Source organism: Ixodes scapularis, unplaced genomic scaffold (genome assembly GCF_016920785.2).
Source record: "Ixodes scapularis isolate PalLabHiFi unplaced genomic scaffold, ASM1692078v2 PGA_scaffold0__279_contigs__length_252992795, whole genome shotgun sequence".
Taxonomy (NCBI): domain Eukaryota; kingdom Metazoa; phylum Arthropoda; class Arachnida; order Ixodida; family Ixodidae; genus Ixodes; species Ixodes scapularis.
In genome coordinates, this window is record NW_024609835.1 from 31,529,455 (window position 1) to 31,601,543 (window position 72,089).

A 72,089-nucleotide genomic window follows, 5' to 3' on the forward strand; every position below is an offset into this window, starting at 1 on the left:
ATAAAACCTGACCCGTGAAGTGCGATACCAATAGCCTTGCAGGATGTGCTAAACCCTTCCTAAATCGTCTTTCTTTTGATTAATTTTTCTTTCGCTTATTGAAATAAAAGTAATGTCAGACGATCAACTTTGACGATGTTAGCTTAATAACGCGACGACTTCAGGCTTCTACTGTGCTTCTTACACCCCTGTGACTCTTGTCCTTTGCAACTAAGGATGAGAAGCCACGACTCAACAAGTTTCATATAGCTCCTCTTTCGTACTTGCAAGAGCTCGCAATAAGTGTCGGGAAATAAAACTAAGAAAGGTCATCAGTGCCGCCTTGTCATGTTGATCTATGGTCGGGCTAGAGAGCGGCTTTTCTTGCTGCCTTCCCTCTCGCCTAAGAATGACATTTTTTTAGCCGCGTGGGGTGCAATCACACTACTTTGCCCAACACTGTCTGAGCCATCATAAACAACTGTTCCCTGATCACCGCGATTGAAAATATGTGCCAGTATTCTTTTCCGAAATGACTGTCATTCGGCTTATGATAATTAAACGCTTGCCTATAGAAACTCGTTTCACGAGGAGACGAACGGGAAGAGTTGTTCCGCATATGTCCCAGCTGTCAGGCAGCCTCGTGACCTGCGTGCCTAATTACTCCAGAAACTTCTCCAGCTGAGCCCCGCAGCAAAGAGGTCAATACGGTCAGGTGGACGTGCCTCTCAGAAAAAATTAAAGCGCTTTAGGAAGGGTATGGTTGCAGCGACCCTTTCGAGCTGCGGACGCAGGGAGCAACGCACTCTTTGTGCAAAGGCCGTAAGATATCGCACCTGCTCACTTCTAGCCCGGCCTAGGGTGCCTCAATGACCTTCTGTTTAGAGCGATGCCACCCTTTGTAGTACCCGATGCCGACAGCACGCGCTCACGAGGAAAATACAAAGAAATCGACAAAAACAAAATGTCTCCATAGCACAGTCACCGCCACAGACGCGTGCAGGGACACGCTCTTTCACGCGCTTCTGAACAAAACAATAACTGTAAAAGTGGGAACAAAATGGCCAGATGTCTCCACCCTAAGCAAAGCGCACATGAAGGCACCCTAGCCCGGCCATGGCTCTTTCAACTTCTGAACGAGGCAAGCGCTTGTTCAACAGCACACTTTGTTTCAAACCTAAACACACAAGGAGAGTAACGTAAAGGGAAAGCTTGTGATCAGCATTCAGGAATCGTCGATTCGATCCACACCGCCGCCCGTTTCGATCTGGATGAACATCGTACCGATGTGCTAAATTTCTGGCCCACATCGGAGACACCCGGCATTTCTTGTGGTAATTTAACATTCCGTTGCATAAGCATCCAGCAACAAATTACAGTATATTCGCACAAAGGAGGTTTTCTGCGCAGAAAGAAGCAGACGTAATTGCGTTTGCCAATCCACGTATATTACGCCACTCCACCGAGAGTTGGGGATTGTCCCATTGTTCCGGCGAGAAAATAACATGCGCCCAACGACAAGTTTGATGTTGTGTGTAAAAAGCATGGTGGAAGTTCTAAATCATCGCCTTCTTGCACCAACAGCGCCAAGGCTGTCTGTCTGACATTCGGATTTATTTTTCTTTCATTGACGGAAAGTAGGAGCAGCGTCGGACTGTTAACTTTGACGTTGTTGATTTAAAAATGCAGCGACTTAAGCATCCACCGCGTTTTTCAGGCACATCAAACTGACCAAACTCATTGTTCGATGCCATCTTTCTTTCTCACCGGAGCGATGCGCTTTTAGAAAAAAAGGTATCTAAAGCCCTCCCTAAGGGGAGGAACGGTCTTGTAACCTACGTTCCTCCATAAAGGGAAAAACCTTCGCAAAGTTCCTCCGTCGCCTGCATCTCATCTTGGAGGCCCCGAATCGAGCAAATCGAGCTTCATAAGGCTTGACGAGGACGCTACGTCTTTTGTATGGGACGAGAGGAGCAGTAGATAAGAGCGTAACACGAGTTTTTGGAGAACTGTGTTAAGTTCCGAAGCCAATTTCTTCCCGCAGGTAAAGAAACTTGCGTTTCAAAAGCAGTTACTCAGTTTTCTCGTCGTCAGGACTGCGATGTTAAATGGAGACAATCGATACACCAGGCACGTAGCCAGGATTTTGTTTCGGGGGGAGGGGGCGACCATGACAAAATGCTGTATGAGGGGGAGGGGGGAGAAAAGGCCCCAGAAAAATGGAAAATTTCGGGGGGGGGGGGGCCGGACCCCATGGCCCCCCCCCCCCCCCCCCCCTCCCTAGCTGACCCTGGCTACGTGCCTGCGATGCACAGTTACTTCGCGCACTTTGCGTCTTACCTTTGCTATTCCTCGAGCCATAATTCCTTCGTGAGCATCGCGTTTCATGGTGGAGAGGTAAATCATTTGCGAGCGAGGTAAACCTTAGGAGTGGTTCAAAACTCCAAAAAAACGTAAAGAATAAATTATATCTGGGCTATGAAAGGAGTCTCTTTCATTCTTTATTAGGTCTTGCAGCTTTTATCGGGTGTCTACTCTGGCTTCGCCTTATTTTAAAAGTTTCGAGTGCTTCACAGTATAGAACAACTATCTTAGCACACATGCATGAGCAGAAAAAAACAAAAAAAACAAAAAAAAAAACAATACGTATTTGTTGCAAATCAGACAATGCCTTCATTTTGCCTCACTTTGCCTTCACATTATTTTGATCGTCCACATGCACAGAGAGTTACTGATCCAGTGTTGCTGCGTAGTTCTTGCCGTCTTTATTTATTATATTTTTTTAGAACTTCATCGTTCGTTTGGTACGTATATCCTCCTTGCAGAAAAGCGCCGATGCCCTGTTCGCGCTAACAGTGTCCAACAGTGCACATAAATGCATGAATGAAGCTGTTTTAGCTTTGCGTTAATTGGCATGAATTTAAAAGGGAAACACTGTGACTTACCAATATTTTTATTTCTGTGATTGAAAAATGTTTCAAGCTATTTACTACGCTAGGATTACTTGTAATGTTTGCTCTTATAAGCAAGTGCCGAGAAAGAATGCACCCGTTTTTTCCCATAGGCATGCAAGTCAATTTTCCAATTCTTGCTGTCTGCTTAAATTTGCAACAGCAAACTAGCACCAGCTGAATCTCTAGCGTACGTTATGATAACTCTATGGACGGAACAGGCTGTCCACACATGAAAAAGAAGCGCGCGGATCCAGTCTTGCCGTGGTAGGACGAGCACAAACGCAACATTAAACTTTACTTTATAAACTTGCGAATAGAGAGTCGAGATAATCGAGCCGTTTTATGTACACCGTGGAAAACAAATTGGAGTGGACGTTAGCGCTTAATCCTCAAGCGCCATTTTAGCACAACGAAGGCGGTCAGCTTGTAGAAAACGTCCATGGCCAGCAGGATGGCGCTTTTGGTCCACAGGTCCACGTCCTGTGCGCCGAGCTCCGCGAGGGCCTCCCGAGGCTCGCTGAAGAAGCAGAGCGTCTCCTCCTCACAGGCCAGCTCGGCCCTGCCGTAACCGTACACGGCCTGGAGCATGCCCTGGTGCGAGTGGTACAGGTGCGATGTGTACGTGATCCAGCCGATCACCGGGTGCAGGTGGTGCACCTGGACGAAGAAGCCGCTGAAGAGGAACGAGGGCGACGCCACGGGCAGGGCCACGAACAGCGCTGTCTGCAGACAAGGAAAAATGGTTTCACACAAAGAAGAGGGACAAAAATCAAGTTTTGTTAAAAAAAAGAAAAGGATCGCATCAGTCAGACTCCAATCCTTTTTTTTTCCCAAAGGTATGCAGTTTCAGAGCGCAGCTCTTAGCTCTTAGGCGCCCGTTTCCGGATTGAGCGGCGTCGGCGTCGCCGTCAGCGTCGGCGTAACCGCGAGCCCCCTCCCCCCTCAAGAACCTCGGGACGACCTCGGGAGGACCTCAGGTTCCTTCGGGAGGACCTCGGGGAGGTTACGTGACCCCCCCCCCCCCCCTTCCCGAGGTCCCGTGACCTCCCCCCCCCCCCCCCCCCCCCCCCCCCCCGAGGTCACGTGACCACCACCTCCTCAGTACCCTTCCCTCCTCCTCTTCAAGAGCTGCGCTCTAATTCGGCGTTACAGGGAGTTGTAAACGTCTTTCACATTTTTATCTCAATTTAGAACGCCGACTATGACTTAGTAAGATAAAAAGAATCCGATTCTCAGGCAAGCGGTATATCGTACATGTTTTACTTTTAAACTGGTTTTGAAAATTTGTTTGGACTTGACGGAGTGCTCGTGTCGTGTGTAATCAAAATAAAAGATTTTTTTGTTGTTTTTGTCTCAACGTTTTGCTTTGTGAGTGAAAATGTGAAACCTGATATGCAATTTTCAAAAGTCGATCAAGCGCCATTGGCGATTGCCAGTTTTTTATGCAAGAAGCGTATGATTGGACCCGAGTCTTCGCCAAACTCGGACGCATCACTTGTTTTCGATACGAGCTAAGCCTAGTTCACGCCGAAGCAGCTCTGGTGACCGATAACAAAAGAAAATCACGATTTATTAAAAAATAAAAATGATCAATCGCATCGATCATATTTTAATTACTTCTTCCTAAAGGTATGCATTTTTTGTCTCAATTTACAAATTTACAACGACGACTAGGACTCGGTAATGCGAAAATAATCTGATTATCCGGCAAGGAGTATCTTGTAATAGGTCTATTTTGGTTTCTATTGCAACGGTTCCCCACGTATACTAAATGGCGATATGGAACGTAATTATGCTGTCAGGACAGACACGTGATTCCGTATTTACTCGAGTAATAGCCGCACTGCTTATGACGAAAACTTGAGGGTTCGCTTTTCCGCGGACAGGGGGATTGCCAATCACCCTGTCCGCGCTTTTGACAGCATGATTCCAGCGGTTTACAGGACAGAGATAAAGTTTTGGCGCGAAGATAACATCTGTGAAGATTGCATTTGTATGGTGAATCGTGTTTTCAATCTAGTTATTCGCGATATTATTTATGCGGAACGCGATGATTGGCTGTATATGTGTTATGCGGGAAAGTAGACGCAGGGGCCTTGTTCATAAATAGTGTGGCTATTACTCGAGTAAATACGGTATATAAAATTACCATTCAGGCATACTCACAAACACCAGTCGTGAAATCCTTGTAGTACGTTCAAATCCGCCGCAGCAAACAGAATACAAATAATTGAGAGAAATCGTATTTAGGACAGCCACTCAAAGTAACGCCAGACCATAGTTTACAGTATAGGGAGAAGTTCGTGGAGTATTCATGGATTTTCAAACGCTTACAACCAAACGTTTCGTGAACGTACAAGCTCGTGTGCACCTTCAACAGTAGTCACTTATTGTGTTGTTGGAGGGTTATTTGACTGGAATGCTTCAAACAACTGGAGCATACAGTCGTAAGCAAAATTCTGTTAGTGAGACGAACGTGTTGGCATGTGCTCTTTTCACAAATGTATAATGTTCTATCAGGATTGCTACGTGTACTATTAAAATTTTTTACACTTTCACTAAAGCCGTTCTCAAACCACTGGTGTTTGTTTTGTAAACTTAATATTGGGAAGAAAATTTTTTAATAGATGATAATTAGACTGACGAGGAACCCAAATGACCTGACTATCGAAAAACAGCAACATGACGAAATCTTACAAACGACCAAAAGTAAATGGCGAATGGCAAAAATAACAAACAGAAAACATCAACACCCGGCCTTGACGTGGTACCCTATAGGAAAAAGGGAAATAGATTTTCACGTAGCTGTTTGGTGTATACTACCGAGATGTATTACAGAAGAAAGAAAACTATTTTCTCGGCAAGAATACCCTGACCGAGACGAAGAATTATCCACGGCCTATAGAAACGTCATAACGTGTAAACCAAAACATATTCCCACACCGCCGACAATGGCTCTTGGGAAGAATAGAGCGTAATTTATATAGGAATCAGTCTCGTTTATTTTAGGAAGAGTCCAAGGGTCTCACCTGTATGCTAGTAGAAGCAGACACAACCAAGCCAATCCCTTGGCTGACAGAGCACGACTGAATCGCAAACAAGATGCAGACTGCAGCCCGCCAAAGCTCGGGCGGTTGAGATGTGGTCCAGTACAACACTGCCATCAAGATGAGAGGTCCGAAGACCTAGACAGCGGCGACGCGTAATGCAAAAGAGAGCGAAAGGCAACATATAAAACGGTGAAGACGAAAATAAAGGTATTGTCACTGACGTAAAAACATGGGGTGAGTCCGGACCCCGACAATTTCACCGAAATAAGGCAGTCGACATGATATATTGATATATTGGTAGTTAAAAATAAATAACAATATCATCAATCGCATATCAGAGAACATGGGTATAACCACTGCGGAAACGACGTTAAGCAATGGCGCACGAAACGGGTGTCTCCGACTGGCGTGTCCACGATGTCTTTCTTTCGACCCTTAAAATACGGCATACAAAAGACAGTCTCTAAACATTTAATGATGCGTGCTTCTTCCTTGTACGGCGATGCTGCCACATCAGCCATAGGCAGACTGTCTGCAGCCATGTTCGAAGCATTCATATGTGTGAAGCAAACATGTTTGAAACATGCGGGAGGCGCGTGTCCTCAGATATTTATGTCATCATCAGCATCATCTGCAACTGCGTCTTTTTTATGATGCTCGAACAGTGTGACGGCAGCTTTAAATTTCCGACTGATGACGTCAGGACTAAAATTCTGGGCAGTGCCACAATCCCGGTGTTGACGCAGGGGCGAAGGCGGATACGGCGGTCGCCTTTTTTTACTATAGCTCGCTTTAGAGCCAGCGAGTTTGCAGCGTCTCAGGCGGCAACGGAGGCCAACGAAATTCCTAGCGAAAATGGAACAATGTTCATTTTTTTCAATCTCAAGTACTTTGGTAGAAGGCTATTCTGTCCTTTTAATTTTGCCACTGGGAACAAACGTGTTTCTGTGACGAAAGCATTTTTTGTTATCTAGACTTTCACGTACAACCGCACCTAATACCCTTTTTTTTTTATTCATCACTATGCTGGAAGAAGGTGAGCCAGGGAGCCAGGACGTATAATGTGGAAGGCGAAGGTTCAGGACCGTTAGCTAGTTCTCCAGTTGTTTAAAGAAGCGGTGCAACGATTTTGTACTTTGCGTAGATACCAATTAAAATGAATCGCCGACGTTTATAACCTATGAAAAACCCGTCAGTGTTTCTCAAAATATAAATATAACTGCAAAAAAATAAAACACAAAAAAACAGCGTTTTGTTTGTTTGTAATTTTCAGTCAGAACAAGCGTCCACGTGATCAGAAGCCGATTATATGCCGTTAAAGTTTATCGCAGAAACGCGCTGGGGTTGGCCCAGCCCAGGACACGGGCTGAGTTTCAGACATTGCTAGGGTTCGACTACTGCCGACGTTGAAGCGATTGGGCACGATCCACTACACGGAGGCTTGTCGAGCTATTGATTATGCGAGTCCAAATCGAGAGCTCACTTAATTATCGGGTCACATCTACGAGCGCCTGAGGGGGCTGCAAAAAAGGCACCATGCTTCTTTCTCTGTCCCTTCAGCAGGATCATCCGCGACACAAATAAAAAATAAATACAAAATATAGTCACTGGTGGAAACTGCAACCTCCAAGGTGTTTTGCGGAGAGGTTGAAAGGAAGCGGGCGCGTTCATTCCTGAAACTACACCACAACAACGGGGTTTCTTGGTCAGTTGCGTTGCATGCGAGTATACTTGCGTCCCACTAACGTCAGTAAGCTCGTGTGAAGCGAAAAACAGTCCAAATGAATATCGTTGCACCGTCCCTTTAACTGTCGATAATACAAAATAAAAAGAATAATAAATCACACTGCTTTTGCTGAGGTAAATTACGGCGTTTTCTACCAACAAATTTTAATTTACGTTCACTTTCACACACCTCTATTCATCTAACCTGAATACATGTTCATATTAAACGCAAGAAATCAAGCTACATATTGTTTACAGAAAAGAGACACCATCTTTCTCTAAGTTCTAACAGTGTTCTTCCTTCTTTTTTTTTTTTTTTAACAAGGCGATCTCAATCCATAGACAGATGAAAAAGAAATAGCACGAAGGACGTTACCATAAAAGGCAGTTCCGTCAAGAGCCTGGCTATGTAGTACATTCCCGGGCTGTACCAGCAGTTTCGATGCTCCCGTAATAAGACGCTCATTTCTGTGGGAACTGAAAAAAAAAATATATATATATATCGGAACTCAGATTGAAAGTTACGGCACACGACGCTTTCAGTTGGCACAATGTCAAGTGAAGACTTGCATGAAAAATAATCGCTTTCCAGTGACTTTAAAGTTACAATAGAAGGCGTTGTTGTTGATCCAACGCATCGTTTTCGCCTCCCTACTTTGTATGCAAAGGGCGTGTTCCAGACTGCAGTTTTTACGATTGGTCTCATATTTCCAGCAAATTAAAGACGCGACACGAGTCACGATACGTCCAGTGCAAAGGAACGCCATTATGTTAACAAATAAAAAAAAACTAGAAAAAATTAGGAGGAGTTTTAAGCTGGTCCAGCAGTTTGCTGCGTACGAACTCAAAGTACTGTATATACGAATCCGGACGCATTCGTAACGAACGTCCCCTCGCCGACGTAACTCTGTGTCTTTTGTAAAGGAGTATACTGTGTTGGTTACAATGCGGTGCAAGCATCCAGATATAGAATAACGTTGACCAGTCATGTATTTTTTTTCTCGGTAGTCAACGTGACGTCCTTAGCAGAGAAAGTCAAGTGACATACATGTCGATGAGAGCGAAAAAAAAAACAGGCAAGCGATAAACCAAACTTTACAACGAAGAACCCAAGACTAAGAACAAATAAGTAAAAGAAAAGAAAAACTGACAAGCACACACACCGTCTCAAAACGCGACTGCGTTTTGAAACGGTGTGTTTGCTTGTCCTTTTTTTTTTCTTTTTCATTTGTACCCAGTCTCAGGTATTTTTTTTAATTATGGAAATATTCGTTGCAACTCAACACCTTTTGTAACGAACGGCTCTATGGAGTGGTTCGCGCAAATTCCGGGAGGTGACAATTACGTCACTGGCAGGGATATTAGTAGATTGTCGATATAAAAACTTTGGCTAGGTGGCGCCAGCCGCCGCCCGATTGAAAGGGGTGAGATTCATTCATCCATCCATCCAATGCGAATATAAGTTACCGCTAGCGGCAGGAAGTTTGAAACAAACTTACATATGAGTACCGTCGGCATGACGGACTGGAAGAGGATTATGGAGAGGGCGAGCAGGAACATGGACGCATTGTTCATGACCCGCGTTGCTTGATTGCCGACGTCGTAGTACAACATCGTCAGCATAATGGCGAAGATTGCGTACGCTATGAAGCGAAGCTGAGATGCTATCTAAAAGATGTAAAGGTTGTCCGTTAAACGTCGCCTCGATGCAGCTGGTCAAGACGCGCCAAGGACGTACTATAACTACACACCATACATGATATCTATACACGAAAACCGTCAAGTTAAGCAGGTAACACTACGAGCCAAGAAATGAAAAGGGAGAGTAAGAGGGGGGGGGGGGGGGCTGTACACTGCGCAACATTGTTAGTGCGAATATTACTTTGGCACTTTTTTGCATTTTGCTTCTAAAAAGTAGTGGCGGGCATCAAAATATACCACTTAGAATAATACCCAAGCTGAGCACTTTCCACGACTATAGAAGTCTTGATGATAGTCCTATACTGAGAGAAATACAAAGAAAACCAGCGACGGCTTGTTGACGTTAGCAGTGTCGCGGAGAACACAAACTGCAGAGCTGCATGAGCGTACTTGTGCGAGCTACTGGAAGTTGGAGTTCTAATTCTACATTCCTAGGATCAATAAAAAACCCGATATATTATATCAAGTAACAGTAAATCGCACCGCATATGATGAGGGTCACAAGCCCGCTCTCTCGAAGAGCCCCGATTGTGCTTTCATAAACACAGGCTTTCTGGGCGGCTCAGAGTGGCAGCGAAAATTGCTCCGTTAAACCAGCCTCGACTGTAGTCGCGATATCTTTCAATATCTTATTATTGAAGAGTCAGACATAATCTTTTTATGCAGAACTGCTTTCTGCGTTGCGACATTACATGTGACGTCTCAAATCCCTAATTTATGGCGGATTGTACTGCTATTTCAGCGAAGTGTACTGTTATTTCAGTTGTGAAAGGGTCAGTAGACCCTATCACAAATTCAGACCCATCTAGTGGCTGAAATAAAGCCCTTTATTCTGATAAAACTGGCGCTATTCATTGTTGTGGTAACGTTCGAGACACGCGCCGCGCGCCCCTTCTGGAAGAACATATGGCGTTTGAAATCTAGCTCAGAGCTGCTTGGTGCCACCATAATCTTCCCAAGGGCTGCACGTTGCACGTGCCTCGTGCATCGACCCACCTTGCGCTACTTTTGAAACATGAAGGGGCATTAGGCTGAAATACCAGACAGAATTGTTGTGTGCTCATGGCGGATAAAATCTGGTACCTATTCATCAACTGTAGACGTACGAAAGTTACGGTGTTTTCCCCTGAACACTTATTACTCTATTTGCTACAGTTTCGATGGTGTCAAGAAACTATCACTCTGTACGAGGCGCTTAAATTTGAGTAAACCTCTTGATAAAATTAACATCTTATTGTCATTAGTTGTCTGGGGCGAGCCGAAGCGGAGCATTCTGAGGCCTTTCATGACGCAGGGAAGACAGAAAGAGAGCAAAAGGGAGTATGCAAAAACCTTCTTTTCCGTTCACTTTATTATTTTTTTTTGTTCCGAGCTTTTAGTCATAACAAAGAATGAATCGTGCCGCTACCAGGATGCACGAATCACTCGAACCGGCACGAGTGTACATACATCCGAACAGTCCCACAATTCCCCTCGATGCAAAGTCTCCTGGGATTTTCCGGAAGGGTCCATTCTTCCTTCACCAGACATCAAAAGGTCGCCATTAGCATGTTCAGATGATACACTCTAAGGTGATGAAAGCTATTGAAGTGGCCAGGCTGAACTTCGGAAGGGGTCTAATGCAAAATTAATTATACTGTTCTGGCATATGAACTGTAAAAAGGCTCCGTCCCAAAAAATTAGGGACGTTCCGCCAATGCCGATAGGCGCCGAGGAACATTTTTCAAAACATTTGAATAGAGATTTTTCTAAATTACCCAAGCACGAAAGAGCATCTGCGAGTGTAGTTACACGCGCTGCACTCGCTGGCGTCTACAACAGTAACTGTTCTAAAGAAAACGCACAAAAAAATGAAATCTTGCACGCGTGTTCCACAGCACTTTACTTTGGGTATTTACTTCGAATCGTTTTTACTGAAAAGGCAAGCGCGTGCGGTACGTGTATCTACATCCTCAGTACGCCCCTTGTTGCTGGGGAATTTAGTAATATATGTCCATTGTGAATGGCAATAATAATATATATTTATACATACATACAACCGGAAAGCTTAAGAAATACAAGGCGTAGCAAAGCACGCACATCTTATTATCGCTGTGCAGCCAATGAGATCGCAGCATTAGCCGATCAGGACGCCGAAGAACGAATCACAAGCAAGAAGCGTGAAGGTAATAAACCACGCCCTGCGTTTCTTGATATGTCGGCGACTATACGGAAATTTGTTTTCAACAGACACGTGAACGACACGGTGCGTGCATATCCGTGTTCTCTCCATTCACTAACTGCCTAGTTGACGATATCGTTCAAGCTCGGCAAGCATGCTCAAAAATGTGTACCTGGCGCATCAGAACGCAAGGAGGGGCACGGCAATCAAAGATCAACATAAAGCACGTCAGGGAACGCGCGATGACAAGGCAGCCAAGCGTGCGGCATCCTTGGTTAAAGCCGGGGGGGGGGGGGGGGGGGGGGCAAAAGCACATGGGTTTATCTGGAGGGTAAACAAACGCACGTGTTGCGCAAAAGGCGCACGAACTTGCACGTCGTATAGTCGTCTCTTTGATAGATTAAAGTAGGGACAAGGTAAAACCAAACAAGAATAGTATACATCACCTTGTTTCTGATGACGCATAGAAAACACCTGCGTGTCAGCACCATAAACTGATGCCAGAAGTGCACTGTAACCTTGTGAAGCTTCAGTTCTTCAGATTTTTCCTATGGAATAGTCAAACCCGTCTTGTCGACAACAATCATACTTGCTTACCAAGTCTCGCTACAAAATGAAGGACTCTAAGAAAGCTTTTTTAGTTGTCCTGCCTTCAGCACGAGGCCTTCAACGATGTTGTGGCATACTGCGGTCAGGTCAAGTAACGATAGCCTATTGCCATATTAGAACTGCAGAAGACGCTCTATCAACAAGGATGCTCTGCTCAATGCCCAGTGCTCCGAGGTACACGGGGCATCAGGCAGAGCTTTGTTTTTATAGACGCCAATCTTGACAAGGGGGCGGTTACAAATTCTCCTCCAGTCCGTCACGTCAGCAAAAATGGTTCGTGAATGTCGTTGTGAGCGACGTAGTGGCGGTTTTTCTCTCAGGGAATTCGGTGACAGTGCCCTTTCTCTAGTTTCCAATCTCTCATGTTGCAACAGACTGCACAAGGGATAACAGGCTTATGCTTAGGCCGGGCAATCTATAGGGGCTTTCTAATCGATAAACTGAAAAAGGGGAGGAGCTAAACACGATGCTTTTTATTCTTCTGATTAGAGTGAGACGGTCCTTAGAGGCAAAGGCAGGTAGCCTTTGCGTTTACCCACTATCCTTTCAGTTAGAGCTCGGTACTCATACGTCGCAGCACACTCTCAGTTCCTCCTCGCCTTTAGTTTCTCTCCGCATAGCAGGTGGCACAGCAAAAATTGTAAGATAAAATAAGAAAAAAAAAGTGAAAGTATAGTGTATCAGACGCAGAGTGTCATAGGCAAAGTTGGAGAGATAAAAAAAGAATTTCACACCTCTTTGGTCATGATGTTCCCGCCGTACTTGGAAAGAAGAGGATGATGATACAGCACCTTGTTGTCGCTCCCTGAGTGCTCGGGGCTGAACGACTTCGCCAGCCGTTTGCAGACGTCTCCATATTCACCCGCCGCTATTTCGGTGACTGTATAGAAAGTAGAGTTCGTCCACACTGATTTTCGAGCCTATAGGTCAAGGAGAAAGTAGGCGCAACGCAAGTCCATTGCTGTAAACCGTGAAATCTACTTAAAAAAAAAAAAAAAATATGGCGTGTCGTTTTGTTTATGTTAACTCCGTGCCAAATTTCCTTTATATTCTTTGACAGATAAACTTAGGGGCCGTCGATACCGGTGGAAAGAAGTTCAAAAGGAACCCCTGTAAAACCAATGTGACCAGGGGCGCTAAAGACAAGAGTGGAGGGCGGCAAATCGTACGCAATGACATGGTGGTAAGCCATGAAAAATAAAGGGTTGGAAGGTGACACAAAAACGGGAAGAAGGAGCAGACGATGCGTTAGGCGTGTTCACCCCGCCGTGACGCGCTAAGTAGAGCAATTGCTTGTCCACTTGTAGTCCTTTATACTCGTACATAAGTATAACGCTTGATGGCTCAAAAGGCCGGGTGCTACAGTTTCAAGTGATATTTTGCAACTTTTTTGTGTTGACTCATGCGATCTGGTCGCCCTAGATCCTAGGGTGACCATCGCCAGCGATCTGGTTGCCCTAGGACCACCGATGCATGTCTGAGTCTCTGCTCCGACCTTCCGAGGTGGCCGAAATGCACGTGAACATGGCGGATTTGTTTCTCTAAAATTATTACATTAACTCTATGGGTGTAAAAGCTGACCGGCGTTTGGCAAAGAGGAAGCTTCATCAAGGCCAAAGGAAAAGCTGAGCCCTGAAGAAGCTAAGTGTCTTAGAAAGACGTCGATTGTCACTTTGAAACCTGCACAAAATTTCGCTTATATACACCTGCAGTGCAAAAAAAAAAGAAAAAAAAAGAAAAAGAAACACACACAGCTAAATTGATGAATTAGTGTTATTAAGCACAACTTTTGAATGCACATTTGAGGCTTCGAAAGGGGTTAATTTCTATTTCCCTGAGTTGTACCTTTACAGTATTTGTTTCACCTTGCTCCCTCTGAGTCGTTGATAGGCTTGACATTTAGAGCGAATCAAGCACTATAAAGAATGGTCAGAGACCAAGTAATAAATGAAGTTTGAGAATTGAAGAAAAGTGAATAATAAAACCTATAAAAATGCTTTTTGTAATCTAAAAAAGAACTTTGGTGCTCTGCTCTTTACTGAAGCATATGAGTAACATTGAAAACGCTAACTGGGAAGATGTCTTAAAGTTAGTTGTTTTATTTTCTATGTGCCTCTGTGTTACCTGAACTATAAGATACGTGTATAGAAAAAAACGAGAAAAGATGCAAATAAAAACCAATTTACTTTCAAAGCTTTTTTTTTTTTTTTTTTACGTTTTAAAATTGAACACAAACACTTCTGAACGTAAGTAGACAACAAGAACTGAGTGCTTATATATGTAACAAAGTAGCCTTCTTCTTCTTTTTTTCCTACATTGTTCTAATGATGCTGATAGTTTAATTATTTTCAGTATTGATATACACATACGTTTTATACTTACTGAAATCCGCAGGGTTGTGGTGAATCGGACAGTGAAGGTTCTGTGCGTTTAGAAACAGCAACAGCTTGTCGATGGGGCCGTTGTAGATGCACATACCTTCCGAGATCATGTACAACTGGAAGATCGAACAGCAGCGTTCAATACACATGATCACTGCGTCCTCAGAAGCCCCGTAATGCCCTCGGAACACCGATTGTTGGTCTTTCTTTAATCAGTTCAACCAATTTTACTTTTACGATAGTACAGCCCAAGAGCAAAAGGGGTGGACGCCTTTCTGCCACTGAGGCTGCTTGAAGTAGTGTTTGTACCATTCTTCCTTACCATTGACAAAGCTGATTGAAGCCACTAAGCTGTCGTTTGAGTGCATAGCGAGGCAGTGTATATAGGGTGTTTTGAGTGGAGCGGTTCGATGCAAACTTAGCCGACAATATCAGCGCCTGCTTGTAATGAGCTGAGGCGTTTAACCAACATATCTATCTTAGGAGCAGATCTCCGGTTCCCGCGAGAAAGTTAGAACACCCTTGATATTTCTAAACACGCTTCCGCCACAGACGGCTGATTCGCTCGACAGTCGGACTTGTGGCGCCATCTCCCGATAGGCACAACAAGCACTTGGTTTCCATGATCTAAATAAACGTCTTTTTACTTTTTTCCCCAACAACCTGGTAGCGACTTGCCCGTTAATTGAGGCCCACACATCTCCTGGTTTCCTCCTTTCCCGACACCTCAAAGTAAACAAACAAACAAACATCTTTTCACTTTTTCATTAAATTTTGTCACTTTGGTGACCGTGTAACCTCGTAACACGCAGGCTCCCATTTCTTTTTTTTTTTTCTGCTTATGTATACTTTTGATTCAGAGCAGACTACATGCAAGAGCTTCTGAAAATACTAAACATCCACAAAAATTCAGCGATTAAAAATATAAACATTTTTTTATTACAGTATTTACAACTGTTTGTAAGAATATATGGCCTATCCACAATTAGCAAGTGTATATGTAAGCAAGATGTAATGGGGTATATCTTGTTTACTAAACTGCATTTATAAAGTATATCAACTGCCAAATAATTGTAAAACATAATCTTGCGGGGTTTTGTTTTTAATAGAGTGCTATAACGGTGCTGAGCTAACAACTTACCCCATCAAAATAGGAGAAGAGTTTCGCGCTTGGATTATGAATGGAACAGAGAACGGTGTGCCCCGCAGCCGCCAGAGATTTCATCACAGTTACGCAGCGGAGAGAAGACATGCTGTCTAGGCCACTGGAAGAACGATGCACAACGTAAACACAAGATGAGTCATTGTGCCTGGCTGGCGGTGCACCAAGGTCGTGCCTATTCTTAAAGCTCGCAATAAATCACACGCAACCATTTACAGACCCATATCCCTCACATACGCAAGTAGTAAAATAATGGTGCACCTGGTATCAAAATCCTTGTATTACTTAAAAAAAAAATAACAACCTTCTCTACGGGAACCAACATGGTCTTAGATGAATACTTCCAGCAGCCACGCAATGAAGTGAATGTACTCGCGCTTTTCTAGAAACGCATTAATACGGGAGAACAAACGCACGCATTATTTTCTTACATATATGTCCAGCGCTTCTGAAAGTGTTCCACATTTTAGTTTCATACATAGAAGTTGGATGTTTGGAGTTCGTTAAAATTTGTTAACAAAGTAAAAAGCATACCTTAAAAAAAGCGTTTAGTTGAAGTTAATGGCGCAGTGTCTAAGGTTTTACCAGTGTTATCAGAAGATAAACAAGGCTTTGTTTTGGGGCCCGTCTATTTTTAATATATAGATACACATTACAAATCCTAAGTCATCGACAATTATATCACAGTGAAATCATTTGCAGACGACTGTCTTATTACATAAATGTGAAAGCTCTTAGTGATCAGAATAGAATACAATGCGCACGGCAGAAAATCGAATCTTGGTGCAAAGAATGAGAAATAATAATTAATACAGAAACAAATCGTATGTGCACGTGTTTGTATGTGTACAATGTCTATAATCCATAAAAAAAAGTAAATAGCTATAAATAGCTAGACGTAACAATTGGAGAGAGTTATACAGTTATACGAACTGTACCAGAATACGCAAACGTGATACTACCACGAATAAAAAAACTTGATAATGCCGACAAAAAGTGGTAAGCAGAGAATGTGTACCAGGCCTTCCAGGGAAGAAGAGAAGGACGTCTGGAACGGCACCACCTCCTGAAGATTTACTTTCATTCCTGACACACGCCATGAAATGACGCTGCATGACAGGAAAGGTCGCGAAGCGCGCGAGGTCCCTGACGCGCTGCGCGAATGACCTCGCTTTTGTGTGGGTCGTACCGTCGACCCTGGATAGCTTACTCGGCAAAGCACTTGGCTGACAATCACAAGGTGATGAGGTCGTCAACTTCAAATCCTGCCGGGGGACTGAAGTTTTTTAATGCGTTAGCGTTAGTACCCACATGACAGGGAGAAGCTGACGGCGTCTGCCTGTGGACAAAACAGTGGAAATGGAACCGCGCAGCGTAGAGAGGAGGAGAGAAGTGAAGGACAAAAATGAGAGGGAGGCGACGTCACAGGGCGGAAGCCAATGAGCGCGTGGATGCTGGGGCGAGTCTGAACTTGCAGGTGTTCGGAGCGCTTATTCCTTCGTTTGTCCTACAAAATAGAGTGTGAACCAGGCATTACCGATTGTCCAAGTGGACGGCAAAATATTAAAGGAATATCCATTGTGGTAGCATGACCGTTGGAAAACGCCCTTTGAGAAAGGCCAAGAGGGACCCCACCCCGTAGAGAAGCCCCCAAAAAAGGCAGCGAAAAATAGAGGAAGCAAAAGAGAAAGCCAAAACAGAAAAGTGAACGAGTTAGCGTTAGCGTTCCCCGAAGGGGGTCGTGTGTGGCGTTTTTCAAGGGTCATGCTAACAGATTCCTTGAGGATCTACCAATGGATTTTCTTTTTTATATGGTTCCCTCTGGGCGTGACGCTTTTCGCGGTGTCGGTCTTTTGGTATAACCGGCTGTTACAAGAATAACTCAATACAATTTTGCAGATAAAACACATTCTGTGAAAAAAAAATCAGATGAGTAAGAAACTGAAAAGAAGTGTTTATTTAAGCGAAATTGGGCCTGAAATTAAAAAAAAAAAATGAATCACGATGATAACGCGATTAATGCAAAGGTGCAAGCCAACTGGACAAGAATGACGAAGAAAATCCCCGGACAAGGTGGAAAAAGGACAAACACAAACTTCCAAACGCAGCTAAGTGTTTGGAGATCCTTGGAGAAGGGAAGATGCTTGTTCCCATTCTCCAGGGATCTTTAACGCCAAAGGAATCACAATAGGCCCATTCCGAAATTCAATCTGGTCACCTTGATCACTATCATCATCTGTGGAACGGCATTTGTGCCATACCAATGGCGGCCTTCTAGTGACTAATAAAGGAGGACGTTGAAGATGCTCCTAAGTGGATGATGCGAGGCCTGTACATTCTGGGGGGTTGTACGACGCGACGAAGTAATGTAACACAAGAGCTACGTAAGCGGTTATTTCTAGTAACTCAGATTCAGTCAATCTGCGGGCGGCACACAATCGGCTTTAAATCACTTTGGTGTATAGAATTTCCTAGAGGCATCTGAGTGGGTTCGAACTTTGTTCTGAATGCAGGTTCTTGGTCACCATCAAAGTGACAGTGATCGAGAAAGAACTCACGCTAAACAATTCCTCGCGTGCCGTAGACTTGCAAAAGTGACGGTGCCGATACAAGTTCTTTTCCGCCATTGATATGGCAAAACCTAAACTGCTTTACGAACCACCAGATGGCACTGAATTTCGGAAAGGGTCTGATACGTTCGGCGACGGTGACAGAAGGCAGACTGACGAATGCAGCGCGCTAGGCATAGAGGTAGGAAAAAGAGGAGGCGACATACAGGCTCAAGTCAGCCAAACGAGAAGGTCCCAAGTGAAGCCGGAAGTAGAGGTTGAAGTCGGTCGGAACGCCCCCAAATGTGCCCAGGGGTCTTCTTTTGTTCAATGCCGTCTTTTGGTTTTGTTCGTTTTGGTCACCGTAGGGTGCGTGTCCCTCCAAACCGGAAGTCTCCGCCGGCTTCATCTCTGGAGGCGTCATGTCGTCTCCAGAAGCTTCAGCACTACCTCCCCGGTTGCTACGGCTGCTTTTATGCACGTTTTATGTTCAGGAAGCTTCTAAACCAGAGCGCGCCATACCTATCAGAAATAAAATAGAAACTTCCCGAAAGACGACGAACAATCAAATGCGATGCTCTACCAGCGCGTTTTGAACCCGGTGCCCCGCGGGAAAACTGAGCACGTTCTCTGCCAACTCGCGCAAGGATGCACGCATGCACGCACATACATAATTTAAAATTGAGAAAGGGTAGAGTGACTTGCAGTTAAAGATACTTCACATACTCGATAAATATAAACAAACGGATAGTGTTAGTGCTGTTGAAGCAAATCGGCCTTGCGCTCTGTTCCGATTGACGTACGAATGCTCGACTAAAGTTCGGTTTTAAGATGTGACGAACTTTTTGACACCGATCGCATCAAAAAGTATTCTATACCGGGATAAACCGGTACTCTGAACATTATGCCATTCCAAAAATTTTCACTATGTATTGTATTTGCGTTTTTCCTGTGTATTAGATTCCACCGATATTACTCGCGTTGAGGTCATCCTTGATATAGGCGTTTTTATAGATCCTGCAATTAATTTCAATAATCACGTGACTACAATTGCGAATGCTTCCTTTAGAGTGCTGGGAGCCATTACACGAGTGACACGCGGTTTTTCTAACCCACATTGCATTCTACGTTTGTTTTCTTGACTGGGGCGTAGTCGTGTCGAATATGACTCATTTGTCTGGAACTGTATTGGAATGACAAATACAGGTGCAATTGACCTTTTTCATAGTTTGGTCACGATCGTGGCGCGCCCTCGCGGGAATCGCTCGAAACACTTTTGGTGGCTCCGGGACCGTCTCTCCGCCGTCCGCGGCAGGGGTGGCGTATCTCCCGGTCCATGTGTTTGTTTACGTGTGTTCTCTGGTGGCGTTGTTCCGTCTTTCACCATTCTGAAAATGTCTTTCCGTCGTCGTTTCGCGTTCATATTTTCTTCGAAATGGCTGAGGACGACACTGGAAAATTAATAAAAGCCGCTGTCTACGATACTGAGGACCTCGTTCGTTTTTATATCTTCAAGGATGGACATACCGCCGACGCTGCATCGTTCTTATCATCGACTCGGGGTCAGTTAATCGTCACTTAGGTGTCGCGTCTTACAAGCAGCTAAAAAAGGGGTCTGTTTTCAAGGCAGAGTCGCAGTGTTATGTAAGGAAGGTAATAGTGAACAGTTTCGATACCGACCCAACCATCCACCCTGTGCGGAGCTTGTGAGTTCCGTTTATAAAACTCGGCCACTACAAACAGCTGATTTTTCTCCTTGATCGGTTGTTATTCAAGCTTATTGCGTTCGTCACTTCGCCGTCCTGTGTACCGCGCGAACGCACGGGGGGATTGTGTAAACAAACTTGGAAGGTGTGAAATCCGGGCGGTCTTGATATCGCGAGGGCTTGCCTGCACCGTCAAAATTAAGGAACGGTATGTTAGAAACAATCCCTATTTAAATTCGGTACATTGCGAACGTTTGACAAAGTGAGCCCAGCAAACAGGGGAGTTCGCAGTTGGTTGCCAAGGCATTCCACCAGGGTTCTGTTTCTGTAAGACTTAAATTTGTTTCGCACGCTTTAAATGCTTTGCCAGTGACTGATATTTTTTCATGTTTTTCTGCTCTTTTAACGTGGCAAGACGCGAATGTGTATAGCGCACGCCTCAAGGACGAAAAGCTTTATCCTGTTATTCTTTACTTGAGTACCTTGTACGGCATGCTTACGTCGCACAACCTCGCGTGCATATTTACTATTAACGGAAAAATAGTCAGAGTGTAGGCGAGCTGGTGTAAGTTGAACATGATGGTAAACTTGATATACGAATACATGAAAGGATAAAACATCGAGGACAGGGACGGAAAGAGGACTTCTTTGAAGAAGTCCCGTTTCCTTCAATTTTTATCCTTCCATGTATCCGTATCTATTCACCAACTCGCCCGTTTTCAATTATTAAACCTGAGACTGGAGCAGGAAATGGAAAACGCAAAGGAAAAACCGGCAACGTCTCAAGAGACGTTCCCTGTTATTTTTTTTGTCTTCTTTTGCGTTTTCGTTCTCCTACCCCAGTTTCCGGTTTACCATCATGTTCACATTTACTGTCTTTTAGTTAAAAGCAGAATGACCCGCCGTCACATTGATGACCCGGCCACCTGACACGGGGGATTCGCGTCATAGGCTTTTGAAAGCAGAGCAAAAAGGGCGGGGTGTTTGACATCGAGTGCTTTCGTGAACCATCCGTAAAAGGCTGCTGAAACTCTATAAAGCCTTGCATTTGAACCATTTTTGCTGTTATTTGGACAACCTACAGCTGCGCGGTGGTGAGGCGCGACGACTATGAAGCCAAGCCGCGAGAATAGCGGAGGAGTCAAGCCTAACCAGCACTGTCTGAGCGACCGAGCGGACGAGAGAGCCACCAAAAATGGCGCCTTTCCCTTTCCTCTTCTCTCTCAGAGTCGGCGCATGCGCCCAGCGATCTCTGAAAAAGGTCAATTGAGAGTGTTCAATGTAGATTCGTTCGTGTATTGTTTGATCGTTATTATTTTCAACCAAATTATTTCTATAGTAATGAGAGGATTTCTGAACTCGAGAAGTTAGACTCGTTGCACAACAGGAGAACAATTCGTGGACTGACATATTTGTATCAGATTGTAAATGGTATGATTGATTCACCAGAGCTACTCAGTCACATCTACTTGCACGTTTCTCGTAGGTCTAGTACATTTCATATTTTGTTTTACCTTACCATATTTTACCATGCTTCACCCTTGACACGCCTACAACTCACATATATCCATTTAGAACAGATTTGGGGGAATCTTAGTCTTAATATTTTTTGATGAAGAGCGTAAATTTCGAAAGGGTGTTGAGACTATTGTTTTGTCTTAACATTTCGTTTTTATCGTGTCTAAATTTTACCACTAATTGACTATTGATAAGTGCACCATTAGGATGCGTTAAACTGTTGGTCGGTGACTTAAAATAAAAATAAAACAAAACAAAACAAAATGATCAAACGGTTCCAAAGTAGAACTAATGTGTTTAGTTTTTCACTCTTTCTTATAACAAGAGATGGGGGAACCTTCTTTCCCAAGATTTTCTTATTTCAGATTCCCTCACAATAATTTGTTATAGATTGGAGCGCTAGTATAACTTACTGTTATACTTTTTTAATAGCGTTATGTCAAAACCATTTTCTAAGAAAACCTTATTTCCGTATTTCTTCTCAGCGTTATTCGGTGCTATTTTGAGACTGCAGATGCCAGTGTTATTTTAGATTTCTGTTTTATGTCAATAGAAGGGCGTGAGTTGTTCTATTTTCAAGGCTACTGTTTCATTTTTAGGTCAATAAGATATTAAAAATGCTATATCATGTAATGACACATTAAGGTTGACAGTATTTCAAAACAAAAATAAATAAAAAAAATTACTTGATGGTGACAGCGCAGGGAAAACCAATCTCACACTGTCACCGTCAAGTATGGTTCACCAACTCGCCCAAGCATCCATCCTAAGAAAATGTAAACACATTTTTGAATGAATGAATGAATGAATGAATGAATGAATGAATGTACACCTTCTAGTGTTCAGTGCGATGCGAACTGCCGTTCGGAGAAAAAATAATTAAAAAAGATTCAGTTGAGTGACTGTTTGCGCTCGTTCAATAAAGAGATCGTAATGCGTAAATGCGTCTCTACGGTTATCACCTGGTTGGTTCATCCACAAATATCACAGGGGGGTTGCTGATGAGCTCTTGGGATATGGCCAGCCTTTTCCGTTGACCGCCGGAGAGGAAAGCAGTTCTCGTCTTCTGACAGTCCTCGAGCCCCCAACGCTTGATGGAGTGGTCAACCTACCGGAGGAACGGTGACATATTTGTCTTCTGAGACGCTAAATTGTTCTCGATATTATAATTATCACGATGGTGCCTGCAAAGCGCCTCGGCCGACTGACCTGTTTACGGCGTGTGTTTTTTCTCTCCTTACATTCCGCTTATAGGCTAGTTCACACACTTGCGACTGCTGACAACCGTGTGTCTTGAAACCTCTTAAAATCTCTTACGACGAGAGAACACACTGGCGCCATCTATCGGGTATCTGAGGAACACGTGAAGTCTTCGGATGTTTTCGTGTTTTTTTCCGCTCATCACTCATTCCTTCCTTGCTTAAAAAACGTTTAACAACGTTATAAACGACAATTTTTCACGGATAGTACGTACATTTGTTCTCGTAAATACTATAAAATATTCATCTAGGAAAATGCAGTTCCAGGAAGGCCTCATAGGTGGCGCAAGCGTGCAAGTGCGTTCTCTTGTCGCAAGAGATCACAAGAACTGCAATCGTAAGCGAATGCAAAAGTGTGAATGGGTTTTATATTCAAAGAGCAACGATGCTTATTTCAACAGGTAGCGCCTCTTATGCCGGATATTCGCAACTCTGAAAAGGGCCGGAGGCGGCAAACATTGGACCCGATCTCGAGCTGAAATTTCCGAGTGCCCTGTCGACCTCTGGCGCGGTGCTCGTGTCCACTGAATGGGTGGCTAGGCCTTCCCTAAGTTGAACACTTTGGCCACCAAGCGGCGCTGACTAGCAGCCAATCTGACTGGTGGCATAGGTCGAGGGACCCCGATGAAAATTGTCTTGTTCCCTTCCGGTCGAACCGTAGGACGGGAAAACGTGGGCACCCGGTTCAGGTTGCGTAGAGGTGCCCCCGTACTACGGGTCGTATACAGTTTTTAAGAATACATCTCCAGATATACACACCTATGTTAAAGAAATGTTAAGAAAAAAAGAAGACACTGGCTAGGTGGTGCAAGTCGTTGCTCAATTCAAAGGGTTGAGCACCATCGACCCATCCATCCATCCATCCATCCATCCACCGAGGCGCCTCCTGTTCATAGCCCTGAAGCTATATACAAACACGCTGCTTACAAAGAAGCCCGCGTTTTCCCACACAAAGTGTGAGCACCGCGCTCCAACAAGATCTGGAAGCGCGTCGACATATGCGCAGTAGAGGCCTAGATTGTAGAGAGGGTCTACTTCAAACCATAATGAGCGTTTTCAATAAAATGGCGGACGCCTCCCGCGCTCATTGGTCGCCTAGCTGTGGGTATGCGCTGAGTTGTCGCGTGGCGAGGAGGCTGTTGTTGTAAGAAACACCGTTATTGTGAGAAGGGTATGAAGGCGGGACGGGTTATGGGAAATAAAGAAAAGAAATGCAGAGTTGGAGGGTGTGGCTTCCCCTATCTCCGGAACTTGGCGAAGAGGAAAGCAGGCGGAAAGGCGGAGACGCTCACAGACGATCGAGGCTCATATTACAAACGCTGCCCATAAACCACGTGACCCCGATCGAGCAGTTGGACACTCTCGGTAATACAGGCTCTGTAAGGCAAGGAACACATGAGCGACAAAAGCGGGTGCCAGCACTGCGCAGTTTCCATAGCAACTTGCGAGAACGCTGTGGTGACGTGGCGGCTTCGCATAGGCCCACGTCACAGCGTCTTGGGCTGTTGCTATGGGAATCACCGCGCGACGCCCGTTTTTGTCACTCATGTGTTTTTTCTGCTTAATGCGTAGTGCTTACAGCAGCACCGCGGTAGTGGTGTGGGGTCTGAGAGTAGAGTTGGTGCATAGAGTTCTTGCGACTGACGTCAGGTACAAAAAGCATCACAAAAGACTGTCACACGACCGCCGAATGTAGCGAACTTACATCCTGTTAAAAGGGGACATTAATGTTCGCCTACGCAGATTCACTTCGGCTAATTGCAAAAAAAAAAAAAAAAAAAAAAACGTTCCGAGAAATGCGAGCGCAGTGGATGAACAGTAAACAAACAAAAATTCCCACCAGCTGCGTCCTCTTGGCGCAGTCGAGAGAAGGCATGCGCAGCTGAACGCTCATGGTCAGGGCCTCCCTGACAGTAATCTCGGGCAGCAGACAGTCGTCCTGCATGACGTAGCAGCTCTGCTGGTTGAAGAGCTCCGTGTCCCGCACCCAGCCGTTCACCTGCACTTCACCCTCGTAGCCTTTGTCGCTGGAACGAAGAGCGAACAAAAGAGTGTATACTAGGGCGGTTAAAGTGAGAGTTAAAAGCAGCTCTAATAAACTCCAGTTCTCGTATACTGTAGAACAGCTCAATTTGTTTTACTATCAGTAAGGTGCACAGATACATTTTACTGAAAAAGCAGATGAAGTCTTGGCCATTTGGCCAGTTTGGAACAATAAAAAATAAGGCATTTGAGGCGTAAAGTGGGCGGGACAGGTTATTGAAGAACTCGACAAAATAACTACAAAACAATTAAATACAACAAGGCTCATGTAATTATAGTAACCACACGAATTTCACTAAACTCAGATAAAGGTTATAATTGTGAAGCTGATGTTAGAAAACAAAAGGTATCATTTTAGAGCTTAACTAAAATTATGAGACTATGGAAGATCGTTAGGTAGGAATTTCCATATTTTTGTGCCGCAGAAACGGACTAGTGTTTCCCCATATGTGCCATGACATGCTGGAAGATGCAAATGCCCAGATAAATTACCTCTAGTTAGACTGGCCCTTTTCAAACGTATTGTTATTGGATCGGGGTTGTTATTGGTTCTCTGTAACGTAGCACCGATCTTGTGCTTTAAAACGCGCAGTTCCGATGTGTAAGTTATAATTCGAGCTGCTTTTTTAATGCGAAAATATTAACTATCCCATGGAGTGGAGCCGGCGGCGTCTGTAACCGCGAAAGGCGAAAGAAATACCCATACTCCCATTGGCTGAGCGAAACGGCTCCTAGATAGCCATTGGCGGACGCTTCACGAGAGCGCGCGCTCGGCCGCCGCTCTCGTTACAGGCGTAGCCGGAGAGAGAGAGAGAGAGAGGTGGGGGGGGGGGGGGTGCTGCAGATGCTTCTACTCCTCTCGACGCCGAGGAACATGGCGGCGCCTGAGGCACCTATATCGTAGGCGGCCGCAACCTCGGCAGTAGCGAAACGTGGCCGTCCACGCCACTACAACGCAAACGAACTAAGGGAGCGGAAGAACGACATTCATGCTTTCGCATTCACAACTCATAACACATAAATCCTCGGATGTGTTTTTTTTTTTAATGAATATTTGGCACGATGTAACTACCGTAAGTCATATACCTCATGCTTCTGTACAGTATGTGAGATGACTGACTCTAGTACACTGCAGCTCTATAGTACACTGTAGAGCAACTCTAGTAACCAGCTCTAGTGCACTCTGGTGTAGCTTTAGTAAAGTGTTTTGTAGCTCTGGCAGACCATAGTGCAGTCGCGTGAACGCTGACGGCCCACATTGGACGGGCACATCACTTCTGGATTAAAACAGGTGAAAGAAACGATCAGAAGTGTTTTTTTTTTTTCTCGCAAAAAGATGGAGTGCGTTTCCCCGACGTGCTTGGGGCGGGTCGCGGATCTAGTAGATGGAATGAAGATACTGGCGTCAGTCGGGTTTGAAAGCCCGGCGATTTTTCAAAACCCCTCGTACTCAGAGGAATCAGCCAATCAGCGTTGATCACATGGCGTTTTCACCAGTCAATCAACGTGGGGTTTTGCTGTTGATTTTTTTTACTTCACTAAATCTGGCCGACTCCCCCCCCCCCCGCCCCCCCAATCCCCTTCTTGACGAGCCAAAGAACGTTTCACGTAATAAACAACAGCCCTCGCACGTATACAGGAGCGTCTTAGAGTAATTAATCTAGAGGGTGTTTTAACACAAACTTTCTAAGAATCCTATCAATAGGGTGGTTAAAAAACAAACAAACCCGTCTCAAAAAAAAAAAAAAAAACTGCCAGCCACGGCGGACGTCAGGGATTCTAAAGAGAAAAAAAAGTACTAATTTGCTGAATGATTATATGAAATTTGCTAAATATCTATTTAATTCGTGAAAATAAGTATATGGTTGAAGTAATAAATTTGCTGAGCGTCGTCAGATACCCCTAAATCAGTCAATTTTAGAACGACTTAAAACATGTATGAAACGCGGAAGGGGGCTAAAGTTTTCACTCGTGCAGCAAGCACGCGGTGCGAAAACACGAATAAGAGTATCCTCCGCGTTTTCGCATCACCAGCCTTGTGCCTGCTGCACGGATGGAAACTCAGTGCACCCCCTCGTTCACACGTGCTTTAAGCCTTCCTAACAAAGACTTATATCGGGGTTTACGATGACACTCAGCAAGTTCTGTAATTAAAATCATATGTATATTTCTACTAACTATAAAGTTAATTACTAACTTTTAGTCAGTCATTTAGTTACTCAGTGTGTGTTTTTGCGATCCCTAACGGCCACCGTATACTGAAAGTTTGTTTCCGAAAAGAGTTTCTTTTTTCCTGAATCACCAAACACCTGGCACGTATCCACGGTGTTTACTATATCACAAAACACAAGATGCTTGGTCTCGCCTACTAGTGCCCGGAGAGGACGTTCATGAGCGTGGTCTTGCCGGCCCCGGAGGGTCCCATGATGGCCGTCAGGGTGCCCGGAGCCGCCCTTCCGAACATGCGACTGATCAGCTCCCGCCGGCCTGGAAGAGAAGGCGCGCCGCTTTAAATGAGCCCTGCTGACCTCTCGCGCCTCTTCTCTAACTGGATTTCAACGAAGCGGGCCCACTTTAACCGGGACTCAATTGTCCCCAAGGGCCATTGCAGACATGCGCATCGGCTCAATACCGCCACGGATCACCGTGAGCCCGTCGCACAGCGTCTGACAACGAGCACGACGCCAAGACGTACGCGGTGATGCCAAGACCTACGCGTGTGCCGCCTTGCGGTGATTTTCGTCTAGATTCTGCGCGCTTGCCGTTGAGGGGCGCGTCGGGCATCCACTAACGACGACGTCGTGCGTCGTGCGCAGGACTTGTCTTTTAGATAGTATTGGTTAGCGACGCTGCGTTAAGTAAGAGGCATATACAGTACGTATATATAATATATATAAAGAGAGAGACAGAGAGTTCGGCTGCTTATGGGGTTGGCCGGCCCGAACATGAAGGAGTGCCATTCGCTGAACGTAGGTCCGATTAAGGGACTGCAAACAGTGCCTGGGATTTGGCTAGTTGGTTTATCGTGTCGTCTTTATAGTCTCAGTTTGATTATTTGTATAATACTTCGCAGTATAGTTTAATCATTGTCCGCAATCACATGTTTTGGCTAACCAGAGACAGCGATTTTAATTACTTTCAGTTGATTTAAGTTTAGAGTACCCACTGGGGCTTTTTGTATAGGGGAGGGGGAGTTAATAAAAAAAATTGAAAGAAAAATTAAAACAGGGTAGAAGTCAGCTAGTCATTCCTAACATAGCAAATGCTTCTTCGATGCCGGAAGGTTTTTGAACGACGAAAATTATTTCTGGAAGAGAGTTTAATTCTTCGATTAAAATGAAACTCTCTTTCATTTAAGAGGTACTGCCTTACCAGTAAGAGCGAGAAAACTCCGAGAACCAAAATATATTATTCCATTTTCACGTCTCCGAAGTTAGAGCCGAGAACTCTCGGTGAGTGAAGAGGCGGCTCCGCACACGAGTTGGGGTCACGAACGTTAGGTGAATATTATCCGGGCTGCTCGCCAAGACAAGTCAAATCAGATCATCGTGATTTTTTTTTTAATTTTTGTAAATTTGTGTTTTGTAGTTTGGGTCGTGGAATCGAATAATTGAATATTTGTATTTCCCTTCGCGTGCCCTATAATCGCGGAGAGATCATATTGCCACGCGCGTTGCCGAGCGAGCGCGTGCGTGGCCGAAGGGAAATAAAGCTAGAAAAAAAAAGTTGTCGAAGGGTTACCGTACTGGAATGTGAAGGCCTGGGAAGGCCTAGGTTCGATTCCAGTTAGCGGAATGTCATTTCATTTATTCTTTCAACTTCGCGCTCTCGTAGGTTCAAGAACATACTCGTCTGATCGAGTTCCGAATGTTCCACGCGCCGAAAGGTCTACGCCGAATAGCCGGGACTCCAAGGCATGGCGAGTGGAGTCAGTCTCGCCTCAGCGTTCGAACCTGCTGTTACGCCGACTTCGACGCTCGCGACGCGCTGTTGTTATCGTCTATTCCCTTTTTGTTTAGGGCGCAAGTTCGCCACATTAAACGTTTATTTTTTCCTGTTTGATTATTGTACTTTTGGACCCCACCCGTGACAATATGACGCGTTGGTGGCAGCGACTTCACTGCAATGGCATCAGCCCTGCATATCCTATTGGCCACTCTATTTTTTATAGGGCTCTGCGTCCAATGCAACTGCAACAGCAGCGACCTAGTGTTGCCGTAACAATCACGTGACGCTCCCAGCACATTACAGCCGAAACTGTACATAGACCCACGGAAAGGACAAGCGCTCCAACAAACGTGTCTGTAAACCGCTCACAGCGCCTCTTTTCCCAACCGGCAGGTTTACTCAATTTCAGTATAGCTAATCTTGCAGTTGCCTCATCCCGTTTTCCCTACTTCTGTTTGAACTGCCTTTTTTTATAATTGCTTTAATTGAACCTTGTTAATGTAAATGCCGCAAGCGGTTTTAAGAAATTCTGGGTGAAACCTTATATAACAAAATAAATAATTCGACACCGCATTTTACGTTTAATTTAATAGATACTACCTAGCAAGGTTACTTGTCAGTGCGTGCATCGAACATAATAACAGTTTGTTTCAATAGCAAAAGTCCCCGCCGTTACGGTAAGGACGGAAAAAAAGAAAATAAAAACTGCTTCACGAGTTTTTGGTTTTTGTACGTTCTGCAGCCGAACCAGGAAAGCAGAGTATACAGGTTGTTCGTCGGTAAACAAAAACCAACATGGCCAAACGTTCGGGGCGAGTATGTTGGTTCGGGTTGACTCACAATGAGTAGCGCGTACTTTAAAAGTCTCATCGCCGAGGACTAACTGAGGTGCCTCCCAAAATTGACTTATACGGGATTGACATGTCTTTCGAATGCCTTGGTTGAAAAGAAAGAGCACTTGTACCTCATACAAATGACAAATCTGCCAAAGATTTCGTGTGTGCATCTTCATTACTACCTGTTCGACTCCCCTGGCCCATATACCTGACAGAACTTAAAACCTGGAAATTCCGTAAACTCGTTCAACTACTTTGTGAAAGGCAAAGAATAGGCGACGGGCGCCGAAGATACTCGCCGAGCTTCCCCGTAGGGGTCACCGAGCCGCGTCTTGGTTTTAGCAGACAGTCTAACGAAAGTCTTTATTACGCTTCTTTAGCCCAACGCGTGTCTATGTAATGCACAATTTTCTATTGTCAGCGACAGGTCAAGAACGAAGTGGAAGCTCCTCCACCCCTTTCCACTTCAGCGGAGCGAACGGTGGAGAGGAGGTCGCCTCCTCTCCACCGTTCACTCTACTAAAGTGGAAAGAGGCGGGAGGGGCTTCCACCGCTGGAGAGGAGGTCGCCTCCTCTCCAGCGTTCGCTCTACTAAAATGGAAAGAGGTGGGAGGGGCTTCTACTTCGCTCTTGACCTGTCACTGACTATAGTTTTTTTACTCTCTCGTTTTAGTATTCAAGATTTCTATCCCTGAACGCAGTGTGCATCGCATTTGTACGAGCCGTAATGGCACGTCGTTGTACAGGGATGATCGGTCGAGCCGCCACGGTGCCGGCGCCGCATTTGCGTTGCGCCAATTGTCGGCGCCACATCGAAGTACATCAAGACCGGTTATGACAAAGTCAACGGGAATCAGAAATCACTTCGCTATACCCGCTATTTCGTTATAACCGCCTTCGGTTATAACGAAGTGCGCAAGCGAAATCGAGATCGCTTTGCTGTTGCCGCTATTTCGTCATAACCGACTTCGTTTTAACCGGTTTCAACAGTATAGGCTAGCACCGCAGAAGGGTTTGGATTTGGTCTAGTTGGTTGAACATGTTTAGGGGTAAAAAACGCTAAAAACGACGGACGAGTAGGAGAGACACACACCGCAGAGCGCTACTTGCAACTGGTTTAATGTTGGAAAAACATACGTACCGCGTAACCAACAAGACACACATCCGATTAATTTCCAACCGCCGCTTTTCACACTTTGTACTTTTACACCGTGCATGATTTTAAAAACGATATCCAGCATGCGCGGTGTAAGTGTACGAAATGTAATAAGCGGCGGTTGGAAATGAATCGGATGTGTGTCTTGTTGGTTTCGCGGTACGTGTGTATTAAGAACAAAATAAATTAAAGGAGAAATGAAATACGCCTTACTTTGTATTACTTTTATGAAAGAGGCTCGCATCGATAGCGTTGCAATGTCAGTTTGTACAGTTTGTTTGTTTTACGAAATAATGCGTGGGATTTCTTGATTAAATACGAATTAATATTAGATTTTTAGTGAAACATGTCCAGTCGGACGCTAAGACAACGGGGGTATTTGGGTCACTGGACAATGCCGATCTCTCACTCCGAAAAACAACAACAGAAGAGAGCAAAGTTTCAAAGGGACAGTTTATACGATAGAGAACACCGTCAAAACATTCAACAGCATTGTTCATGAAAGACAATCTACGTGCGCTACGCGCACGTCACATTTACAAAAGCCAAGTGAGGTATTTTTTTTTTCTCTTTCTTATATTTGACATAGTAGCCACAGTCGATAGTATTGAGTTACGAAAGAACAGAAAGCTCACCTTTTTTTACAGGCACTGAATATGTGAGGTTTTTCCACTCGAGGGAAACTGCGTTGCATCTGCCGGTCTCCAGAAGAAACTCGACCGGCTTGCCGTTGGGGGTTCCCGCACCGACGCAACCGTTGCCGCCATTTTGAATGATCGTGTTCATACCACTTTCACTGTGAGAATCGGAAAATGGCGACACATGGAGAACAAGAGAGCTTTCTGCAAATGAAAGAAGGGGAGGTAATCGGCGGTGAGATTATGCGTAAGTAGGGTTTCTCTTCGCTTGCCGTAAAAACGACTATTGTTATACGGGTAGAAACTGGGGGAAAGAAGGAAAGCAGAGCGCGTGGGGGCGTCCGAACACCGAGCTCTGGGGCCCCAATCTGGAGACTTGGCGAAAAAAACAAATCGGCGGGAAATCCGGATGCTATGATTGGTCGGCACCAAGGTCAACTGTGGAGTTGGCCAATCACGGCCGCCGGATTTCTTGCCGACATTTTCGCCAAGAAAACAAAATTATCGCCGTCGAATAAAAGTCTTTGGGATAAATATTCAAATCATGCAAAGGTATATAAAAATGCAATCGCACAGGCAAGATTAAAGCTTTTTGAACATGGCTTGAAAAATATTCTTACAAGCAACCGGAAAAAGTTTTGAAAAAATATAAACCCTACACGTACGACCTCTTGGGCGTTCGTTGGTGACGACGGTGTGAAATTTGAAGATGAAAAAAATGAAAGCCGTTTACAACTCCCTGTAACGCCGAGTTTAAGCGCAGCTCTTGAGGAGGTGGAGGGAAGGGTAGGGGGGGGGATCAGTTGACCTCGGAAGGGGGAAGGGGGGTCACGTGACCTCAAGGGTCACGTGACCTGGGAGATCACATGACCTCGGGGTGAGGGGTCACGTGACCTGGGGGGTCACGTGAGGATGACGTCATAAGTGATGATGACGTCATCAGTGACGTCACTGATGACGTCATCGGCATCGTCATCATCACTGATGACGTCATCGTCACGTGACCCCCCCCCCCCCCTAGGTCCTCCCGAAGGAGCCCGAGGTCCTCCCGAGGTCCTCCCTAAGGAGCCCGAGGTCCTCCCGAGGTCCTCCCGAAGGAACCCGAGGTCCTTCCGAGGTCCTCCCGAAGGAACCCGAGGTCCTTCCGAGGTCCTCCCGAAGAAACCCGAGGTGCTTCCGAGGTCCTCCCGAAGGAACCCGAGGTCCTGGGGGGGTCACGTGACGATGACGTCATCAGTGATGATGACGATGCCGATGCGGATGCCGATGAAGTCATTGGCATCCGCATCGCCATCGTCATCGCCTGCTGACGTCATCAGTGACGTCACTGATGACGTCATCGGCATCCGCATCGTCATCGTCACTGATGACGTCATCGTCCCGTGACCCCCCCCCCCCCCCCCGCCCTAGGTCCTCCCGAAGGAACCCGAGGTCTTCCCGAGGTCCTCCCGAAGGAGCCCGAAGTCCTCCCGAGGCCCTCCCGAAGGAACCCGAGGTCCTTCCGAGGTCCTCATGAAGGAACCCGAGGTCCTCCCGAAGGACCTCGGGTTCCTTCGGGAGGACCTCGGGAGGACGTCGGGTTCCTTCGGGAAAATTTACCCATAATGCACCGCGCGGTTACGCCGACGGCGACGGCGACGCCGACGCCGCTCAAGCCGGAAACGGGCGCCTAAGAGCTGCGCTCTAAAAAGCGCACAAAAGCTTAGCGCATTTTTAGTTCAGTGTTCACACAAGGAGATCTTGATTATATCCCTAACCTGAACACGTTATACGATGTGCCAATGTACCTAATTGATATTTCATATCCGGGCATCGTGAAAGCAATATAAAATCTAAAAATTTCTTCTAGAGCTGGTGAGGACCTGATAAACTCAATGATTTGGAAAAAATACAAAGAAAACACTAGCGTTTTACTCGTATAAAATATTTCAACAATCATTAAATTCGGGAAATCTACCATACGACTGGAATGAAGGATCAATACTTCCCATTTGCAAAACCGTGGACCAAAACCATGCAGCCAACCGTGTCGCCCCATACCAATCACCAGTACTGCTTACAAGCTTCTCGAGCACATCATATATTCGAACGTAATCAACTACTTGGAATCTAATAACTTGCAATGTTCGAACCAGCATGGGTTCCGCAAAATGTTTCGAACCGGTACAGGTTCCGCAAAATGTTTTTCTGTGAAACCCAGCTGTTACACTTTACACATGACATTTTTCTTCTAACCTACATAACAAACTCCAAACGGACTAAAATGCAATTAAATGCAAATGTGCAAGCGAGCTGGACAAGAATGATGAAAATAATCCCTGGAGAAGGGGAACAAGAGGGACAAAGCTGTGTTTGGAGATTTCTGTTCGCCCTTTGTCCCTCTTGTTCCCCTTCTCCAGGGATTATTTTCATCATCTCCAAACTGACGCCGCATTCATCTATTTTGTGAAAAGCATTTGATAGGGTACGTTATCAACGCCTCATGAAAAAAGCTATCTTCAATTGAACTCCCTCCAAACATAATAGACTGGATCAGAGAGTTCCTTACAGATCGCTTACATTATACAGTCATCAATAACAAAATGTCATGCAGGTCCTGTGCCACTTCAGGCGTCCCACAGCAGGAACCCTACTAGGCCCATTACTCTTAGCATTCATCAATGAGTTAACAATGCTTTTATCATCAACCGTGCATGTTTTCACAGACGACAGCGTCATTTACAAAGCCATCAGAACACAAGATGACCATAAAACACTTCAAAATGACCCTAATATAATTGAACAGTGGTGTAACAATTGGCAGATGAGCTTAAACATGGAAAAGTGTAAGTTACAAACATTTACTCCTCGTACCACGTCGTATCACTTTTCTTACCAACGAGATATCAATAACATTGGTCACGGCACATTATACAAGTACCTAGGACTCCACCTCACTAGCGATCTCACGTGGAATAACCATAACGAAGTTGTCCTGAAAGCTAGCCGCACGCTTGGATACCTAAAACGTAACATCAGACTTTGTTCACCCGAAATAAAAAAACTAGCTTACACAACTCTGGTTCGGTGCCAACTAATTCAAATCAGAACACTAAGGTACATTTACTCCGACTACCCTTCCTATACCAGTATCACTTGACTTCGTTTTCGGGCTGGTTTCCAAACTCTTTCTTTTCGTCGTAGGCACTGCCGGCTTTTCATCCTTCATGAAATATATCATCACAATCCGCAGATGAAAATGGCCCTTCTCAGCGCCCCTGATCGAGTTTACGCTAAGGTTGACAATGTGCGTAAAATCAAATGAATCCACACTTTATCTTTGTTTTTCGTAAATCCCATGCTACCCTTGCTATTGACGATTAGAATTCATTACTAAACGACATTGTAATAGAAATTAACACCTCTTGAACTTCTCAGTGTTTTCTCGGATCAAATGAGCTAGGTATAATTTTGTATCATGATTTGTTAAGTTGTTATTGCCATTTAACATTTGTACCTTGCTCTTTATTCTTGTTTTCTTGTGTTTTAGAGCGCAGCTCTTAGGGGCCCGTTCCCGGCTTGAGCGGCGTCGGCGTCGCCGTCGCCGTTGGCGTCGCCGTCGGCGTAACCAAGGTCATCTCAAGGTCACGTGACCCCTCCAGGTCACGTGACCCCTCCCAAGGTCATCTCAAGGTCACGTGACCCCACGTGACCCCCTGAAGGTCACGTGACCTTGGGGGTCACGTGACCCCTCGAGGTCACGTGACTCCTCCCAAGGTCATCTCAAGGTCACGTGACCCCAAGATGACCCCACGTGACCCTTTGAAGGTCACGTGACCACCAAGTCACGTGACCCCTCTGAGGTCACGTGACCCCAAGGTGACCCCCCAGGTCACGTGACCCCTCTGAGGTCACGTGACCCCCAAGGTCACGTGACCCCCTGAGGTCACGTGGGGGTCACCTTGGGGTCACCTGACCTTGAGGTGACCCCCCCGTGACACCCAAGGTCACGTGACCCCCAGGTCACGCCTCCCCGAGGTCACGTGACCCGCCCCCCGGAGCATATTAAAGAATGAGGGGAGGAGGAGGAGAAGGAGGAGGGGTCTACCCTCCCCTCAGCACCCTTCCCCCCTTCTCCTCAAGAGCTGCGCTCCAATTCGGCGTTACAGGGATTTGTAAACGGCTTTCACTTTTTTTCTTCTTGCGTTTAAACAGTGCATTCTTAGCGTCCCTTGTTTAATAATTGGAAACGGGTTTTCAAGGTAAATATATGAAATAAATGAAATGAAAACTGTCCAGATTAGGGCCCCTGGTTGGAATGATTAGTGGATGGATGCAAAATAGCCACCATTATCTCTACTGACGGTTCGAAAGCGAGCGCCGGACGTCGGGGTTTCGGCACGCCCCGCGTTTGTTGAGCTGCCAGTGGCTATAAGACTATAATCATAGCCTCCTTTGTACTCACAAAGCCTGGCAGATCGACGACGGAGCCGTAGAGTGCCCAGTCGCAGATTTGGAGCGCGAGGGTCTGGTGGCACAGAGCACCAAAAAGCCATTTCTCGGGAAACCTGGACGTCAGCGCGCAGCCTTTGCAGCGGCGAGGACCCGAAACACAATTGTTCGCTCGGGAGAAGTGCGTTTCGGCGTCTCGCCGCAGCGGGGCGCCAATCACGTGGCTCTCCTCTCATCCGTTGTCTGCAGCTTCATCTTTTCCATTTCGGCGGCCGCTCCTCCTGGCGATCTGCCAGGCTTTGTCAGTATATAGGAGAATATGCTATAATTTTGCGTCTGTTACATTGTACAGAAGTCCTACAAGATCTACATTAACGTCAACGCCGGGCATGGTAACGGTGCCTTGTTCAGTCTATTCGTTCAAAAGACTGGAGTTATAAAAGTCTATGAAAGCTTTAGAAGCTCAGGCCGTGTTGCATTATGTTCACGTTCGTTGCTTCGTTAACATTTCCCAGGCTTTCTTCTCAGCTAATGCCGTAAGATTATTGGTTACATGCAATAATTGATTGTCATAAATTGTAAGTTTCGTAAATTGTCAGTGACTATATCAAACGTATTGATTTACCTTTACATGTTTTGTTTACACCGCTGTTTTCTTTTTCCTACGATGCTTCTAGCTATCTCGTGTGGCAAAGTAGCGCCCTTACACAAGCACATATTGCTGTCAATTCCTAACGCAGCATCCGCGTATCATGCATGCCGAATAGTGTGCACAATAAACGCCAATATGAAGAAAACGAATGCATAATCTGTAACTATTTATATACATACACTGCACCGCATAACAATAGTTACGCATATCGCGGCGTAGCGGTGGTATTATCCGTGGAGCTTCTATTTCGCGGTCATGGCATCCTATTGTGTATCGCTGTAACACGGTAATTAGTGTTGGGCATAAAACATTACGTAAGCGGCGTGCCATGCACGCGTACTATCGATCAGGGCCAAGTTGTAATTATAGCCTCCTGCATGATCCAGTGCTCCTAGTCACAGTAAAGGTCTCGATGTAGTTTCCGCCCTTGGGACGAGTGGAAAGAGTATTTGAATTATTTAATAAGGGAAGATAATTAAACAATACTGCGCCGCTGACACCGCATCTGTGAAATCTGAAATAGACCTCGCTCCGCTGTCGACATTAGCAAGCGCGGCTCAGATAGCCGGCGCAGTTACCGCCGAACCGTTTTGCAGCTAACCGGTAACCGAGACATGGGATTGAGGTTTGGTTCCGGCTCGGTTTAGATATCAAACGTTTGGTAAGGGTATTGATTTTGTATTGGTTGGGTCAAAGATAACGGTTTTGATACGGTCTTTGATTCAGATTGAGGTTCTGTTCTACAGTCTGATTATAAGTGTGCTATATCTCAGGTACTACTGATCAGGTGTACTGAAGGTAGGAGTCATAATGAGTTTTCTTATGTCAAATGTTTCATTATTTTTTTTAGACTGTCGGTATATTTTCTTGGGTCTATATTATTACTGCCTTTTTGACGAAATGAATGGGTCTAATTCACAAAAGTTGGCTTGGCTTTTAGGAATTGCTTTTTGGAATAAATTGTTTTTATCTTTACATTCACCCCTATTCTGCTTGAAGTTTCCTTGTAACCTAAAATTGTCACAATTTGTCTAAAAATACAGAAAAAGCTTCAATAGATACCACTGCTCTTGCGTTTTAATGTGGTAAATTCTGATTCGTTAATTTTACTAAATATTATTTTCAGTACTACAATAAATTTTGATTTAAATGTTAACTCTGTTATTAGTTCTTGATTTTTTTTATTTTTTTAAAAATTAGACAATGTGTTTGGGGCGAGAAAAAGAGTATTTACGTAAAATAAGCAGAAAAAAAAAAAAAAAAAAAAACCCACCCAGGTAATATATGCCCACCGCAAACGTGTGACGGGGCCTGTCCAACGCGAAAGTTTACATTTTCCTTTTGGATTTGCCACCGGTAATGGATGCGCGCTTTCATGAAAATCAGAATGACCTTGTCCCTGATGCTCGTATACGCATGCATCGCGGCATCTTTCGAGGCTCCAAGCGAGTCCATCTCTTACTGGTGTATCGTTTTCCAGGGCTTCTTTGTTTGATGATTTTGGCGAGAAATAAAAGGACGGGGTCGAGGAAGGAAAGGAAAGGGGTGGGGGAGAGCAATCAGCTTCGTCTTGCACTTTGAGGACGCGTTTATTCCTTCAAACGTTTCAATTGAGAGCCTTGAGGACTCGAGTCTGATGTAATGGTGAGCGTTTGGAAACGCGAGAGCGAAGAGAGCCATGACCGGGAGCCACGCGTTCCGCGCGGCTCTTGGCACGTCGCCGGGATGCCAAGGTTGAAAACTCACGCGTCATTTACTTCTTGGGCTGGGTGACGCCATACTCACCGCTTGTGTGTTTCTGTTGCCTCGCTGTTACCGCGGCGCTGTGCGATATGCTTTTCCTTGTTCGCAGTACTTTGTCGACGTCTTATCGAGGAAGGTGCAAGTTTTTGTAGTACAGGATTGTTTTGTTTCCAACACTCGGGAACAGGCCAACGAGCCAATGAACTAGCGTCAAAAGTGCAACGTACGTCACTGCGCTCATCAAGTTATTCTGTTGGTGTGTTTTTTCTTCTACTCCAACCAAAAGCATAAAGGGTGCCGTGTCGTTGCGGTTTTAGTCTGACATTGTGCGGAGATTCCACAGCTGGCAACAGAGGGTGTTATTTCGAAACGGGCGCATTGTAGTATAGCTGGATCGCGGATCGGAAGCCCGTCGGTGACACCACCGGCGACCATTGCTTGACACCAGGCAATACATGGGAGTCTATGGGAGAAAGGCGTGAAAATAAGAAGATTGCAGCTTGTGGGCGGTGCTGGAAGACAAGAAGAATCTTATGATGTGCTGCGATTATTATATCGGACGTTTGGAGATCGAATCGGTTTTTGCACGAGCGTCAGAACGCCGATTCCACAAATTTGCCGGAGCACCACCGACTGTGCCGGCATTACTTGCCTCAGTTGCTATATAAATGACACGTTCAACAAATAAATGACACGCTCCGAGCTTCAGTTCGTCACAGACGCCATCACTGTAGATCAAGGTAAAAACTTGCGCCAGAAGTACTCTGTACAAACGCTTGAGGCGATGCGAATGTCCCCAGTAAAGGCCTTACATTGCAAAATCGTCTGCTAAGCTCCGATAACTTCGAGATCAGGAACGACACCCCATTGACTCTCGAAAACCCTTCTCTCATTGAACTGTATCACAGTTTACGCCCAACAATGTCGCAACCCTAACACCTTAACCGGTAAACATTTATTAAGTTTTTTTTTTCTATTCTAACGCTTTTGATATTTGCCCCCAGAATACTAATCGTCATTCCCGGAAAACACGATAAAAGTTTCATCGTCGACATCAACCTACGAACTAAGGTAAGAAATTACAGTTTTCCCAAATTCTCCCATACATTAGCTGGTGTCAAGCGATGGCCGCCGGTGGCGCCACTCAACACCAGGGGCCCTAAACTCGTAAAACACAAAGTTGGAGCTGAAAGTTCGCGGAGCGCGCCTATTGGACGTCGGCGAAAAAAGCGCAAAGTCATCGTCGTGATAGACCAATCGGTGCGATCCGTCAACTTCGGCCCCAACTTTGTGTTTGACGAGTTAAGGCGCTCAGCAAGACAAGCCTCCGATCCGCGATCCAGCCTTCTATACAATAGTGATCAGGGCTCAGAGTCTTATAAGAAAATAAAAGAGCTACACGTTTTTGAAGAAGAGTTTTTTTTTTTTTTTTAACACTCAGCGACTTGCATATAAATACACAGTTCTTTATTTCAGTCACCTGCTAATTTTTCGTTAAAACAGAAAAAGAAAAGGCGCGAGATGAGGCTTATTTTCAGGTATACGAAAACGCAAACTCAGCGGTATTAGCTGTTTGGAAACAGCGCTGACTGGGCATTACATTAGTGATAGGCACTCATGCAGCACGGCACCACTGTTACGTTCAAGTGAGCGCTGCATCGGCGCTCTTTCTATAGTATAGTGTTGACGATGTACTACGGTGTGATGCGGTCTTAAGAGTCACTCACCTTCCGAAGCGCTTTCGCAGTCTGGCGGTACCGCGACGCAGCCGGGGGAGGTTCCAAGCCGTTCCTGGCACAGTGCCGACATGTGGAGTTTAAAATGTCAGCCGCGTCGAAGTGTGTATGTTGCGTGTGTGTGTAACGGGGGGAAGGAAATGGAAAGTCTGCGCCGTCGCGATGCCCCGCGTCACGGGGCTGGAACGCTCTCCCTCTTCATTTTTCGCTCCAGCGGATCTGAAAGCAGAAACGAGCATTGACAGAACTCAATTTTTGCCTGTTTGACCTGCTGCAGTATACTGCTCCGTTGAGCAAGCGAGGCCGTTCGCTGAACACACACACGGAGAGCCCCCCGCGCTGTTGCCCTTGTTTGCCGCGCACGAGGTCTCTCGACGTTTTTTCGCAGGAAGTTCCGCGTCCGGGACGCTGCTTTTGTGACGGATTGGATCTCGAGTAAACGCCTGCGCCGCCCCCTTTGCTTGTTCGTAGTTGGTCCCGTTTCCCGTGAAAGTCTCCCCAACGACATCAGAGTGATGGTGTGTGCGAGAGAACGCGATATTGTTTAATCAGGAACGCGAATTTCGGTGGATGGAGACGAACTGAAAGGACAGTGTTTCGTAGGAACTTGATAATAATAAATACGTATGTCGAGAAAACTCGGATATTTTGGAGCCGCACGATGGCCTAAGGTAATTCTCGGGCGCCTAAGATCGCGAATGATTTTTCTCCTTTTTTTAAACAGTTCAAGCTTAAAGCGCGAGACACATCCGTGTCAAAACTGTCGGAACCGACGTGCAAACCGCCGGAACGACGTTCGGAGGCGAGGGTTTCCTCGCACCGGAGCGTCGGAAGGGGGCTCCGTCCGGCGCCGGCATGCGACCAACTTGCTAGATATTCGCCGCACTACTGTCCGATTTTCGGAGGGCAGCAGCCAATGGCAGCACGGATGGCGCGAAGGTTATGTTGTCGCGTGACTTTCGGACCGATCGGGCGAGGAGGCGCTACGTGGCTCGGGGAAGCGGATGCGGCAGTGCGCGCTGCGTCACGCGACGCGAGTTGTTGTTGTCAGGCCCGCTTCAGACGGAGCAATTTCCCCCAGCAACTTGACGTTGCAACACCAGCAACACGGGCCGTCTGCGTTCACACGCAGCAACCGAATTGCTACGACTTGCTATCATCATCATTCACTTTGAATTTTTTTCCACTATTTAGACGCCCAGCTACGCGCTAAAAACATGTTTTTATATCTTCGAATGGCGTTGAGAATACTAACTCATCTTTCTGAAAAGGTTTATTTCCAAAAACGATTGATTTCAAACCAGAACCAAGTCTTTAGCTGTCATCACCAGCACCACAAGGGCGTCACGTGAAAATATCGCGTCCCTGATTGGCTGCTGCCGCTTCAAACGGCTCCGAGTTGTTCGAGTTGCTCGTCCGTTTCGAGCCGGACCCGATCTCAGCAATCCGTGTCGATCTAGGGAAAGCTAAGGAACAACCCGCCAGCACCCTCAAAATTGCTGGAAAAGTTGCACTGTCTGAAGCGGGCCTCAAGGAAATGAACGCCACCGGGGAGTTTTTCCGCGCGCACAAAACAAGCTGCTGATTTCGCGCGCCATAGCAAGCCGGCCTTCTGGGACCGATCGAGGCCGTCGAAATCCGAATATACTCCGTTTCATCTTCGGATGGACAGCAGCGGACACTACGAGCCATTCCAATGTCGTGTGAGTGTTATGTGAGCTTCGGAAGAGACGCAGCAATGCGCGCGGTACGTGGTTTGTACGCAGTGCTCGCTTCGCTGGGATGGCTCCTAAGGTCCGCTGTGGTCTATCGCGAATAAGGGATGTTGAGCTGAAAAGTAAACACGCACACATTAATAGAATGTAATAAAAATATTCTGTTTGTTTCAAAAGTCAGGAAAACCAAGGGCGAGGGGAGTATTTTAAGTATCTAGGCTAGGTGGCGCGCGCTAGCCCCCGTTATAAATACATTCATTAGCATCCATCCATCAATTCGGTAGAGGGTTACCCAAAACTGGGCGGGGCTGAACGGACTGACGCCACGACGCGTCGGAAGCCATGTGTCTCGAACCGTCTTGTGCGGCAATTCGGAGCAGCCATCTTTCCGACAGTTCGCACGCCGGATTGGACAGTTTTGACGCGCATGTGTTTCGCGCTTTTGGGTTACATCAATTTTCTAACAGAAGACTTAAAACACTAAATATTTGGAAGGTGTATACAGTCGAAGGACAGTAAATTCCAGTCCTTGATCGTCGCGCGCGCGCAAAAAAAAAAAAAGAATATTTATACGTGTTTTTTTTCTAGCATATGATCTTAAATTTTTCGATTCATTCGGACTTCCTAAATCAACCGCAGTGCACACTTTGGGTGACAAAACATATAAGTTTTTGTCCAAGCCGGACACGTAATTAGCAATTTTTTTTAGAAAAAGATAATTAAACCTAACAACTCTTTTTTAGGCTCGACCCCTCATTTTTGTATCCTGAAATACAAAAAAGACACTTAAAAATCATGAGCTTTGTTTGTATGTATATTTGTAAACTATTTAAATATTTTTAAATTTTTTTTTACATATAAATTTTTTTACGATGGACGCAATTTTTTTTCACATGAAGGCACCCTAGGTACGTTCCACACAGCAGGTTAAAGGGGTATTGAAAAGATATCAAGGTGGAATGCTCATGACTTTGCAGAGGCGAACTGGTCCGTCTGGCGCAAGTATACTCGTATCGACGGCCACTAATTCAGAAGGTTCTTGGTCGCAGTGAAATTGCGAGGATAAAAGGGGACTATTTCTTGCAAGTCTTGCCTTCGCGAAGCTTGATGACGTAATTGTGGGATTGAAATTACCCGCCTGACGATGTTCGAGCGCGTCTCATGGATTGGACACGAGAACTGCGTGAGCACTCGACCTCGGCTCTTAAGAATCAAGGCCTCGTCGGACACTCGGGTAGTGGCCTGTGTCCAACAACAGCGGCGGTGAGAATAGCCGAACTCTAACAACACCTGGACCTCAGTACGCGTTTTCTACTTTTCCGACCCCAGAGCGTGGCTATGATTAACGTTGGTGGCATAGGTTAGGCACTCTAGGCCACGTGGCCGCTTGTTCTGGCTGCGAGCTCAATGGATGATTGATGCTCATTTTTCACAAATGTTTGGTCGACTGCCATTACCTAGAAAAGAACTAAGGCAAGTATATTTGCTTATTAACGTTAGGGAGTGATTCAACACGCCGGGCAATCGAAGTTAAATGGGCCTTTTCTTCACCGTTTTGAGTGGGGCGGCGCCAGTTTACCGACTCTAATTCCATGTATTTATTATCGGGGAATTTTAAAAATTTGGAAGCCGTCGGGTTGCCCGACCGCCATTATTACTGGACTGTTGACTCGGATCGAGTGTCAGTTTTGTGGCATTCATGGCATCTCGTAAATGAAACTGCGATTTCGTGCCTTATTTTTTGCTCAGAAATTGAGTTCTTCCAGTTCATTTGTCGTTTTAGTAAAACTCGCAACATCGAGTGCACCTGTTGTTTTTCTTCATCGATAACTCCAAAAAACAAAGCTCCTGTCGACACAACTATAGCGTAGACGGTGCCAGTCGTGTTGTCGACATAGCGGGTGTTGTATCAACCGTTGGGCTAGTTGGCTAAACATAGCGAAACACAAAGAGCGCTAGGGCCAAGGACGAGTCGAAGAAGCGAACAGCGGAAGCGCTTGTCCTATCCACCCATTCGTTTCGCCCTTGTCCGTAGCTCTCTTTGTGGTTCTCCATGGTCACTCACTGACAGGACAAGAATCCCAGGGACTCCCCTTGAGATGTCCAGGCTCCAGCACACTCCCGAAGGCTTATATTGCGCTTTAGCTGCGTGTGCACGCTCGAACTTTGAGGGTTTCTTTTGTTACCCAAGGACTGCTTTGTCAAACCCACTCTACAGCACGCTGCCTTTGCGGTTACGGCGGGTTTGTCCGATAACTACCTTGATGTTGCGTCGAGGGGACACGAGCAACATCACAGTAAGCCTGGGAAATACGGGTTTGCTGAAAACGGAATGACCATTATTATTATTATTATTATTATTATTGACTTATATGCCGACACACGTTGCACTCAATAAAGTCCACTGTATTGGCGCTGCCGCAATAGGCAGATTCGCGGAAAAAGGAAGAATTACAAAAGGAAGATAACTCTGTGGAGCATGGCCATCCCCCGACGAGACTCCCCGCGGCCACTTTTTTGGGCCCGCTTACGTAGGAAATGGACACGTCCGGAGCGTCGGTAGTAGGAGGTTCGTTCCCGGAGGGGCGAACGTGTGCTAGTAGTAAGGATGTTCCCGAAGGGTGTGCCGGTTACTAGTCCCCCGAGGAGGACGAGGGAGAGCCGTCCACGAGGACAAGTGGTCCCGTCTTGCACCCGGGTCACGCGGTCCGGCATGGTGGCTCCCGTGGCCTGCCTCAGCAAGTATATTTTAGTCTAACGCAACATCCACCGTTGTTGCAAGTGAGGATCGGCGGGTATCAAGTGGAGCATAACCGTAATGCGTCCACATTGATTCTGTTCGACAACGTAGGGGGCGCACACAGTATAGGAGGCAAGTTTGAGTTAACATCTTTGTTATCAGACACTTTTAGTGGACCGTACGCAAGAGCTTTACCTACGCTAGCCGTTTAGCAGACTCCGGGTAAAAAGAAACAACAACCTAATAAATTTAAATAAATGAAACAATGCTTTTATGTGGGCACAAACTGAGGAAGAGGAGGAGACGAGAGTGCAAGGGGACGTCAGAATGCCGGGCTCTGGTTGGAATGCTGGTGGGTAGACGTAAAGCTAGCTGCCATTGCCTCTGCTGAACTCGTCGAACGCGTTCGAATACGATAGCCAAACAGCGGATGCTTGCGTTCCGCGTCATAACGCGTTTGACGAGTGCAGCGGAGACAAAGGCAGCTAGGTTTACGTCTGCAAACTAACATTCCAACCAGAGCTCGGCCTCTTGACCTCACCTCGCACTCTCGTATCGTCCTCCCCCTTAGTTTCTGCCAGCATATATTAGAAACATCTTAAGTACTACGCATGTCTCAGCTGTCCGGACAGCAAGTCGTCTGCTTCTTGCGGAGGAGCTGCGGTGACGTCAGAACGACGCCAAGCTCTGATTGGCTTTGATTGAAAGGATAGTGGGTAGACGTCAATGCTAGATGCCTTGAGTTTTCAGTCAGCGAATAAGAGCTCGACGTTCTGACATCATCGCCACCCCTGTGCAGGAAGCAGACAAACTTGCGCTCCGAATAAGAATGACTTGCGCCAGTCAGCACTTGTCTAATTTTAACTGAATTCAGCATTAGCGGTAAGTGTTGACCTGTCGATTACGTATATTTCTTTATTGCGTAATCGAAACAAATCAAGAAAACTCGAGAGCGAGCTTTTGTTTTCTCGTTTACGGCGTTCGCTCTCGCGGAAAAGGCATACACAGTGAAGTCTAGTGACCCCACAATGCAGCTGTTGAGCAGCCTGTCGTCTGCTCATTTGAACAAAGCCCCGGATGAGTTCCATCGAAAGCGCAAGTATACCGCCAAGGTACGTGTATAATGGGGCGCATGGCGGAGCGCGGTCGCAAATGGCGGAACGTTAACAGGCAGCCACGACGGGTCAATGGCCTAAGGGCAGTGTACAGTAGGTGCCCCCAACTCGGCTGCTATATACTTCATTTCACTTCAAGTACGACAGTAGCTGATGCAACGGTACGATGCAGCCAATCAAGCAACCTCAAAAAGTGCATTGTCACGGCGCTTATTTTTTGGCGCATTTGTAATCACCGGCCAAAGCAACCCGACACAAAAAAAAAAAAAAATCAAAAAGAAAACGACAGATTGCGGCACATCCAGTGTGAGTGATTAGCCTGGACTAATTTTACCAAAAAAAAAAAAAGAAAAAAAAAGAAGAAAGTCTTGCACATTGTTTATAGGCCTCACAGGATTCGGTTGTGGGTAGAAGAAGCGATGCTTTTGGCGTTTGAAACCTGTACATCTCCATGAGATAACACTTATCAAATCTAGGACGCACATACATATATCTTAATTCTCTACGCCTAGGGGAAAATTAGTAATGCTCCACAAAGAGCCGGAATTTTTTTTGATTATTACGCTTTTTGAAGCGAAAGCGAGTACAGCCGGTGACAGCAAAACGCACAAAGGCGACGAGCGACGTGACGATGCACTTTTGGCACTGTGCGATTGGCTCCATTGTGTCGCGGAGTTAGCTGCGGTCGGACTTGAAGTGAAACGGGGAGTATATCAGCAACGGTGGTGGACAAATGGGGGCACTTTTGGACGCGACGATTGGGTACGAGCGCTGCGTCACAGTTCGGCCGGGCAATCGGACGCTGGAGCTCGAGATGGGGTGTCCAATGATTTGGACCCGACCTTTGGCTGCTCGCACGCTCGGCCAAAGCACACAGAAAGGCAACGAGCTTGTGCTGCACTCTAAAAAACGCCCGTGCGTCTGCTTTCCCGCACAACACCGGGAGAGCCAATCACCACAAATTACGGAGGCAGCTGAGCGAATGACGATGCCGAAACATATGTTTAGACCAAAAAACGCAGTCTGAGTTGTGACATTAAGCAATGCAAGCGTGACGTTTTGCATCGCTTAATGTCACAACTCAGACTGCGTTTTTTGGTCTAAACATATGTTTCGGCATCATCATTCGCCGAGCTGCCTCTGTAAGTTGCGGTGATTGGTTCCCCGAGTGTTGTGCGGGAAAGCAAACGCACGGGCTTTTTTTAGAGTGTGGAGGAAAGATATCTGAGAAAGATGCCCGGTAATTCTCAAGCTGTCAGTGGTTGAGAAGGTCGATAAAAAAGAAAAAGAAAAAAAGCCATTTTTTTCAAAGTTTGCTTTGAGGCATTTTGGTTTGTGCCTCCTTTCATCGCATTCATAGACACGCTTTCTTTTTCGTCAAGCTCTCTTAACACAGATATCATTAGCAACACTTCGTTTGAATCCTTCGCGGGAAATTGACCATTTCACCTGCGTCATTTCCTCATTTATGCAAGTTTTTTTTTTTTCGAGTTTAGTTCAGTAGAAATATTTGGCTGATGATATTGTAATCGAGGCTTATTTTAAACGCTTTCGTGCGCGTCAGGGTAGCGATTAGGTAATAATACTACCTTTTACCTTTCTTGTGTTTTGATATGAAGTTTTGGTGTTAGTGTTTGAATTTGTTTGTTTATCTTCCAAATCTTGCATGCCCAAGGTATTCCAATAGATACATAAATGTTTGAAGGAAAAAAATAAACAAACTAGGAAAGATACAGGTGAGTTGGTTGAATTTCACGATATTGAAATAAATTTGAGATAAGAGTAATAATCACGCTAACATATATATATATATATATATATATATATATATATATATATATATATATATATATATATATATATATATATATATATATATATATATATACATTACTGATGGGCCGAACTTTTGCCGAATCGAAAGTTCGGTGCCGAATCTTGGGATTCGGCAGAGCCGAACTTTTGACGAACTTTTCTAAAGATTCGGCAAGAATACATTGTTACCAGACTCGTTGATATTTCGTTTCTTTCTGGCGAAAAAAAGGTTTATATTTCTTTTTTTTCTTAATTTAAATGCAACATGTTTACTAAATAAGGTGATATTCTACGATATAATTGTATCGGTATCCTTTTTGTGTGTTTACTGGCAATTCTAGTGGCTCCTCGCAGAAGTGGCGTGACAACGAGGTTGGGTAGAAGCGAGCGTTGCGCAGTCACGAATCACGCTACGAGAGTTTCTGTTTTGAGGCATCATCGCCGCAAGCCTGCATGTGTGGCTGCGTTCTTGCTTTCTCTGGGAGTCACCGTTTCGTGCGCGAAAACGAATGCAACGTTTGCTGAGCCTTCACCAGAAGAGAGATTAATAATATTGTAAATATGCATGTTCTTCGACTTGAGTGTGCGTCCCATATTCGCAACGTCTCGTTTTTCACCTTTAAAATGCCTGTTTCTGGTGTTAGGACACACACGAACGTTTCGGAAGATAGGAAGAGTGAATGTCGAATGTGCAACGTGTGTTTAGTTTTATGCAGGTACTTGAAAATCATGAAATAACACTAACTGAAAAAGCAATATTATTTTGTTTTGGAACACACTACCCCTGAGCCGAAAACAGAATTGTTATAATTCCGAGGAGTGCTTTAAAGTAATTGTCGGCCAATATCTCAATGTTTCAGAATGCACCGCATCATTTGTCACTTGCGCAGTGGACTGCGTAAATTACTTGTCGATCTTCTATTCTTGAGGCAGAACATATTGAACAGAACCACACTCGCTCACAAACGCATAGTAACCGTGTTGCCTACCCCAGACAGCGCCGTAACCGCTGGTTGTACTACAGTGCACGATGGTAACCGCACGACTGCACGGCGTTCATTTGCAATCCGAGGCTCCGTCGCGTTTTCGCGCGTGCGCAGACATTTGCCGAATGTTTGCCGAATCTTTTCCGAACTTTCCGACAAAAGGTCGGCATTTGCCGAACTTTGCCGAATCTGAAGTTCGGCAGATTCGGTCCATCACTAATATATATATATATATATAATTAAATATAGGCATCTGTATTCGTTTTTATTTTTATTCTGAAGGTTTTATCTTTTCAATTTAAAATTTTAATTCACTGTCCGGTACGATGACGTCTTTGGAACTATCCAGTGGCAATTTCCGCCCCCCCCCCCCCCCCCCCCACCCCCCCTCCCCCGCGCCCGTCTGCCCCGCGATCTTCTCCTTGCTCCCCTCTCTCCTCTCTTCCGCGGCGTGCGGCGCCCGAGGGGAGGTGGGGTGACCGTCGCCGAAAGCGGACGCCCACATCGGCTTAGGCTTACGGGCAATTAGTACCGAAGATGTCGTTCCAGAGCCTGTGCCGTCCGTTTATGACCTATTGTACCCACCGCAGTATCGGGCATTTCATATAAGCCTCTTTAGCTTTGGAACCCGCCGCCGTGACGGTAAAAACGCGCTCAAATCAAACTTTATTATAATTTTTTTTTTACTGGGCGCTTGGTTTTGCTTAAAATATATTTGTTTTCTTTTATATATCTTTTTATTTTTCCTGATGTCACGTCATTCTCGCCCCATTGGCCGCTTACTGCTCTGCGCAGTCTGATGTCCTCACATGTATGCCATCTCCTGACGAAGCCGAGCCTCTCGGCGAAACTGTCGTAATACACACAATAAACTCCTAGCATAGCAACTTTGCAAGTACGGAACTGTCGCTGCTGCCACCTTCCTGGAACTACTCAGTGTGTATTTGGCAGCGACAGTGGTAACCCATCAAGGGCAACACTTCGTACAAAAAAGCGGCGTGTGTATTGGCTCTCGGGTCGCTCCTTATCTTTGCGATTTGTTCCTTGCAGCATCCGACAGGAAAACTCAAGAGAACCTGAATGACGCGCGAGTAAAAGCCATCTTTAGGTATGTTGATGACTATTGGGTGCTATGCAACACTGAGGTGGAAGATCCGGGGAACGGATGTAACGAAAGCGTTTTGACCTCTTTCCAGAAAAGTTGCCCGGAATCGGTGTTTACTTACGAACTACCACTGGAGATGTCGATCAAGTTCCTGTACCTTCTTTTGGAGTTCAAAGCAAGTCACATCTGTTGGCGCTACGAATCCCGCTCGTGCAAGGAGTTTCTTCCCTATACGAGTCTGGCCACTCGAAGACCGTCAAAAGAAGTGTAGCGAGCACTGCTCTTTTCTCTGCGCTAAGCAAGTCCTGCCATCATCAAGGTGAGACAAGCTTTAAAAAACAGATCCACTCGACTACGCAATTCGGGTTACCCGAGCGCTCTGTTAGGTATAGCGTATGTGAGAGCCTCTCCAAGAAACTCAAGCAGAGAGCAGCAAGCGGCGAGAAAGCGGCGAATCCACCAACGCGATGCAAAATCGCGGTTGTGCCCTACATCCATGGAGTGACCCACAGACTAAAAAATATCGCAGGCAGGCAAGACATTCAAGTTGTTTGCTCGGCACCGAACAAAGCGTACGCCATGTGCCGCAGGGTCAACAAGGGACGTGATCAACAACCGATATGTGACACAGCCCACAGAACACAGTATGCCCAATGCGAAACCGGGGTCGTCTATCGTATTCCCCTCTCTTGCGGGAAGAGCTACATCGGCCAAATTGGCCGATGTATAAACGATAGGGCAAGAGAGCACGCAGCGTTGGTGAAAACTACATCAGCGGTACACTTGTCAGCGCATTGCCGGACCTGTGGATGTGACGCAGAGCTCACCAGCATGACCGTCCTTCATAGAAACAACAACTCCTTCGCGCGTGAAGTGCTGGAGGCCATGGCCATTGAAGAAAAAGGAGAAGATTGCGTGAGTACCTCGTCGATTAGAATTCACGAAAAAGAACGCCAATTTTTGCGGTTTGCCACACCCCGTTGAGTGGTAAGCTAAAATGTTGTTTTTAAACGTGTTTCATGAGCCGTAGGAGGAAGGAGAAAAGGCCTAGGCTGGGGATGAGGAAAAAGTAAAAGTCAGTTGTTAAGGCCCGTTCACACGATGCATTTTTCTCGCGCATCTAGTGTCGCGAAATGTAGTTTCGCGAAATGGTTGCGCCGTCTGAACGAGTCCGAAAAGGACACGCGCATCTAAAAAAAGTTGCGCGCACACCTCGCTTCTGGAGCGAGCTTTTGCTGAAACTTTGCCGAGACCTGTCAATCACTCTGAGGGCGCCGCCAATGGCCGCTCAGAAACGCTCTCACGTGGCCTTTGAGCGGGGAGCGAGCTGTTTAAGAAGACCACTTCACTGCCGGTGTTGTAGTGAGCCAAATCCGAAAAAAACCGAAACCAGGAACGATGGATACTACCGGCGCTTCCGCATGCACGTCAAGCACCACTGAAGGAAAAGTGAGTAGCAAATCGGGAAAAAATTCAGCGATGGACGAAGACAATTGGCGGGAGTTGGCGAGATTAGAATAGTGGTCATAGCGTTGTTGTCGCGACGATACCGCTGGATAAGAGACCATCGAGTAAACTGAAACCAAGTTTCCTTTGTTTACAAGCGAACGTGAAACAATGTGCGCTCTCTGAAACAGTTGGCACAGTAAACTCGGGGCAGACATGGGCGCCGAGAAGTAATCAGATTGGGCACGTAGCGTTTCTATGAATACCATGTGCATTGATAGGAGCTTTGGCAATGAATTGGCTGCGTACGGGCTCGGCACCGGCACATGTCCTGCACATACAGGTTGCCGCCTCAATCGGCTTAGCGCACACGCGAGATCGCTCCAAGTAGTGCAGTATGTGAAAAAAAAAAAATTAAAGTGAATTGACTGCATAAAATGCGCAAAGCAGGTCCCCAGATATATAGCGATCTGATTCGGAGCTCACACATAACGGTGTATCGGTGTGTGTTGTTGCACGTGAAGCGGTACGTGTGAACGAGCACATTTCGCGAAACTTGAGTGTCGCGAAACTGTTGCGCGCCTAAAAGATGCATCGTGTGAACAGACCTTTAGTCAGCGGTGTGAATGTCCAGTCCTTTCCTTCGTGTTCTTGTCTTTTTCCGCGTTCATCTGACCTGATTGCCAACCTAATCAACACCTGACATTCTCGTTCTAAGACCGGCTGGACGCCTGGCGTTTCTTAAGCATGCTGGTGTTGAAGTCCACCGGCCGTTCACTGACCGTCCACCGAACGGTCACGGATCGTCCAACGACTGTCTACTAAGCGTCGTCCGAGCGTCCCCTAACCGCCTTTCGAGCGTTTACCGACCGTCCATCGACATTCCACCAACCGTCCACCGACCGTCCACCTACCGTCCACTTACCGTCCACCGACCGTCCACCTACCGTCCACCAACCGCCCACCAACCGTTCACCGACTTCCGCACCCCAACCACCAGACCAGGTTCATCAAAACAAGACGCACAAAAGAAAAAAAAAACACAAAAAAAACACGTTTTCCTGGTGAGCCTTATTAAAATTCGAAATATGTGGCACACTTCAGCAACCAAACTGAGAGCCCACAAACGTTCAAGTGCCGCTTGAAGTGGCAACCCAAATTTGATTCCTGCCGGCCTAACCCTTACCGTAGTCTTATCGCAGGATTCCGATCAGCTGTTTCGCGGCACGCACCTTTTTTGGGAGGTTGATAACGGCGGACCACTGTCATTCACACCTCTTAAGACGCTGTCGCGGCAGGAAAATCTGCAACAACAACACCAAAAACTACAGGTCAAATATTGTGCAGTAGGCTCGTCGCAACCACGATATTCTTGGACAAGAGCAACCCGCGGGTAGGTTACATGTGGCCGTGTGAGCTACACTTCGACAGACATTGTAAGGTCGAGTGGTAAAGGAAGAACTCAAGGTCACAGAGCCAACGTTGCCAACGTCAATTACACGTTCACAGTGCTGAATTATATGAAATGGCTCGTCCACTGTAGTTTGCCGTAAATAAAAACTGGACCGTCCAGACAGAAGCCGTACGTACCTGTTCATTCACCACGGCACTAAAACCAAAGGTTGCGCTTCTTCCGTTTTCAACGCTCTTCCTTACATTGCCTCTCGCGCTTCTGCCGGCAGTGGGTGATATATAAACACTAAGAAACCGGAAACGGTCGACAGCTCGAGCACCTTGGTTTAATCTACTCTCGCGACAGCACAGCGTTCACAGAAACCTGACGTCCTTGTACACGGAGACAGGTCGTATTCTTCTTACACTGGTAGCAAGATATCGGAACGACTCAATATGAAGGACGAAAACGGGACCTTCTTCTCGTCATTTTGTGCCTTTTTTATAGCTTTCTTATTATAAGACCTAGTCAACTTTCTTGCACCACGTCGCGGTGATGGTGCTTCGAGCGCCCTTTCGGTCTGAGGTGCGGGGAAGAAACGCTATGTCGAACCACAGATACCTGTGCTGTTTTGGCATAGTTCATTTTACAATACGATGAACTGCGGTGAATGCCTAAGCCAAAGCCAATCCAATGCCGTATGGGTGTCACGTGACCTCCGGGTGGGCTACAGCGACACGTAGTGTGCGTTGTCACGTGATATGTTTACAGCGCTGGATTGGCTGGGTAGGCTGGTAGCGTCTGTTGCGGCCCATCATAATGTGAAACGGACTAAGCGGGTTGGGGACAAAAACGCCAGTCGAACCACAGTTTGTTCTGTTTTCGTCAAAATGCTGCCTTTTCGTCAAAATGTCGTCTTTCCGTCAAAGTGCCCAGTGCCCTGCATAGACCTTGGCCTTGCTGAATAAAAGGTTAAAAAACGCGAACAAACGCCTTGCTGAAGGATCTAGGAAATGGGTCAAGATCCGTTTTCACGTGTTTTCTGCCTGCCAGATCCGCCCGCAAACATGGATAGCAGCTGCAAAAACGCGATAGCTAAGCATAAAAACTCCCGCTTGTTCCCAAGCCGTGCAAGCGTGTCTCTGTGGCCTAGACCGTAGCATTGCCTGGCTCGCAACCGACGAGCCGTGTGTTGGAACTTGAAATCCCGCGTAAAATCCTTCAAATTTCTTCTTTAAGGAAAAATTACTTACTTAATGATGTGAAATCATTTGAGACATTCGGTGACGCTTAGTTCACGTTACATGTCATCTATTAATCACTTTCATTCCACGCGTGACGTCACGTTTCACGTTACCGTTGGGGGCTTTTTAAAAATCCCGCGCAAGGTCATGTTTGCTGTGACGTCATGACCCCATCAACCAATAAGGATATTCCCCTCACGACGCCACCTACGTCAACTTTTCTGCGACACGAGCTGTTTAACGATATCGCGTTAAAAGGGATAACGAGGCATCGTCGGACCATGAGCGTCTGTGCGAGATGCATGTTTCCAAGGGAGAATTCACTGAGGTGTGTCTTGTTGTTTCAACATTTACTGTAGTGTTCCAACATGAATGCGGGAGCATCGCAAAGATGCCCATACACCTCACACTGCACCAAACCTCTTCATCCTCAAAAAAAAAAAAAAAAATGGTTCGTAGATTATGTCGACGGTCTACGCTCCGAGGACGTGGTAACTGCGATACGAAGCAAATGTAGGTCTCTAAAGACGCGTAAACTTGAAGGACGTCTGCAGTATATAGGCTGGGTGTAAAATGAAGATAGAAGGTGATGTTGACTACTGCAACCGGTGACAACCGTCGACTTGCTATGCCTGATTAATGGTGCAGTTCTGCTTAGGAGCTTTAGTTGCGACGTCGAGCTCGGCAGTTTTTATTCACGCTCTTCTTTGGAGCACGAGCGACAACGCTACTGAAAAACGCGAACAGAATCGCATCTTGTGAATACGGCTTTAGCATGGCACTCACACTTATGGATCGCCGTACGCGACCAGTTATGCGAAATATTTGCGGTATGACGAGCCTTGTGCATTTCGTCGAGGCCACTGACATGCAGTCAGGTATTGCTATAGGAAAACACTAAATTAACGATCCTAACGCAAAGAAAGAAAAAAGAGAATGGAGATTTAGACCGGGTCAACAACATACTATTCGGATGGTTTGTTGACAGGGAACGCCGTGCTTCTGCCCACAAACGGTTCCGCATGCGCAGAACACCTGGCGCCGCTAGGGGCGCAATGGTTTGTTTGCAAACATGGGTTAGGAAAGACATGAGTTGGTGGTGGTGTTCAATAAGAACGCTTCTTTACCTAGCGTTTAAACGTGATTCTCTGTTTCTTCGCTTTTCTTTTTGTTTGCACCCGCGTTGACCTGCCCTTCGCGCAGGTCAACGCGGGCGTTGACCTTGTTGACCAGCTTTATCATGTATCTTCAGGTGTCTAAGTATCCCAGTCTCGTTCTGTTCGTTGTTTCTTACGGTCCTTATCGATTGCGCAGTGCAAAGGTCGTTTCGAAGACGAAAACGAATATCGTTCGCCCTAGATAGCTACATTTATCGCTCTAGGAAAAACGAAGAGAAGCCTCCTTGGTACAATATAAGTCCGCAAAGGACCTTATACTACGTAGCAATTCGGTCACGCCCAATGTTTATATTGATAACCTTTTTTGCCCCTGGTACGCTCCTAGTGTAGTATTGTAGAAAAAATATAGCCACCTCTAGACTCGAGGAAAATTAAAATGAATAAAGAAATATCATGCTGAAACTAGTTGACACCATTGCTACTTCCAAAGTTTGTTTGCATTCAGGACGAATTGTGCTGTGGGCAGATTTGATTAGAGCTCTTCACTGACGCCATGATGATCGTATATAGCATATTCGTTTTAGACTACTTCCTTGATTTCATCAGCTTTACCACGTTATCATCCCTATTCTTTTGGTGGTAGGTGTAGGACGCCAAAAACGTACTTTTTTGCTTTCAGGACCCCGTCATTACTGCTGTAAGAAAGCGTCAAGGTTATTATTTCTTAATATTTGAAAATATTATATTTTTTTCTTCAGCAAGATTGCAACATCAAAAGTCTAATGATGCTATTTTTTTTTTACGACAGAAATTATGGAACTCTTGATTAAAAAATAGAGACTTTATTTTGGAGATCGCGAAGAAAAACTTTGCACCTTCGAACCCAGCACGTGAAGTCTAGTTAATAATATTAAAAAAAAAGCAGAATAAGCAGCTTTAGTTGGAGCAGAATATTGACACGTGCTACAGATTTATTACATATATTGCACATCGAACTTGAAATTGGAATCCAGGTTGTCCTTAACAAAGAAACAAACAAAAAAACTTGTCGTTTTTTTTTCAATGCTTTTTTGGTTTATGTATTGAACCAAACTGAACAAAATCCCAGCAAGGGATGTTTTTTATGTGAATTTCAAAAATAAAAATCTATGTATCACATTTATTTACAAAAATTGCAGGACAATCTATGAAACCTTGAGTCGACGATGAGATAATAATGGCGCGAATTAGTTGTACCGCAATAATTAAATAAATACTCGCTTTCTATCATTTTCCTAAACCATCTGAGACTTGGTAGAGAACGAGAAGAACCCAATTGAAAATTCACTTTGGATTATTTTTGTTCTTCACCAAGTCTCAGGTGGTTCAAGAAAAGGGTTAATCTACACCAGCTCGCATCAGCCATCACTGTTTTATTAATCATAACGATGGTTGCAAAGACGTCTAAAATGTGGGATAACTCTAAACAGCTGGTTGTTACTAGAACATCAGCAAGCTTTAAAAAAGTAAGAAATGTAAAAAGGGCTCACCAATCAATGGACAATATAAATTGCAAAAAAAAAACAAAAAACATGTGAGCCATGCAGGGGCCACGATCCTTCGAGCGCATTGGTGGGTAAATAAACGCACGAGATGCGCCAAAAATATTTCCTTCGCCACTTGCTTATACTAACAGGCGTACCTGCACGCCATATAAATTAGTGTTGAGGACTAAGCTGGAGTCCTCGAGAATAATCACATCGATTAGAGTCATTACTGTGGGAGGCAGGATTAAAAAAAGATGCTCTACTGTCACCGTAGGCATCTGAAGGTAATGTCTTGTGAGATCATGAGGAATTGAGCGTAGAGCAGCAGTTACACACACACACACACAAAAATGTATATGCTCCGCAACCGAAAGCAAAACCTTATTAAAGGTGGGCTCTGTCATGAATTTATACGTTTAGACTATTTAAATATCTTGCAAGATCATGAAAAATGAATGCTAGAGGGACAGTTGCATTTTCACAATATATTTATACAGCGAAACCGAAATTAATCTGAAACCTGACAGGTCGTGGCCACATTTACACGGGGACAGCTCGGTTCTATTTCACCCGGTGACAGGACATCGTTAGTCTGCCGTCCGAGTGTTGTTTCAGCCAACCGCACAACAGAAGTTCCCTTAAATTGACGAAGATATAGTCTGACAGAGCAACAAGGTAAAACGAATAAAGAAATGAAACGAGTACAGCAGTCGGGAGGCACCCCAACGCGGCTCTTTGCCTGATGTTACGTCAGAGCTTCCGCGGTTTCTATTGTTGCCAACAAAAATGCTGCTTTTTGAGGACGCGTTTTAGGAAGAGTTCAAAATCCAATTTCTGGCGTGGAGGATGATAAAAAATTCGGATACTGCGCGGAGTGTGTTTTTAGACACAGCTAAAACAAGATTTAATTGTTTTCTTGAAGACAAAAATTGACCGGCAGGAGGGGGGAAAATTCGGGTTGGGCCAATGCCACCAAGTCTTATCGGGAACAAGTTACAAGTAACGGCGTTACCAGCAACGCATTACTTTTTTTCGCCAATGTAGTAACGAACTGGTTGCTTTTTCAGAACAGTTACGAGTAACGTACTTACGTCACTTATTTCAAGTAACGGGTAACGTAGTTACGTTGCTCGTTACTTCTTTTCAAAACTTAAACAAATTACGCTTCAAATTCTTATCGTGTTTTGAATCGCCAAGTCATGTGAATTTTTCTGTTTTTTCGCGTATTTTTTTTCTGGTGAGTATTTAGGTGAAACCGTAAAAAAAGCTAGTTTTTACATGAACATAAGGTTTCTTGAAATATGGCACTTATGCATACCTGTACCGTGAAAGTAGTAAACCGTGCTAATTCATAATTTAAAAAAAAAATTTAACCGAGAAGTAACGTGTGTTACTTTTTACCGGTAGCGGTAACGCGTTCCTTTTATTTTGAGGTAAGATAGATCGGTAACCCTTTCCTTTTATTTGCAGGTAACGAGTCACGAATTTCGTTACTTTTTCTTTTAACGAGCCCAAAATACTAATACCACCCGAACGACAAGCCTATGCCTCAACTTCCCAAAACGTCATCACTAGTGGACCAACGCAGCGTCGCCTACCTTGCTTTAACATCGTTGATAGCACGTCTTGCAGCGTCTCATATCCAGCGCGACGTTATCGCGTGGCGACGCCAAGACGGACGCGTCTGCCGCCTTGCAACGTCTCTCGTCCAGCTTTGGCGTGCTTGGCGCTTGAGGCGAATCGGGGGTCCACTAATGATGACGTCATCCGCAGGCCTTGTCTTCTAAGGGGTATGCGGTACGCAAGTTCGTCTGCTTCTTTTGTAGGGGTTGTGGTGACGTCAGAACGACCCCGCACTCTGACTGGCTCTGAGCGAAGGATAGTGGGTAGACCTCGAGGCAGCTTGCTTTGAGGTCCACCCACTATCCTTGTCAATGAGAGCCAATCAGAGCTCGGCGTTGTGACGTCACGGAAAATTCTGCAAAAGAAGCAGACGAACTTGCGCTCCGCATTGATTGCGCCAGCTGTACGATATTCACGGATAAGAGAGTAAGAGGAAAGGACAGGTGGATGATACGCGCTAGTCGGATCGGTCTACCGTCGGGGTTGCACTGCATGATCACGCTCTCTGCGTATTCTCATCCATGGAAAGCATTTTTAGACGATGAAACGCAGGCACTTTACTAGACCACAGAGTTTCAGTCAATGAGACGCCTACGGTTTCTTATCTACAACGTCCCAGCAGTGGCTCCTTGTTTACAGAATAATTGCACACCACTACGGAGTTTATCATTTATCGTTTTTCAGAGTCACTCTAGTATTTTTTTCTTGTGACTAATTCCTGAAATACGCGTGGGCCGCACCTAGCAGCTACTAAACCCAAGAGATGACTGCCGAATTACCGAATTGAATTTGGTGTTCAACATAACTACCGGGCTAGGTATTTCAATACCTAAACGAATCAGCTTTTCGGAAAGGGCCGTTTTATTTTTGGTGGAACATAAAAATATTTCGAAGTTGTTACCGAATCACAACAACATGCGTCGAAACTCTACTCGGCACTACATGCGATAAAAGTCTAAACCAGAAGTTGCGGTCATTCGAGAAACCCTTGAACTCAGGCGAGCGTTTTTGGTATGGAAAATTCACTCTTCGAGCACCGTGAGGATACGGTATTCTTGCAGCAAAACGCTTTCCACCAGCTTGGAACGACATCAATCCAAAATAAGTTTTTTCGCCGCAATTAACGCGACTTTTAAGCGAGTTAAGGTTGACTCACACACATGCGACTACCGAACGTATGTCTTAAAATCTCTTAAAATCTCTTACGACGAGAGAACACATTAGCGCCTTCTATCGGGCAACTGTGCAATATTTGGGATTTCCCTACATTTCTTATCTTCATTCGCGCATCACTCTTTCTTTCGAATCTTGAAAAACTTTCGATAACGTAATAAACGACAATTCCTCATAAATAGTACGCACATCTGACATCGAAAATACCGCAAAACCTTCCCTCTAGCGAAATTTAGTTCCAGGTCATTTTATAGATTGCGCCAGCTTGCCAGTGTTTTTTTTTTTTTCTCGTCGTAAAATATTCTAATAGCTCGTTCGTAAGGAAACGCGAGTGCGTCAACGGGCTTTAGACCCAGACATACCTCAGTCCATGCAGCGTGCTCTGGGTTATTTGGCGAGTGTGAAAATTGACGCAAGCTGCAAGGGGTCCCGAGTACGTTGCTCGGTGCCGCGAGATAGGAAGTGACTCGTTCGATGCTTGCGTTTATCGGAGATACGAGGATCTTGACCTTTTTTTTGTACTTTTAGCAGTGATAAATGTCTGCCAGACGTGCAACACTGTGAAGAGCTTGGAGCTCTGACAAGTAAATGATGCAGGAGTTCTACGAAATACAAAATTCGGAAGCATCTCACTCATGCTGTGAAATTTAGTAAAAAAAAAAAAAACGAATGTAATTGTAGATTTATGATTAATTATGCAAACAAATACTTGCTTGCAAAATCTTTATAACATGTCAAGTTTCACAAGGACAGTAAAGTTCTTGTTGTGGTGGGGAGAGACGTCAGCTGTCGAAGATCCTCTCCCCGATCGCGGCTGGTGACTTCGATGGCGAGGCAGTGGCAGCGACGATCGGGGAGAGGATCTTCGACAGCTGACGTCTCTCCCCACCACAACAAGAACTTTACTGGCGCAGCCGACAGGATGTCACGCACGCGTTTTGGCCCCTTTCTATGTTTGCACTGGGACATTCCGGTTTGTTAAAGTAGAATCTGTTGTTTTTATGTGTTTTGTTTTATTGTCAGCTTACGATTATGTTTGCACGCTTTGAGTCGGTTCTGAAGAACTTCACGTTAGTGTTATCTAGTTTTACTTCTTTTACGTGTGTTTAGATTAACTGTTTAGCAGGTCCAAGAAGGACCAGAAACAGTCTTGGGGGGAAGGTGTAAGGGTTCTGGAAAAGACGGCTGGTTTCTCGATCGGCCGGGCGACGGTCGTCTTGTCCGGCGGCGTGTATGATGCTCCCTCCCCGGTCGTTTTGTGTAGTTTTGCTTTTCTAACGGGGGACCGCGTGGGCCTTTCTGCCGACGCGGCCCCCTGGAGAGCGTCTTCCTGTGTCTCCCCCATCGGGATGACCCCTCGGGAAGAGATGTTGTTTTTTATTTTGAATCTGGAGGCTTGCGCATTCTACGGGGCTTCTTGGGTTTCAACCTGGGGGTTCTGGAGAGGCGCCGCTATGTCTGCAACGGGATGCACGGACGAAGTTACGGAGCTGTCGGCTGTAGTCCGTTGGCAAGTTAACGAATGTGTATCGACGCCCTTGCCAACTATTGGACGGTGGATATCACGTGGCTCCAGCAAAGCTTTGAAATGATTGGTTGATCCTCACCCGAGAGTGAGGGGGTCAGCGTCTTCAAAAGTCCGTGACAGGGGAGAGAGAAGCCCTTTCTGGCTTGGACTTGGACTAATTTGGAGGACGGCGAATTCCCTTTGCTTTGTATAGACTGTGTACAATAGCTCGTCACGTCTAAATAAACGGTTTAGACGAAGTCCTCCCGCATCTGTCGCACTCTTCTGATCACCCACCGAACAAGGCTCATCAAACGATTGGCCCCGCAAGACACCGCCGGGCAGTCATCATCTATTCAACCAAGGGACGAACCTTTACTAGGACTATGCAAATAGTCAGAATTTATATAGAATTCGCTTTTGAGAATTGACCGTTCGTCTTTTTTTTTTTTTTTTTTTTGCCGCAGGGCACTTTGAAAGTCCATCGCTGGAGGTAAGAAATATATCTGGATCAAAATATAAAGTTTGCGCTTTTACACTGAACATGAAATTAGCGCGCAAAACGTCGAAACGTGTGCAAAAATAAAAAAAAAATAAAAAAAAAATGATTTAGTGTAGAGAAAAAAAAAACGGAATCAAGGATTAGCAGAAAACGAAAAAGAGGCATCATTAAATGTTGCTAGTCCAGAGGTGCGAATGTTATAACTTTTTGAGTTTTCATGTTCAGCTGGCCCCATTCACAAGCAATGAACCAATTTGCTCAGCTTAAGCCCGTAACAAGGTACCTTTCTAGTTCTCTGAGCACGCCTTTCGTTTCTTTTAACTTCTTTTAACTTCCTCGAACCGCATGACCTTTGTCTCCTGATCGCAACGCCAGTCTGCCAAGAAAAAACGCTCTCACGTAGTATCAAAAAGAGAATAATCCTGGATGACGTGCGGAATTTTTTGCCGTCTGAAGGGCATTCTCAGCGGGTTTCAAAAATTCTTTTATCCGAAACGGCGGCAAGTCCGCTTACTCACGAATTTCCTGAGAGTAAAATGCCTCAGCCACAACTTCTTCCTAGATCAACTGAAAATGACGAGAGTCACAACCGAATGCATGTGGACGCAACATTTCCACCCAGTATGGTAACACCAGCTAGCAAGAAGAACCACAGCAAATACCAAAAGGTCTTCGCTTCGCGTCATCGCTGACGCCAATCTTACAGAAAAAGCCAAGAGGGTACTAGAGAAGGGTCCAAAGTTTGGCAATACCACCAAAGCTTAAGGCTGTTGACAAGGTTGCACTAGTAAGACATATCGCGGCCAAAGCTCCAGAAGAAAAGGAAAACATCGCAAATCATAAATGAAGGATTTGCTTGCTTTGCCAGCCTAAGGAACCCTCTACACCAGAAAATGAATTTTGGCTCTACAGTGCAGGAATTGCGGACCAAAGTTCAAAAACTATGCGTATCAGACAAGGAGTCAGGGTTCGTCGTCCTCGATAAAGGGAGGTACATTGAAAGAGCCAATCAAGCCATCGCAGAGAAATTCATTCCAGTGGATTAAAAAAGAACTACATCAAAGGATCGATGAGTGACCAACTGTCGGTCTTTGTATCAGCCAAGACACATAAAGGGGGAATTACGTTCCGGGCAATTGTGTCAGAAAAAAATACTTGGCAAGCACAAGTGTACACCTTTCTGGCCAAACAACTGTCCCAAGTGCAGGTACAAGACCCCTTTAAGATTCTAAGCTCAGAAAGTGTGATCTCCTTTCTTCAGGAAAATGGTTCTAACATTGCCTCTAGATCTTCTCTTGACATCAAAGATATGTATTACTCCCATGCAGCCTCCAAAGATATGTATTACCCCCATGCAGGCCTCCTAAACATACCCCGAGAAACAATTGAACAGCAAGGTCTCACATCATTCCTAAGTGCGGCTGGCATCCGCACTTAGGAATCCCTCGACAGCTTTTTGGAATTGCGACGTGTTTACCTGACTGCGACAGTGGTGTCCCATTAAGATCAGCAGTAAGTGCAGAAAAGGGGTGTATGCATCGGGTCTCGAGTAGCTCCTTACGTCAGCGATATGTTCCTCGCAACATGCGGACTTGCTATCCAACAAAGCATGAAAGATCCCCGGATTGAATTCATCTTCCGGTACGTTGATGATTTCTTAATACTTTGTGACACGGAGGTAGAAGGACAAGACAACAGTTGCCGCGAGTATGTCATGAGTTGCTTTGAACAGAGCTGCTCAGTACTTCAGTTCACTCATGAACTACCCATAAACAAATCTATCAGATTTCTTCATCTTGCCTTAGACTTTAAAGATGGCCACGTCCGCTGGAGTCACCAGACTAGGTCCTGCAAAGGGTTTCTTTCATTCAAATCCCAACACTCAAAGAATGTGAAACGTGGGGTCTCCACCACAGCACTAACATCTGCCTTAAATAAGTCTTGTGATCACCAGATCAACAGGCGTTTTGACACTCAGAAATCTAGGTTACTTGATGCTGGGTATCCGGAAACACTACTGGTATCAATATGTGAAAATATCTCCCAGAAGTTGAAGCGCGGACAGGAAGACATCGAGCGAACAACAAAGAAAAGGACTGGAAATCCCATAGTGGTAGCACCATATCTTCATGGCATCATTTACCGGCTAAAAAGATCGCAGGCCTGCAAGGGGTCCAAGTGATAAGCTCCGCGCTGAACAGGGTGTATTCAATGTGCGACAGGGTAAACGAAAACCAACATAGGTACCAAGAGGCATGTGGCATCGCACACAAGACAAGGTACGTTTAATGTAAAAAAAAAGTCATTTATAACATTCCATTAACATGTGGAAGGTGTTATATCGGGCAGACAGGGCAGGGTATTAACGATAGAAGGTGTTATATCGGGCAGGGGACAGGGTATTAACGATAGAACCAGGGAACATCCAACATCTCTACGAAACTTGACAGCAGCAGGACACCTTGCAGTCCATTGTCGCGCATGCCAGTGTGAGGCAACGTTGTGCAACCTAAACAATGTGGGGAGACATAAAAATAAACTCGCCCGTGAACTGCTGGAAGCCCTAGCCATCGAAGAAAAAGGCCAGAACTGTGTTAGTGCCCCTTCCGTTGCACTGCACAGCTCAGAGAATATTTTCCTGTGGAGTGACATGAGCCTCAGGCAGGGATAGAAGAAAAGCAAATGAAGATCGCTTAAAGAAGTCTGAAGAGGAGGAATGAGAACATTCCGACAGCAGAGATGTGAATGCGTTAAAGAGAAAGAAATCGCGAGAGAGAGAGAGAGATAAATCGTTTTATTAAAACAATCGAAAATCCGGCTGGAGTTAGTCTTGCCACTAGGTCGACATTGTCCCACGTGCAAAAGGAAAAATATAAAATTAAATTAATGAGAAGATAAAAAGAAAGAGAATAGATATGAACAGATTAGAGGAGGTATTAAAGTTAGTGGTCAGAAATTTCCACTGTTGTCTTTGTCACGTTTGTAGTATATGAGCCCTTTACAGTTGAGTGTGTAGGCCAGTGGCTCGCAGGAAGTTCAAAAATAATCTCTGAAGTAATTTCCTCGTAGCACGAGTTCCGGAAGAAAGTTTTGCTTTTTCAACTCAGCCGAGAATGTTTTCCTTTCCTCCTTAAACTTTTGACAATCGTCAAGCATGTGATTGAGGTCTTCGGTTACTCCACATTTGCTGCAGGTATCGGTATCTCACTTTTTCCAGCGGTGCAGCAGTTAGCCTGTACGTGCACTCCCTGTACGTAAACGGAAAAGCGGAGTGGCGTCTGCGCGGCGGAGATTTCGCGTTAAGCACGGCTGAACCGGAGAGGAGTCGCCTATGGATAACGAGCATGTATGGTCGTATATAGTTTTGTAGAAATTCCAAGTATCTTCTGGGGTCTTAATGCTAGCGGGTAAATTGTGAGCGGCGGAAGCAAGTTGATCTGCTTTTTCGTTGCCTCGTAGCCCGATGTGTGCCGGTATCCACTGATAGTAAATTTTGAAACCGTTCGCTTTCAGTCTTTTTGTAGCTAATTTAGCTGCCGTTGCTGCTTTCGACGTTTCTTGGGGTCTTTGTAGCTGTTGGAGAGCAGCGCGAGAGTCTGTTAGTAAAACCACATTTTGTGGTGTGAGCTTATTTATCATACTGAGCGCTTCTACAATCGCATACATTTCAGCTATTGTTGACGATACCATCTTATCGAGTAGTCCACTCCATTTAAATTGTAAACTAGGCATATAGAAATCGGAAGTGCCGCCTCTTCTGGTGCGATTTACTGACCCGTCTGTGTATACTTGTAGACAGTCAGCGTATGTCATCGAGATATATTCAATTGTTTTTTGCTTGATTGCTGTTACATATTCGCTCATCTTATTGCGTATACCCGGAATGTGGCCGGTGCACTTTGGGCAATAGTTGTTCCAGAGGGGCGATGGTTTAACACCATGCCGATCATGAGAAACCTCAGGTGTTCATCCAAGGTGTTGAAGAGTTTGTCCAGAATTATGAAAACGCGATCGTTGCCTGGTCTTAAGTCGTCGCAACAGGTATCTTCCTGCAGGCGTGGTACTCAAACGTACGTGCTGAAAAAGGAGACCCTTGGTTGCTAGCAGTGGTAATTTAAAAGTGCGAGCTTCTTTGCTTACATTTTCGTTTTTTGTTGAGCTTGGAACTCCCAGGCAAGTGCGCAGGTCTTGTCTGTGTATGCACTCGAGCATTTGGGAATCTGTTGGTGACAACTTAATGAATGGCAAAGAATATAATATACGGTTGACAATAAGGGCTGAATGCAGACGCATCATGGATCTTGGTGAGTTTCCCCACGACTGTCCTGCGACTCTACGAATAGCGTTTCTTGCTGTCAGTGTAGATTTCTTCACGATCTTGGCTTGTGCAAGCCTAGAGTTCAAAGTGATTCCTAAGAATCTGTGTTGTCGTTCGCGACGTATCGGAGCATTGTAGAGGGTGAAATCAATTTTGGTATTGCGTCGGTTTTTCCCAGGAAAAGTATGAATGCAGTTCTTTCGACTGGGAATTTTAGACCAGAATCATTGAGATAATTGCTTGCTGCGGTGATGGTTGCTTGAGCGGCGTTTCGAAGGCCATGGTGCCTCTACCCTGAAACCGGGACGCATATATCATCAGCATACACTGACATAATAATGGGAAGAGTGTACTTAGGAAGGCATGCTGGTAATCTTGCCAAAATAATACTAAACAGAATGGGCGATAGTTGGTCCTTGTGGTAAACCTCTAGTACATCTGCGAGTAGTGCTGAGAGACGGACCAAGCCGAACCCTAGAATCTGTGTTGTCGTTCGCGACGTATCGGTGTATTGTAGAGAGTGAGGTCAATTTTGGTATTACGTCGTTTTTTTCCAGGAAAAATAGGAATGTAGTTCTTTTGAGTGAGAGTTTTAGGCCAGAATCATTGAGATAATTGCTTGCTGCGGTGATGGTTGCCTGAGCGGCGTTTTGAAGGCCATGGTGCCTGTACCCTGAAACCCAGACGCATATATCATCCGCATACACTGACATATTAATGGGAAGAGTATGCTGAGGAAGGTATGCTGGTAATCTTGCCAAAACAATATTGAACAGAATGGGCGATAGTACGAGTCCTTGTGGTAAACCTCTAGTACATCTGCAAGTAATGCTGAGAGACGGACCAAGCCGAACCCTGAAGGTTCTGTTGGTGAAGACGCTTTTCAAAAACGTTTGGAACTTCCCTGTTCTGCCGATGTCTGTCAACGTTTCGAGAACTACCGCTGGTTCAACATTATCGTATGCATTCGAAATATAAAAAAATACCGCCAATGTCGAATTTTTGTTAAATTGGTTGTGTTCGATCGAAGTAATCAGCTCTAAGATGCTGTCTTGAGTCGATTGCCCCACGTCTGAATCCTGTCATTTCGTGCGGCAACAGATGGTTAGTTTCAAGCCACCGTGAGTCGAGCATGTATCATCCTTTCCATGAGCTTCATCACACAAGAGGTAATGGAAATGGGTCGGTAGGAAGATGGTGCGTCGTGTGATTTTCCTGGTTTGTGAATGGGCAAAACCCAAGTTGTTCTCCATTCTTCTGGTGTGATACCTCATTCCCATACAGAATTAAAAGAAAAATCTTTAGTAGCTCTTGTAGACGCTCAGCTGGTAAATTCTGCAGCATCTGGTTTGTGATTCCATCTGGTCCTGGGGCACTTTTCCTCTTAGTTGATTTTAACACGAACGTTATTTCTTCAATGTTGAAGTTCGTTTCCAACAAAGGCGATCTTGTCACAACTTCATACAACTTGTCGGTCTTTTCTTGGGTCACAACAATTGGTCCTCAAATTTCTCCGATGCTTCCCTCAGATTTGTTCCGAGGCGAAATGCCATCGAAGCATGTGAGAGGCGTAAATCACGCTTGCCTGTGAAATCATCGAGTATTCTCCAAATCTCAGTTCCAGGTTTGTTGGCATCAGCTGTAGCACATGTGTCATCCCAGTGCTTACGTTTTGTTTTCTTGGCATAACGACTCGTAAGTGCAGTGATGCTGTTTAACTTAGTTTTGCCAGTGCTGGGGTATTTTCGCTGGATCTGTCGTTGGGCCTGTCTGCGGGCTGCACAAAGATTAAGCAACTTGAGGTCAGGTACTGGGTAGTGCTGGTAGTCGTATCTTGACAGTAGCCTTCTCTGCGCTTGTCAATATAGTTTGTAGTATGGGCTCTGTCGACGTTTCCATGTTTGTTCTAAAAGCAGTGGGTGACCTCTCTGGTGCACTGTCGAGTCCCACGAAACCCATGTAGATCTATAAATATTGGATAGTGATCACTTCTCATTGTGTCAGGGTATCTTTTCCAATCTACACACAGGCTTGGTGAGTGGGCAGCGATGTCGATGGCGCTGTAAGTGTCCGGTGGTCGAAAAAACGTTGGACTGCCGACATTTGCCACAGCATGATTGCAATCTTCAAAAACTCTTACCAGAGCCCGGCCGCACGTATCATCCCTGTTTGCTCCCCAGAGGCCATGATGTGCGTTCCAGTCGCCGCACATTAAAATCGGATCCCCGCACCGTTGGCAGATTTCTTTTACACTATCTGCAACTTTGATTCTGCCCCTTTCCAGCACGGACATACACTGTTACCACACACTAAATCTGATTGTTGAATTTGACACGAGCTGCTATTATCTCCAAATCCTCTGTACACTAAGTCAGTGGTGTCAATCTGAAAGTGAGGGACGGTCTTTTTTATAAATAGGGCTGCACTCCCCATGTGGAAAACCGGTCATTGTAGGGTTTCGGTAGCAAAAATACCCTGATATACTGTGATTCTTTGGCAGACCCGCCTCACTAAATGCAAGTATCGGAATTGGCGAACTTTTTAAAAACAATGAAAGTTTCGCATGGCGAAGGTGAAGATAGCACAGTTCCATTGCATGACAAAAGATAAATTTTGTTGTTTGGCTTTAGAGCTGGGTTGACTATTTAGAAGAGTCAGCCATGACACTGTTGCAGGTTTCGGGTCATCTTTACTATTGCTGGTTGTAGAAGCATGGCTACTTGGGGCATCGTCTTGAAAATACCTGGCGGTAGGATAGCCGACATGTTTCGGCAATACAGAAAAAATGAAACTTATTATGTCTCCAATTGCCATGGATCCTTGCTGAGATCTGGTAGTAGTTTGAGGGGGTCTGGTATCTGTAACCACTTTGCTATATAAGCGCCTTCCCGTAGCACCTTGACTTGATGCTTGGGCAGCGGGTACATTTGCTGTTTTGGGGGGAGATGTTACCATGTCGTTGGTCTCTAAAGAAGCTTCCTTCTGCTGTCCAGTGGTCGATGTTCTGCTTGCAAGAAGCCCTAGGCCATCGAAGAAAAAGGCGAAGACTGTGTTAGTGCCCCTTCCGTTGCGCTACACAACTCAGAGAAGATTTTCCGCGAAGTTACGTGAGTCCCAGGCAAAGATAAAAAAAGATGAAGATCGCTTAAAGAAGACAGAAGAGAAGGAATGAGAACATTCCGACAGCAGAAAGGTCAATGCGTTAAAGGAAACGAAATCCCAAATTAAGTGTAAAGAAAAAGAAAACGTATATTAAAAGTAAAGAATGAAAAAGTATTATTTAGTGTGGAGAAAAAGAAAACCGGAATCAAGGATTAGCAGGAAAGTAAAAAGAGATATTATTAAATGTTGCTAGTTCAGCGGTGCGAATGTTATATTTTTTTTATCTGTGTGTTTTAATGTTCAGCTGGCCCCATTCACAAGTCGTGCCCAATGTCATGATGTAGGTTTTATTTTTGTGTCTATGAATTTTTTCGGCCACGTTATCAACTAAAGCTGATGCGAGTGATTGACTTTCAAAGTGCTTTGCAGAAAAGAGGGCGCATAGGCATTTTACAGCGCAGCTCTTAGGTGCCCGTTTTCGGCTTGAGCGGCGTCACCGTCGCCGTCGGTATAACCGCAGCGACGTTTTGGCATGGTGACATTTCGGCACCATGCCGAAGCGTCCTCGCGGAATCACGTGACGTCACGGGGGTCACGTGACCTCAGGGGGTCCTCAGGAGCCCCCTCAGGGCCCCACGTGACCGTTCTCAAGGGGTCCTGAAGGGGGTCACGGGACCCCCTGTGGTCACTTGGTGACCACAGGGGTCCCAAGTGTGGTGACGTCACTTGACCCCTTGAGGTCACGTGACGACACCGTGGGTCACGGGGTCACGTGACCCCTGTGAGGTCACAAGGGTCACGTGATCTCACGGTTACGCCGACGGCAACGCCGACGCCGCTCGGAGGCAGGAGTAGCAGGCAGGATGAGGAGGAGGGACCAGGGGTATACCTTCCCCTCTGTACCCTTCCCTCCTCCTCCTCAAGAGCTGCGCTTTAATTCGGCGTTACAGAGAGTTGTAAACGGCTTTCATTTTTTATTTTATTGACTTAAAGGTCGACGCAGAAGTTAGGTGAGGGTCGAAGAGGAGAAGGCTCGAGCACCTTCCTACAAGGAAAAGTGGAATAAACTCCGGGGGAAAATGTGTACATTGGAGTCAGTCTTGTACACGTTACTCGAAAAAAGTAATCGATTACAATTACAATTACCCCTGGTTTAAAAGTATTCGATTAGATTACTTGATTACTTCAGAGAGAAAGTAATTAGGCATTACTTGAAAAAGTAATCGTTACTTTTCAGATTACTTTAGAAGCTTCGCTCCGTGAGCACTCGGAACAATGAGAAAGTAATAAAAATCAGCTACTTTGAGGCACATTATATGAAGACAAAGGCACGTGTATATTAGGGAGACGTTTATTTATTTTTTGAGATGCAACAGGCACTCCATATGTCTTGCTCAATTTCAGCAGACGCTTGCGCTCGAAGCTGTAGTCGCTCATTTTCCCGCGTTTTCGGGTCAGGATGTTTGCTGCTACGCTAAACACCCTCTCCACAGACGCGCTGGATGGCAGGGCAGTGTTAAACCTAATGAACACTTTCTGTAGGCGGGGGTACTCCTTCAGCATCTCCGTCGAAGTGTCCGGAGAGCTGAGGTAGCGTGAGACTTCCCCACATTCCCGGGTCGATCTTGGCGCCGAAAAAGCGAAGAAATCGTCAACAGGGGAACCTCCGCAGTCAGCGGGAGGTTCCTGTCCGCCGGTGGGCGATCCTCCGTAGCATGGGCGGTTCAGCTCGTCGGTGAGCAGCTGGGCTAGCTCCTGCCGCATGGCTTGGCCAAAAACCCAGCCGACTTTAAACCGGGGGAGCGCAATGGCTGCTAGCAACAGCTCCCGGTCGTTGATCAGGGGACCAAACCTGTAAGTAGAAAGTATTGAAGTGATAGGTGGACACAGTTCCGTCCCGCAAAAAGTGGAAGTAGATTATGCTTCTTCAGAAACTTACCGGTTCTGGATTCCATCAAGCAGAGCATTCACAAGCGGCGCGGAGAAAGCTAGGCCCGCCTGGAGAAGATGGCTGAGCCGCTGCTGGAGTACCGTGATCGTTGGCAGCAGGTACCCCATGAACATGTGTTCTTCTCTTTGAACCACGTCAATCACACAGGCGAGGGGCTTCATGACCTGCAAATGCAGTAGAGGGGAAGGATAACAGTACGGATGTTTTGTTTACGGTATTGATACGCAGATCCCTCGTCATGAATTCAACCCCATTTTGTGAAACGTAGAAATAACAGATATGGCACTCTCACCTTACAGTACTCTTCTATGAAGAGTAGGTCACGTGGACGCTGGAAGGGAGGAACTTGTAAGGTCCTGCATAACCCGGCGAAGTTTTTGCCCTCAGCATCCAACTTGTGCACGCACTCTAGCGCATCGTAGAGAGAGTTCCACCGCGTGGCTACGGGCCTTATTAATGCCTTCCCACAGAAGCGTCGGATGGTCTCGGCAGCAACCGCCGACTGTCCCTGCTTATTCCACAAGGCGCGGCATGTCCGCAAAACGGAGTGAAAAGGTCTCGAGAAGATTTCGTGACGCTCCGCTGCTCCGGCGTCGGTCGTAGCCACCAAATTTAGGGTGTGCGCAGCACATCTATGGTGAGGAGGGAGTCGGGCCTCTCCTTGGTCCACGTTTTCAAGCAGGGGTGCTACCTCCACGAACTCCAGGCCTTCATCGTCCTGCTCCGAGGGCTCTAGGTCGTCAGGCTGAACAGGCTCACCAAACACCCTGTGTTATAAATGAAGAAAATAATAGTTACCCAAAAGAACAACCTGAATTTACTTTTTGAACGTTTGAACCACGACAACAAGTAGATACACTTTGCTGGTGGAATTTGAACGCTATATTAGATTCACAAAGTGGGTCTGCTTGTTGTCATGATCAGATATATGCGTGGAATTGTGCTGATGTTCTAAGCAAGCGTTTTTGCAATTTTATCAGTAATTTTGATCAATAAATAACAGGCCGCTATTACTGTATGCGGCAAATATTACCTGAAGGCTTTTACAAAATTGGATCCATTGTCGGTCACTACCTTAGTGACTTTTCCTTGAAGGGCGCACTCCTTGAAAACCTCCAGAAGAAGGTCTGCAATCTTGTCGTGAGTGACCCTGCTCATCATTCTTTGGCAGATCAGTACTGCAGAGTTCCTCTTCTGGGAAACCGGCTCAAGCCAAGAAACTGTCGCTGCCAGATAGCACCAGCGAAAAAAAAAAAAACTAATATTTTGTATAAACTGTACTGAGAAAACAAAAACCCGCCAGCTTAATCCCCAGTAGACAATACTGGTATTGACTGAACATTAAGGGCATATTATGTCTCTTAAACTAGTTACGTATTTTAGCAGTATCAGCGCTTTTATATCACCGAATTTAATAAAAAAAAAACGAAGTTTTCGCGACAACTCATCTTCTTGGTTTCTTTTTTTTTAACGTGAGAGTCCAAAAAGCTTCCATGAGGAGACTTTTATATTTAAATACAGAGACCAGTAAATACAAACCCACGCATATAGCTTTGAAATGAACATTCTGGATATGCGACAAGAACGTACAAGGAATACACGACGTTATCTTAAAGAGGCTTACCGTCGGAACGATGTCCAGCAGTCGGCGGTCACAGTGACGTAAGGAACCTCGTCGAAAGCTTTCCGCAGGCTTGTCTTCATCTCTTCGTATCTCTCGTCGATTCTCGCGATCAGCATTCTCCGTGTTGGTACGGTGTTTTCAGGGGCCAA

General features: G+C 45.6%; 1 protein-coding gene across 3 annotated transcripts; it reads right to left on the reverse strand.

Moving 5' to 3' along the window:
• Nucleotides 1-2,916: 2,916 nt before the first annotated feature.
• LOC120846625 (ATP-binding cassette sub-family G member 1) lies at nucleotides 2,917-59,386 on the reverse strand. 3 transcript variants are annotated; one of them, XM_040218463.2, is made up of 14 exons: nucleotides 59,299-59,386; nucleotides 52,092-52,163; nucleotides 39,929-40,156; nucleotides 27,167-27,284; nucleotides 24,595-24,781; nucleotides 22,458-22,603; nucleotides 15,702-15,825; nucleotides 14,562-14,676; nucleotides 12,914-13,059; nucleotides 12,017-12,118; nucleotides 9,208-9,376; nucleotides 8,085-8,185; nucleotides 5,963-6,118; nucleotides 2,917-3,656 (listed from the first exon to the last, which is right to left on the reverse strand). In XM_040218463.2, the coding sequence occupies exons 3-14, from the start codon at nucleotides 40,008-40,010 to the stop codon at nucleotides 3,309-3,311; spliced, it is 1,794 nt and encodes a 597-aa protein (XP_040074397.1). In that variant the 5' UTR covers nucleotides 40,011-40,156; nucleotides 52,092-52,163; nucleotides 59,299-59,386; the 3' UTR covers nucleotides 2,917-3,308. The 3 variants fall into 3 exon arrangements, with proteins under 3 accessions (XP_040074397.1, XP_042147614.1, XP_040359809.2); XM_042291680.1 differs by lacking the exons at nucleotides 52,092-52,163; nucleotides 59,299-59,386 and adding an exon at nucleotides 52,046-52,065; XM_040503875.2 differs by lacking the exons at nucleotides 39,929-40,156; nucleotides 52,092-52,163; nucleotides 59,299-59,386 and adding an exon at nucleotides 31,373-31,575.
• Between the last annotated feature and the right edge of the window lie 12,703 nt (nucleotides 59,387-72,089).

Bases quoted from the DNA above. Each gene is read 5' to 3' on its own strand.
- LOC120846625 (XM_040503875.2), bottom strand. From the start codon at position 31,523: ATGAACACGATCATTCAAAATGGCGGCAACGGTTGCGTCGGTGCGGGA. The intron at 22,604-24,594 runs GTGGGAATTTTT...TTCCTCCGGTAG, and splicing joins GCGCCAAGAGGACGCAGCTG to GTTGACCACTCCATCAAGCG. The intron at 13,060-14,561 runs GTAAGTATAAAA...CTTTCTATACAG, and splicing joins CCACAACCCTGCGGATTTCA to TCACCGAAATAGCGGCGGGT.